Source organism: Triturus cristatus, chromosome 11 (genome assembly GCF_964204655.1).
Source record: "Triturus cristatus chromosome 11, aTriCri1.1, whole genome shotgun sequence".
Classification (NCBI taxonomy): Eukaryota; Metazoa; Chordata; class Amphibia; order Caudata; family Salamandridae; genus Triturus; species Triturus cristatus.
The window spans coordinates 1,116,699,623-1,116,771,711 of record NC_140594.1 but is presented as its reverse complement, the minus strand read 5'-3'; the positions used below and the strand labels follow the sequence as shown (position 1 = coordinate 1,116,771,711).

Here is a 72,089-nt window from a genome sequence, read left to right as displayed (position 1 = left end):
TGATTTGCATATGGCCATGTCTGAACTGGGGTGGCGGAGTGAGCTAAAGAATTGATGATGAATTAAACCCAGATCAGTTGACTGGGGGTGGGTGCTTGCAATGTCCAACACTCCGTCCATCATCCCCTTTGGTTTTGCTTTCTTCGCCCTAAGTTGGCAGGGTATGCCCAGATGTGAGTCCCTTGCTCACTTTGCCACTGGATTCAAGCTAGCCTGGCTGATGACGGCTGATTAGCCAGAAACCGGTCCCAGGATGCTTGTTTCTGGTCCTGGGAAGACATGACTTGGCAGTTCGGGCCAGACTGTTCCCATGAGGCACAGGGTCAGACTGATTTGCATATGGCCTTGACTGAACTAGGGTGGCTTAGTGAGCTAAAGAATTGATGATGGATTAAACCCAGATCAGTTGACTGGGGGTGAGTGCTTGCAATGTTCAACACTCCGTTCATCATCCACTTTGGTTTTGCTTTCTTTGCCCTAAGTTGGCAGGGTATGCCCAGACGTGGGTCCCTTGCTCACTTTGCCACTGGATTCAAGCTAGCCTGGCTGATGACGGCTGATTAGCCAGAAACCAGTCCCAGGATGCTTGTTTCTGGCCCAGGGCAGACATGGCTTGGCAGTTCGGGCTGGACTGTTCCCATGGGGTACAGGGTCAGACTGATTTGCATATGCCCATGTCTGAACTGGGGTGGCAGAGTGAGCTAAAGAATTGATGATGGATTAAACCCAGATCAGTTGACTGGGGGTGAGTGCTTGCGTTGTTCAACACTCCGTCCATCATCCCCTTTGGTTTTGCTTTCTTCGTCCTAAGTTGGCAGGGTATGCCCAGATGTGGGTCCCTTGCTCACTTTGCCACTGGATTCAAGCTAGCCTGGCTGATAACGGCTGATTAGCCAGAAACCGGTCCCAGGATGCTTGTTTCCGGTCCAGGGAAGACATGGCTTGGCAGTTCGGGCCGGACTGTTCCCATGAGGCACAAGGTTAGACTGATTTGCATTTGGCCTTGTCTGAACTGGGGTGGTGGAGTGAGCCAAAGAATTGATGATGGATTAAACCCAGATCAGTTGACTGGGGGTGAGTGCTTGCAATGTTCAACACTCCGTCCATCATCCACTTTGGTTTTGCTTTCTTTGCCCTAAGTTGGCAGGGTATGCCCAGACGTGGGTCCCTTGCTCACTTTGCCACTGGATTCAAGCTAGCCTGGCTGATGACGGCTGATTAGCCAGAAACCAGTCCCAGGATGCTTGTTTCCGGTCCAGGGAAGACATGGCTTGGCAGTTCGGGCCGGACTGTTCCCATGAGGCACAAGGTTAGACTGATTTGCATTTGGCCTTGTCTGAACTGGGGTGGTGGAGTGAGCCAAAGAATTGATGATGGATTAAACCCAGATCAGTTGACTGGGGGTGAGTGCTTGCAATGTTCAACACTCCGTCCATCATCCCCTTTGGTTTTGCTTTCTTCGCCCTAAGTTGGCAGGGTATGCCCAGACATGGGTCCCTTGCTCACTTTGCCACTAGATTCAAGCTAGCCTGGCTGATGACGGTTGATTAGCCAGAAACCGGTCCCAGGATGCTTGTTTCCGGTCAAGGGAAGACATGGCTTGGCAGTTCGGGCTGGACTGTTCCCATGAGGCACAGGGTCAGACTAATTTGCATATGGCCATGTCTGAACTGGGGTGGCGGAGTGAGCTAAAGAATTGATGATGTATTAAACCCAGATCAGTTGACTGGGGGTGAGTGCTTGCAAAGTTGAACACTCCGTCCGTCATTCCCTTTGGTTTTGCTTTCTTCGCCCTAAGTTGGCAGGGTATGCCCAGACATGGGTCCCTTGCTCATTTTGCCACTGGATTAAAACTAGTCTGGCTGATGACGGCTGATTAGCCAGAAACCAGTCCCAGGATGCTTGTTTCTGGTCCAGGGAAGGCATGGCTTGGCAGTTCGGGCTGGACTGTTCCCATGAGGCACAGGGTTAGACTGATTTGCATATGGCCATGTCTGAACTGGGGTGGCGGAGTGAGCTAAAGAATTGATGATGGATTAAACCCAGATCAGTTGACTGGGGGTGAGTGCTTGCAATGTTCAACACTCCGTCCATCATCCCCTTTGGTTTTGCTTTCTTCGCCCTAAGTTGGCAGGGTATGCCCAGACATGGGTCCCTTGCTCACTTTGCCACTGGATTCAAGCTAGCCTGGCTGATGACGGTTGATTAGCCAGAAACCGGTCCCAGGATGCTTGTTTCCGGTCAAGGGAAGACATGGCTTGGCAGTTCGGGCTGGACTGTTCCCATGAGGCACAGGGTCAGACTAATTTGCATATGGCCATGTCTGAACTGGGGTGGCGGAGTGAGCTAAAGAATTGATGATGTATTAAACCCAGATCAGTTGACTGGGGGTGAGTGCTTGCAATGCTCAACACTCCGTCCATCATCCCCTTTGATTTTGCAGATATCCCAAATAGCGCTTTTTGGTTCTTGGTGCTATTTTTACACTATAAAGTTTAAAAATCAATATGTCCAGTTCTACCAATAGGATTTTTGTTGTTTTGGTCGTGTTTTAATTATTAAAATCGGAGCTATATTTCTAAACTGGTCTGGAATCATGTTTTGTTTTCACTTTTTTACTGTTTGAAGTGTTGAACAAATACTTTATACAGTGCCTCTAAGTTAAGCCTGAGTGCTCTGTGTCAAGCTACCAGATGGCGAGCACAGGTTAATTTAGGGTTTGTTTACATCTTACACTGACTAGGATTGTGGTGCTGCTTGATTATGGCTCAAACCCCAGTCAACCAACAACCCAATTTCTAAGAGTTTCTATCTTGGTGTGACTGATGGCACTTTAGTCTACACCTCACCTTGGCCCACAGTGCACTATGATAACCTGTTCAATCTTTGAATTACAGTTACCTTCAAATGATGTAAAGCCTAAAGAAGCAATTTATACAGCATAGTCTTTAGAAATCCACATAAAACCATAAAGACACAATGACCACTGTCCCTATTAATATAAGCATCAAAGCCACGTAGTAATTCAGTTCAAATAAAATCCATTAATTCTCAGTACTTCATTCCCCACTACTAGTCACACTGAAGAACCCTACCCTTTGAGAATGTTAAAAAATATTTGTTGAAAGCAGGCAATGGTCTCACAGACTAGTGCCTACTCTTAAAAAACTGAAACTGCAAAGTTTCTTTTTTGTCTTTTTAAGAGCATCCTGTTTTCCTTTGAGAAAAAGGGTCTGCATTAAAAAACAAACACAAAAAACACAGATTGCTTTATTAAAAAACATTCACAGACATGGTGGTCTGCTGGCCTCTTCAGGCCATCATCCCCGTGATGTCAGTGATTTCTAATGGGTTGGAAATGGCGACCTACCTCATTAATATACTTGAGGTAGGTCTATTTGAGAATCGCAATGAGGAAATTGGAATTCCTAATGCTGTTACATCCAGCCCCTATAAACTAGATTGGACAGGGAACCGGACTGAAGCTCAGAATTTCGGAATACGCAGCGTAGCCTCAAAGACTTGGAGGACCGCAGTTGATCGGATAAAATCCACATCTATGGGGTTCCAGAGAAAGAAGGGGAGGACATAAAGTCCTTTTTGTCTCTCTGGCTGCCTCCCCTTTTTCAGGCCAGGTCATGTTTGATCTGCAGTCAGAGATCCACAGGGAAGAATACATTGGGAACCCATGTCTAAGACACCCTGACCAATTACAGCACATCTTTTTCGCCACAGTCAGATATGCTCAGTGCTTCAACATTTCAGACAGCATGGTCCTTATCAATATAAGGGGCAGAAAAACTCCTTGGCTGTGGAATGTTAGTTGGTGGCTAGTCTTATCAGAAAAAAGTTCTGTATCCTACTTTAAAACTCAAAGGCATTTGATACAGCCTGCTTGAACCAGCACTTATGAATATCACATTAGACAGTGTAACCAATGAATACACAAACCCAGCAGCCCTAGAGCACTTTTTGACTTGCAAATGGACATGACTGATCAAACACTATGTACCCTTCTGACTCCTGGGGGCGGTAGTTCTCTGGGCGGCCCGGCAATTAGACTCATCGAAGGGGGACCAGGACAGCCTACCACCCTGTCTACCTGCTAATCAACACAAGAGGCAACAAACACCTGTGTCAATGGAGCTCAGGAATGACCGCTGACATCATCATTGTACTTTCAGCCCTACATGTTGCATTATCTTTGATAATATGGCCGGGATCAGCTCTACTGTCCCCCGGTAAAGTTTGTTATGTGTATTTATAAAGTGCACTTATCAGCCGCGAGGGTATCCTGGTGCTGAGCAGGTGTGTGTACCTCACCCTGCCTATGCTAGGTTGGTTAATTGAAAATCTAGGTCTTCAGTTTCTTGAGGACTTCAAGAAGAGAGGATGAGGCTTGATGTGGAGTGAGAGGCCTTTCCATGCTTTAGGAGCGATCTAGGAGAACGCCCATCCTCTTGATCTGGTTCTGTGTATGCGTGGGATGTGTGCGACTAGGAGTCCTGCAGAGCAGAGGTGTCTGAGTGGTTAGTGGAAGATGTGACTGTTCAGTTAAGCGGAGCTTGAGCTGTGTAGTGCCTTGAATGTGTTTGAAGTGACATCATTTGTGTATCTGGAGCCAGTGTAGTTCTCTGAGGTGTGGTGTGATGTGAGTTCTGTGTTGGTTGATGAGGATGAGTCTGGCTGCCATGTTCTGGATGGCTTGTAGTGTTCTAATGTTGCTTAGTGATCCTCGCATACAGGATGTTTCCATAGTCAAACTTATTGGTGACTGGGGCGTGAGTGACAGTTTTTCTAGTTTTGCTTTGGAAACATATGAATATCTTCAGCTGCTTTTACAGGGTGTGAAAGCAGGATGCAGTGACAGTGTTGTCTTGTGCAGTAACTTCCAGTTTGCCTTTGATGATTATTCTGAGGTTCCTCGTGTATTTTCTGGGTGTGAGTGTGGATCCTGAATTCAGCTAGCCACCTGTTGGTGTACCATGGTGAGTTGTCCTTACTGAAAATTAATATTCTGTCTTGTAAGTGTTGAGCTTAAGACAGTTGGCTTTCATTTAGTTAGTGGCTTTGTTGATGCAGGTGGTTTACTTGTTTTTAGTGTTGGGGGTCTTTTCTGAGAGAGAGAGAGAGAGAGAGTATGAGTTGCCTGTCATCTCCATAGGAGAGGATGTTGATGTCATGTGCACGGATACTGTGTTTGGGCCTCAATCCAGACTGTGTGGCGTTAAGTTTTCCAGTGGCTCGTGATACAGTCAGTGAGCCATTGGTTGATTAGTTTCTCTAAGTCCTTTGCTGGGTAAGGTAGGAGCGAGATGGGTCTGTAGTTGAAAAGCGTGGCTGGCTCAGTGGATGGGTTCTTGAGCAAGAGTTGATTGAGGTGTTGAGGATAGGTGGTAATGCTTTAATGGTCAGTAAAAGTCCTTTGGTGATGGAGTGGTGAGGGCAAGTGTCAGATTGAGCCCTGAGTGATTGGTGTTACAATAGCAGTGATTTTGATGATTATTACGGCAGGCCACAAAGTCAGGGTTCATTCATTAGCTGGCTGTGATTGGAAGTTGAGTTGCAACAGCAATGGGGTCTGGCTGAGGATCGAAGTTGCTGTATATGGAGGTGTTTTTTTTTAGATAACAATTTCGAGAGCTTGTTGCAAATGTTTTGTAAGACCGTGATGCTGCTGGAGCTGGCAGGAGTTGCTGTGAAATCTTTGATGTTGGTGAAAATGTCCTTGCTGCTGTTAGTGCTGTTGTCGATCTTATCTGCAAGAGCTGTGTGCTTGGTGATGTGAATCTGCTGGCGGTAACATCTTAGGGCTGATTTGAAGATGTCTTCATCTGAGGTGTTTCAACTTGTTCTCCATTAGCGCTTCAGTTGCTTGCAGTGGTGTTTCATCAGTCTGAGTTCCTCTGTGTACCTGCTGGACTGTGATTGGGCACTTGCTGTTGAATTACACTTGATAGGAGCCAGATTGTTGGCGCCTACGGTGATCCTACAGTTGAGGTTTTTGATGGCTTTGAGCAAGTCACTGGTGTTCTTTCGGCTGGTGCTTGAAGAGAGCTTGGAGAGAGCAGAAGCCTACTCTTCATCTGAGATGCTTTTCTAGCTGTGGCAAGCGGTTTCGGTGGTGGCAGGTCAGTGATGGTGAGGGATCGAAATTATGGAGCTGATGAAAGTTTGTCTGTCCAGGTGATAGTTGCCGGCTTGTCAATTGTGATTTTACTGATTGCGGAGAAAATCAGATGGATTCAGTAACATTCGGGGTGATGCCAAGATTTTCAAGGTTATCTTGAAAGGCCACAGCATTTGGGTCGGTATAGTCATCTAGTTGAAAGTTAAGATCTTCAAGAAGGATGAAGGTGCTGGTGTTGATGATGAGGGGTGTGACAAAGTCTGTGATGTCGCTGGCGAAATTGGTTTGGGATCCTGGTAGTCTGGATATGAGTGTTCCACCCAGGAAGAAATTAGCTGTAGTGCTTATCTTGATTGTGAGGTATTTCCAGTGCTGAGGTTGGGTTCAACTATGTTTCCATGAGAAAGAGCAAGTCTGGAACAAGAGGGTGCAGTAGGCCCCCTATCTCTGCATATTTAGTGAGTGAGCTGGTGTTGAGTAGCTTGCATATGAGTGTGGCGTGTTGTTTGGGCAGTGTTTTATCTGTGTGAACGTGAGCAGGTGGCTCTTTCGTGTGAGTGCGAACAAGTGGGGTGCTGATGGTGTAGGAGTGATAGGTTTAGGGTGTAAGAGAGTGCATAAGAACTTGCAGGAGGCCCATGTGAATGCTCCTCCTGTGTAACCCTGGGCGTAGTTTGCATAGTAGCGCTACGCGTAGCTACGCAAAGTGCACTTCGCACTACACGAACTGCGTAGTACACTTTTTGAGATGATTGCACAGTGCCGGATGGTTGTCAGCACTGTGTAATCATTGAAAACGGCATCTTGCACAGTGCGAGCTGTCGTTTTCTGCCGCTTGAGTAGATTTTTATTTAAGTGGCAGCTTTCTCAATGCGGACTGGTAGTTTCTCATCACGAGCGGTCGCGAGCATACGCAACCACTTGCAATGAGAAACCTGACCTCCCCGCGTTGAGAATCTCGCCGGGAGGTTTATTTTCCACACTCACGATCGGCAACTTGATGTTGCTGTTCGCGAACGAGGAAAAGGTCTTGCTGGGATGTAATTTTGCTCACTCGCGGTCGCCAACTTGACGTTGAGGACCGCGAGCGAGCAAAAAATGCCAACTACGCTACGCAATTTTGCACTGTAATACGTGCAATTCGCGTAGCACGAAGTAGCACAAACTACTCAAACTTTGCAAGCATAGCGTAGTTGTCCGCCCAGGGTTACTCCTGTGTTGTGTGTTGCGGTGTGGCAGCAGTGAGGCGAGGTGTGGCCTGGGTTAAGATCATGGAGGAGTGCAGCAGGTTATTAGTGGGTAGGGGAATAATCATGGTTCCTGGTGCTGGGCGTGGACCAGGCATCGACAGGCACAAATGATCTTGCCTCTGGCATGCCGCTACATGCATTCACACTGTTTGGCCAATATGTAAAGAGAAATAAAGTCCTCTTGCTTGGCTTCCTCTTTTAAGGATGGTTTTGGCGGGAAACCAATGATGTTCCTTTCTGCGCAGATGGGTAATGGGAAATCATGTGATGTCACTCCTGTGCAGATGGATGATGGGAATTCTGGTGATATCACTTCATGCACAGATGGATGATGAGAAACGCGGTGATGTCATTTTCTGTACATATGAGCAATGGGAAAAGTTTAATTGACTGCAAGGTATGTTAAACAGCATAAACCTTCAGTAGCCTGGTTGGTAACCAAGGCTTGATCCTTTGGAATATCTCACTGACTCTCCAATTGTCTAGTCCTGACATAACCTGGAATAATGGCACCCCAAGGGCTCATGGTCGTTTTTGTTAATCTGAATAAAAAAGTCTTATCATACCTGGCCATGTTTATTTCCACTTCTCTTCCACAGAATCTTCAAAACTGAAAAGAGCCTGGGTTAAGAAGGTGCTCTACAAGATGGATCCACAGCCCAAGAAAGGCGGTTCTGCCATAATTCTCCATAAACTACTCAGATTCTCCATACTTGGTTGGATCCAAATGGATCTCTGTGCTCACCAAGCTCACAATACAATCAAGACTTTCTGCAAGGATTTGTATTCTTCTACAACGGGGATGACTTAATTGCCTGAAAAGAAGTCAATTTTTGACAACCTGACCCTCGCTTGTCTTACAGAGACCTTGGTTATGGATCTGGATTGTGACATAATAATGGCAGAGGACACCTCAGGGGCCATCAAGCAAATATCCATAAGGTGGGCACCCAGAGAGGATGGCTTAACACATGAGTCTGCTACCTCACTCATATGACTGGTGAACAAAGACAGAGAGCAGAAAGTTGTGACATCACTCGTTACCAAAACGGCGTATGACCATAGATATTTCACACACTGAAGTGTGCAGGTTTTAAAGGAAGCTTTTTGCTACCAATCCTTCACATCTGACAGGTTTGACATCCTCTGGGTGGGTGGGGGGACACCATTGATACCCATTGTCACGTCTTCTTTTCCCCCAGAACCTCTAGCAATCAAAATATGGATGTCACCTCAAATAACTGGCATCCATATGTTTAGGCGGGAAATACGATTACTCCTCTGTGCTGATGACAAACTCATGACACATATACACACTGCCTCTCCTTCTTTCTTGTCCATGATTGACACGTTGAAGAGGTTCTCAGGCTATGAGATAAACTTAGACAAGAGTGAGGCTCTACCTTTGAATTGGTTCAATACCGAGTGCATTGCGGGGCAAGATGGCCGCGGACGGGCTGGGCTGAGTAGTCGCTGTTCATACCTCTCCCAATGGTAGTAACCTAGTGCCCTGAGACATGCACTGGTGTCTGTACCATCTCCCCCCTAATGGCCCTGATACGTTCCTGGTATACAAACCTATTGGCGCTGACTCAATATCCATCTAGAGTGCCGAAACTACCTGAGCTGATTTGGCTGAAGGAAGCTCTGGAGAGTGCTTGGAGAACCTGGGAGAACACGCTGAGTATCCTGACATTGCGTTGCATAAGGCGATACAAGATACATCCGCGCCCCGCTAAAATGGATAAAGCGAAGGAGAAACATAAGGAGAATCGACAGACTGAAAAAACTCCCTCGGGTGATCTAAACAAGGAGACGCCATTGATTGCGAGGGATCTAGGAGCAATTCGGAAGACTACGACTATACAACGGCCTAAGAAGACTGAGACACGGAGGGGAGAAAAATCTGTTGTAAGCACTCTCACGGGTTCATTCAGTCGGGCAGATGGAGCCACCGAAGCACTGAACTCAAGACCAGCACAGCAGGAGGATGGTGTCGAGAAGAGGACGGGATCAGGAAGGTGTGAGGAAAAAAGCAGAGTGACCCCCCTCAGGCAACCTACCTTATCAGAAGTCTTCTCCGCACAACCCACAGCAATCCGAAGCGAAACCGGCAGAGAGGAAAACAGCGGCAGTCTCAGTCTCAGCGTCCTCGAGGACGCGGGAAGCACGTCAAACACAGACGCCCGCGTTGCTCAGCAACAGCTGTACCTGCAGTCTAGCAGCAACGCTGAAATCCCGAAGCAGCCATCACCTCAATCGGTGTTGCTACTGACCTCCGAGAGTATTGAGCACACTGAGGAGCCCCAGGCAAGTAAAACTAGCTTACCTGTGAAGCAGAGTGCAAATGCAGAGATGATGGAGGTAATCCTGTTGCTTGAGGCAGAGCTAGGAGCTCCTAAGGCCCCTGAAACATTACAGAAGACTAAGGGATTCGGGCCCACAGCTACAGTTGAAAAATATATCAACCCAGCAAAGGAGACAGGACGGCTTGGGTACAAGGAGCCGGAGATAATGGAGAAGAGCAGTATTGGTGAAGCAGATGGGGAGAATTTTTTTTTTCTTAATGAAGACTCGGACTCCCTCTCTTTACAGCATAGTGAGGCGAGCATAGAGGAGAGTACAGAGGGAGAAGAGGAGGTGGCGAGATCAGGGGAGGATGAGCTGTCGGATTCTAGCTCGTCAGGGGGCGACGACAACGACTTATGTACAGGAAATGATTCAACTTTAAGGAAAAGGCAGGTTAAACTAAAGCCAAGCAGCCAACAGGCTGGACTATTGGGAAGCACTGAGAGAGGTTTAGCATGGGATTACCTAGGAACCTCCCAAACATATCAGGAGGAGGAACCTGCCGGTTCACCGAGTCAGAACATACCCTCCAGCGTCCTGCTCAATACGCTCAAGCAGATGCAGGCAGAAGCTAGGGTTGCAAATCGGAAAGCAAGGCAAGATGCAAAAAAAATACAAGTCTCATTGAGAAAAACTAATAAGCTCTATGAAGATTTGGTTGGCAGAGTGGCGGAGGTGGAGGAGCGCACGAGCAAGCTAGAAAATGATTTTGGAAATTGGCAGACTTCCAGAATGGAGCAAGTAAAAGTCACAGATGACTTGCAATGGAAGCTGGAGGATTTGGAAAACCGCCAAAGGCGGAACAATGTTCGAATTTTGGGCGTGGCGGAGGGGATTGAAGGACAGGATATAAAGCGCTTTGTTGTTAATCTACTAAGAGGGGCTTTCCCAGAGTCTCAGTGGCAGTGGGACAGGGAGATTCAGAGAGTGCACAGGTTTCCTTTTACACTTAAAAAGGGCTCCGAGGCAGATGGGGGTAGGAAGGCCTCCTTCCCGCGAGCGATTTTAGTCTATTTTGGCAACTATCTTATTAGACAGGAAATCATTGAGAAAGTTAGACCTACAAATAAGAGATCATTTGAAGGCACCTCTTTTTTTGCAAGACCGGATTTCTGCCATGTTACCGTTGAACGGAGATGGAGGATGCGACAGCTGATCTCAAAATTTCAGGAGTTAGGATCAGAGGCTTACTTAATGTTCCCTGCGAAATTGAAAGTAATCACTCAGGGAAGAGTTAAGATGTTCTTTTCTGAGATTAAAGCTCAGCAGTATCTAGATGATGTGAAAAAATAAGATGTGCAGGGAGGGAAGGTTCCCTACTGCTATTCTGGGGGACAGAAGTTTTTGTGGTCGTACATGGGGGGCGCTAGTTGATTGAAATATAGTGTTTGAGATGAAGGTGGGAAAGGGGTGCGACTCTAGTAGCCCGAAACCGGCTACATATAGGTCTGACTGACCTATTTGCCTGTGTAGGGGAGGGTGGGGGTGGGGATCAAGGGAAGGGTGGGGAGAGGGTTTGGGTGGGGGGGGTCACTAGGGGGTCCAATAGGGATAACATTTTGTGTTTTTCTTGGTTTGATAATGCACATTTTAATGCATATATTTGCTATTTCTTCTTTGATGCTTATGCTCATGCTTACGTTAATGCTTAATATTTGGCTGATCAGATGTAAGAACTCCAATGACCTCCTGTAATGCCTTGTAAGATTGCCTCAATCAATGTGTGTGGTTTGAATAATCCCGGGAAGAGAGTGAAAGTAGCAGGGTTGTTAAGAACTTTGAAATTGGATTTAGTTTGCCTCCAAGAAACCCATATCCAAGCATCACAGATTTATCTGTTAAAACAGCTTAATTTTGATGTATTAGCTGCTAGCAAACAGGGGACTAGAACTAGGGGGGTTGCAATACTAGGGAGGAAACACGAGGTGGTGATACACCGAAAAAAGGAGGACCAATGGGGGAGATGGGTTATTGTCGAACTGAGTATAAAAGGGGTAAAAATTACAGTAGGTACAATATATGGCTCCACTGAAGATGACCCAGATGTCTGGCAGTTCATGGATTTGGAATTAGCGCAGTGGCCAGAACCCATTGTACTCTGTGGGGATTTTAACATCCACGATCAAACAAGCTCCTTTACAGAACCCGGGGGGAGTTATGTAGGGAGGAAGAGGAAGACATTTAAAGCACTGGCTAGTATGGCCCAACTTAACTCCCTTGTTGATCCATGGATTAAGTTACATCCCTTTATGGATGGTAGTACCTATTTTTCGGCTCCGCATAAAATTTTAGTGAGACTGGATTACTTTTTAGTGTCTAGTTCCATAATTTCTCACACAAAAATAGAAAAACAGCCCAGAATCCTTTCTGACCATAGTCCTCTTGTCTTAATATTAAATACTACGAATATAAAAGTTAACAAGCCCCAGTGGACGTTCGAGCGTACATTGTTAAGCGATAGGGCATATCAGAAGCATATGAAATCTTGGATAATGTTCTTTTGGGATATTAATAGAGGCACTGCCCCCCCGGGGGTGGTATGGGATTGCTTCAAGGCGGGAGTGAGGGGAGAAACCCTGAGCTATGTATTGGCTAAACAAAAAAAAGACCGAAGACATCTGGAGGATATAAGACGAGGACTGCTTGCTGCAGAGGAAAATCTTGCTAGATCTATAACGCAAGGTCTCCCACTCGAGCCCTTCTTAATCAGCTTAACTGCCCTCAGATGGGTTGCTACTGAGGGCATCAGCGCGAAAGCAGCTGAAAAATATCTGGGGCATAAACAAGACTCTTACGAACTAAGTGAGAAGATCGGGCACATTTAGGCTGTCAGAACTAGGCAGCGTACTGCCATGGCTGATATCAAGGAAATTCAGGATAGTCAGGGGAATTTAGTTACAGACCCCGATCTTATCCGGGAAGTATTTCGGGAGTTTTATGCCAAATTATATACCTGCGAGGAAGGGAGTACTCTAACAGAGGAAGAGGTGGAAAGCTATTTAAGGGACATCCTAGCTCCCTCTCTGTCTGCACAGTATAAAGCGGGGCTCGATGCTCCTTTCCATCTAGATGAGTTCAAGAAAGCAATCAAGAGTCTCCCTTCGGGGAAAGCGGCAGGGCCAGACCAAATTCCGGTAGAATTTTACAAAGTATTCCAAGACAGCTTAGGTGATGATATGTTTAACATCATGCTACTAACACAACAAGGGGGCTCTCCTCCCGAGTCTTGGGGAGCGGCGGATATTATAGTCATCCCCAAAAAAGGTAAACCTCCGTTACTCCCGGGCTCATATAGACCCATCACTCTCATGAATGCCGATATTAAGCTTTACTCAAAAATGCTGGCAACAAGGCTAGCAGACAATATAGAGCAGCTGGTAAGTTCATCCCAGCATGGCTTCATACCAGGCAAGGGAACTACTCAGCACGTCAGGACACTCATAACGGTGTTTGACGCCGCGGAGTCCCTGGGCGACCCTGCGGCAGCGTTGTTGTTGGATGCCGAGAAGGCCTTCGACAGGGTTGCCTGGGGTTTCCTGTGGGCAGTTTTGAGATGGAGTGGTATTGGGGAAGGCTTTATAACAGCTGTCCGAGCCTTATATGAATGCCCAATAGCTAAAATTAGGGTAAATAGAGGATATTCAGAATCAATTGCAATTTCTAGGGGAACGAGACAAGGCTGCCCCTCATCCCCCTTACTATTTGCGTTATTTTTGGAGCCTTTTTTACGGAAATTGGACAGAAATAGAGAGATTTTACCAATGGTTTTAAACGGTCGGTCAATTAAAATTCTGGCGTATGCAGATGATGTCGCGATACTCACCCCGAATCCAGACTTAGCTATTATAGAGGTCGAAAGGGAAGCTAACAAGTTTGGTAAAATATCAGGATACAAGCTAAATAGATCTAAGACTCAGATAGTCATGAATGAAGCCATTTCTTGCACTGATTCTAGGGTGACTACTTCGGCGACATACTTAGGTATAGTAATATCTGCAAAATTAGATACCCTTGTTGAGAATAATATAACCCCTCTCCTTGAGAAAGTAAAAACAGATTTAAATAGGATTAACAAATTACACCTCTCTCTAGTAGGCTGCACCAACGTGTTAAAAATGAGTATATTGCCAAAATTTCTTTATTTATTTAGAACAATTCCGCTAATTTTCGAAGCCAAATGGTTTAATATACTGGAAGGTACTCTCAACAAGTTTATATGGGCCCACGGGAAAACTCGTAGGGCGTATAAATTTATGACCTTACCGAGAGTCAGAGGGGGGTGGGGAGCCCCGGATTTTAGATTATATTATTTGGCAACTGCCCTTCAATATATGCAAGGCCTAATCGGAGGAGGGGGGATGCTTCAAAGAATAACTTCCGAATCTACAGATGTATATGCAATCCTGTTAGGACAAGATACAGAAAATTGCTTGTTATGTTTTACTGATTTTGGTTATCTTAGAAGGAAGCAATTTAAGACACTAAATGCGGCCTTAAATGTATGGAAGACTTTTATGAGGAAGACGGGCCTTGGACGATATAACAGATATCTTAAACTATATAAGAATAAGTCGTTCCCCTCAGAAGTTTTCTCGGATACAGTAATGGCCGAATGGAACAGAAAAGGTGTTAACCAAGTAGGGGACCTAAGAGAGGATGCGGGAGTGGTACAGTTTGAGGTATTGGCAAATAAATACAAGCTAAGCAGGAGAGATTTTTTTAAGTATTTACAACTAAGAAGCTTCTTGGGTGATAAACGTGGTGGCTCAGCAGGATATAACACAAATGATTTTCTGGAGATTTTAACCACGGGCGGCTATCACAACATTAGGTCAGCCTACGCGATATTAGTCCAAACTAAAGTGGACGATCTAGACAAACACAAGCGCAAGTGGGCAGAGAAGCTGGGAGGAGAAATGGAGGATTTCCAGGAGTCGCTGGACCTGGGGTGTAATATTTTATGCTCAGCCCCCCTACAATCACAACATTATAAAACCCTCTTTTCCTTATACCATACGCCCGCTAGAATTGCTAAATGGGGGGTACAACTGGGATAAGCTGCCCTCGATGCAGCGCATTAGACGCAGATTTACTTCACATGTTGGCCACTTGCCCACAACTATATACTTTAATCAGCGACATAGAGGTTTTTCTCGATAAGACTTTAGGGCTACAGATCTCCTTATCACCCTCGTGTATTTTGCTAGGGATAGACCATGATGGAAGCAGCAATGTAGAGAGGGAATTTGTTTTTGTGGCAATGGCGGTGTATAGACTAATCCTAGCCAGGGCTTGGCTAGATAAATCCCCTCCGTCTATGCAAGTATGGTTAGCAAACTTAATTTCCACATTTAATTTGGAAAAGCCAATTTATGCAAGAAAAGGTAGAGTGGGGAGAGCTCTAGGCATAAGAATTTGGGGGCCACTAGCGCGGTGGAGGGACGGGATAGGGTAAATTGGTAATTTGGTAATTTAGGAACATCTGATCTAGGGATTGGCCAGAGCTATACTGTTTTGTTTATATGATATCTGTTTTTTTCTTCTCTCATTTTTTCTCGTTTTTTGATATCATTCAAAGGATCATGTGGTGAAAATGAATACATGAATGTATTAAATGTGCATCATTGAAAGTACAAAATAAAAAATAATTTAAAAAAAAAAAAAAAAATGAATTGGTTCAATACCCCTGACTTTCTGTCTGGTTCCCAGTGCAGGTGGTCCACTACCACGATTATAAACCTGGAGATTCTCTTTGGAAAATTGGAATGTTTGATAACAATAACGATACTTGACTTTGCAAGATGGTCTTAACTGTGATTGTCTCTAAGGGGCCGCACACAAATTATCAAAAGTGTGACGGAGCTCGTTTCAACTAATCTTTTGGGATGATCCCAACAGGCCTTCCCAACTGTGGAATTTCTAATGTGAGCAAAGTGATCAAAGACTATGGGCCTGATCTAGATCTCAGCGGATGGGTTACCCCGTCACAATGGTGATAAATATACTGCCTGCTGAAACATAAATCCCGTAAGATATAATGGAATTTATATTTAGTCGGGCAGGATATCCGTCACGGAGTAACCTGTCAGCTGAGATTCAAATCAGGCTCTATGTTTGGGACGGACAAAGACCTGTCTTAAGATGTCTAAGCAACAAGCGGAAAGGCTCCGGAGGCCTGCTGCTTACAGAAATGTCTCTTTACTATAGAGCCCACAGATTGGTGCACTTTACATACTTCTACTCCTCTGATTTGAAAAGATCAGACTGGGTCCTTATCGAGCAACAACTCCTTAGGAGACAGATCAGCTCTGCCTTACTTTTCTATTCCCAGTGGCCTGAGGTTGGGAGTCCAAACCCATTTCTAGGAGAAACAGAATGTGCTTAGAAGGGAATGCATAAACAGTTGCGCGTACCCATATACATACATGACCAAACCCCACCTGGAACAACAGTCTTGCTCCTAGATGGATGTACGTTCCTCTGGATGAGGTGGCCCGACTAGGGTATATATGGTGGCCCAGCTGCTTCTAAACGAGGAGCTCAGTTCCATCTGCGACCACTACAATGTTGGAGATAACTTTCAGTTGCACCACTGCTTGACCACAGCCCTCAGGTGTCTCCTCCAATCAGGGGTTCATGACTACCTCAGGCAATGGAGCTCCTACACTTGAGTGGTGTCTGGTCTTTATTTGATGTTATTGGAAGACAAAAATTCCTCTCAACTACAGAGCCGCCTTTGGGAACAGTGGTCCAGGTAACTGGGGATAGATTATCCCAAATTGGAATGAATTGAGATCCTCAACACTCATGATAGAAGAATCAGAGAAGCCAGACTTAAACTCAGCTTTTTCAAATATTCGCATGATTGGCACTGGTTCCTCCACAACAGGGTCAGATTGGGATCACAATTAGGCCAGGGCACTCACAAAAAAATTAGGCCACATTACCGTATCGTCCCTTTCATAGATCATGATCTGCTTAGTCCCAGTCAACAAATTTGTTTGAGAAATGTTTGGTTTTCTAAAAGCTTCTAGGGCCAGTGACATTGGTATAACTAGAAGCACTGCATCTTGGCTGGGCAGGCGAGGAGAAATACAACAGTCTAAAGGCCACAGCACTTGATCTGGCCAGGGTTGCCACCTGGACCGAATTTTAATATCCTGGATGGTACAAAACAGAAGAAAATCACCCAAAGTCTGTATTTTTTACCCTGACCAGTATGTATTTTAAATAGTAAACGTAAGGTGAAGGCACTTTAAAATGTGTTCCAGAGTGGCATTAATGACCCATGGCTGATAGTTAAACTAAACAAACACAGAAACATCATGTAAAAAGGAATAATTATTAATTCTTTGTATGAAGAGTCCCCTTTAATTATCATTGGCCAGCCTTTGCAGGATATGGTTGGTTATTTTTTTGTATTATTTTGTTTGTAGTTTTATATAGTGTGAACACTTCCCAGAAGCAATGGAGGAAATTGAGCAATTTATATGAACCCCAGATACATTACAGAAGATTACATACATTTTTATTAGGGAGATTCAGTGATTTGCACATAAAGGCAGGACTCAAACCTGGCAGATCTTACCATAATGCCACATCCCATTATTTAGGCTCCCCAACAATGCCTAAAAGACACTGGGGCCAGGAAGACATAACCCAGCTCACCATAGATAGGCACAGGGAGATGGCCTGGCAAGAGAGGGGTCAAGAAAGGAACACCTCTAATGCTGCTCCAGGGAGACTTAGGTGAAAACAGCTCAACAGCCCCTAAATCATTCCCCTCCCACGAAGCCGCTGCATATTCCCATTCTCCCCATGGACTCATAACCTGATGGCCTGGCAGGGGATGCCACTGTTACTGGCCAGGCAGGCCACACAAGGTAGGTAGCCGAGGAGAGAAGGCCGTGAAGGCCAGAGCCCGTCTGTACTCTATCCACTGATTGCGGTCTTGCTTGGTTATTTCAGGAAGTCCTTCCCAGTTAGTGAGGTACATGTACTCTGGGAGTATGGGGGCCATTTGGAATGGGAAGGGAAGTCAGGTTTGGTGGTTAGGTTCTGCAAGAAAGGATTAAACTCCGAAGGGAGGACTATGACGAGGAAGACAAGGACTCGGAGTAAAAAATATTACCGTAAGTAACCGGGCATGCCCAGATATGGCATTAATGTGATACAGGTAACAGACAGTTGCCTAGTGGGTGACTGCTATTGGAGCAGCCTAGCCACAGCCTGCGTGACTACACTGTAAATGGGGACACAGGTGCCAGCCTTTTACAAAAGGCTTTCAATGTCAGCACGCTTCATTACTGTGTTTGCATATATTCCATAGGGGTTATCGCTACTTTTCCTGCCGCTATGCTTCTTAGCGTGGGGCTTGATGATAGGAGAAATGTCGCTTAGCGACATTTCTCCTGTCATGTTAGGTCAGGAACGCCCACTTTGCATCTCATTAGAGATGCAAAGCTGGACGTTAAGATTTCATGCGCTAAAGCAAGGTTTCACGCGTTAGCGTGACCTTGCTAATTAGGCGATAAAATTATAGCCGCTTTTCGTCCGAAAACGGCCGCAAAAGCAGCAATAATTTTCTATCGCCGCCTTGCTGATATGCCCCTATATGCCTATCAAGGAGAGAAAGTAACATTGTGCTGCAGTGCACAGAGATGAGATACAGTGGAGAGAGAAAGAAGGCACATGGTGGGAAGGGTGAGAAAAAAAGACACAGGTAATATAAACCAAAGAGCATAGAAGTAGAGAAGAGATTGGAGAAAAGTTACAACAATGCTAGTAAAAAAACTGAAATAACAGAAAGAGTAGATAGATGAAAAGGGAAGAACGACACACATAATCAAAGAAAGCACTGAGAGGGTAAAGAGAAGAAGAAGCTGTGGAAAATAAAGAGTGAGGACAAGGGGAGGTATGAGTGTAGAGAGAATAGCAGTAACAGAGAGAGGAATGAGAGAACCAGAAAATATAAGCAATAGAAGTGAGAAAGGAAGAATAAGAAAAAGAAGCAGAAGAGAAAAGTGGTGAATCATAAAAGGAAGCGAAAGTGTAAATGTTAGCATGGAAAGTAAAAAGTGGGAAAAAAGACTAAAAGATCAGGGACAACTGGGAAAATAGAACTACAAGAGATAAAGAGAGTAAAAGAAAAGATCAGGAGGAAGAAGACTGGGGAAATAAAGAAGGGTAGAGAGAAAAGCAAAAATAAGATCTAGATGTAAAAATGAATAAGGTAATGCAACAGATGTGCTGCGAGATTAAAGGGGGCCTGTGTAGAGAGGAGAAAAGGAGTTAAAGGAGAGAATATTAGGAGAAATGGAGGAAAGAAGCAAGGGAGAGAAAAAGGTGGGGGCATATTATCAAGCAGGGCATTAAAATTATCGCCGCTTTAGCGGCAGTAAACTGCTGCTAAAGTGGCAATAATGGGCTTGATAATATGCCGCAGAGAATTCCAATAGAAGCCAATGTTGACACCAGAACATGAGCTTCTATTGGAATTCTCAAGGGCATATTATCAAGCCCATTATCGCCGCCACTAAAGCCGCGATAAGTTTAACGCCGTTTCTTGATAATATGCCCCAGGGACGGTAAAAGAAAGCATGAAGAAGAGAAAAGTTAGAAAGAGGGGGAAGTAGATCTAACGGCACATGTTTTTGCCAATGCTTGTTGCACGGTGCTTAATAGCACAATTTTGACAGTTGCAGCTCTTACTCATTGTAGTGGTTCTCAAAATAATGACCTTGAAAGAAAGATAGATGAATCGGCTTGGCAGAATTAAATCTGTACCCTGCTGTAAAATGAAGCTGCCAAAACCAAGCATTTAACTCACTTCAGGGCATATTAACAAGGAAAAGGGAAAATTAACGCTAAGGGCGCTTAGCGTTAATTTTCTTAACGCCCGCTATCGCTGGATAATATCGCCTGGTTATCGCGTTATTAACAACGCTAACCACCTAGGCGATAAAAAATCCAGCGATAGCGGCATTTTGGGAGGTTATCGCTGGTAATGCAGTGATAAAACTACAAGGATAGGGATATCCTTGTTGATAGCCCATGGTGGACTTAGCCATGTAATCTACCTCCCATTGGATTACATGGCTAAATCTGAAAAGTAGCAGACGTGAAAAAGCAGCGTTAACTGTGGTTAGCGTAGCTTTTGTGTCTCTAACAGGGTTAGAGTGAAGCTTGATAATAGGAGAAATGTCGCATTGCTCTTATTATTTTGCTCTGGAACGCCCACTTTGCACCTCATTAGAGATGCAAAGGGAAGCATAGTGAAAAAGGGTGCTAACATGCAAGTTTGCATGTTAGCACCCTGTTGTTGAAAGGGCGATATTTTTATCTCCGCTTCTTTGGCTTTTAAAGCCAAAAAAGCAGAGATAAAGCCCTTGTTAATATGCCCCTACGTTCTCAGTAAGTACAAATTTAATACAACACATATGTACTTAGGATGGTAAATACTAACATGTATACAATGACATCACATGAGACATACCAGCTTTAGAAAAGTTAATATATCTGGATTTAATGTGCTACAGCAGGCAAACATGTATGGGCAGAAGGCACAGTTTGTGCCATATCTCTCTGCAATATACCTCTTTGTGAAAAACATGGAATGTAGAACAGGACACTTTGTGTTTGCAAGCCTTAGCCCACAAAAATCAAATCTATTGACTTTGCTAATGCTTGTCTATTATCTATCTGTAGTAATGTAGGGCAAAGTAGATGCCAAGAAGCAATTAAAGGCAATAAAGAGGAGGCATGCGTCTCAGCCATCCTATTGGACGTTGTGTGCTCCTTCATGGGCATTCTTGAGCACTTTGGTACACCCAAAGGAACTGAACATTGTAGCATTCTGCTACGATGGAGGAATTTGTTCACCGCTGAAGTGTGATGAATTACTCCCTACTTGGTTTGGATTGTTCACATTATTACTTACATCGTTAACCAGGAGATGCATACCTGATGGACATCAATCAATAACACAAGAGGTTGAGGAGAGCCATGACATCAAGCTCACACCCAAACCCAAGCCCCAAAACAACAGTGCACCTAGAGCACCAGCAAGCAAACCACAGGCAAACAGGCAGCATCCTAGGATACGCATCCTTTAGGAGGTCCCTGTAGGTCGGAACAAGTAGGAAGCCAGGAGACACAGCTAGGCTGAGAATTATATGCCCCTTGTGAGGAGGACTCTCTTTATCCAGACTATCATGAACAGAGCAGACCTTGTCATGACACATAAGAATGCCACTGTTACTGTCAATGATAGAGCTGTTGACTGTGATGGGTGGGACTGGTTGCCAGCAGAACTCAGAGCCACTCCAACACGGCAGAAAACTGAGGATTATCCTGGACGACAAGCTCAACATGAAGGCACAGGTCAACACGGTAAGTTCCGCTTGCTTTCGCATTCGACAAATGCTAGGAAAAATCTTCAAGTGGCCTCTGCGGAATGCCAGCCGTACCATCACGCGAGCACTCAGCACAAGCTGACTTAACTATGGGAACATACCATAAACCGTAATCGTTTAACATCTGCTGGACACACTCCAGACCATCCAGAACTCTCCTACAAGACTCAAACCCAATCTCCCTGACCATACCCACATCTCACCTTACCTTCGAGAAATCTGCTGGCTCCCTGTCCACAAACACTGCCAAAGCAGCAAAACCAGGGGGCGACCCCCCTCCCGAGGCCTCCCCACTGGAAGATAGGTTAATACTCGACCTCATGGTCAAGACGGCCATCTCCCTCACATTAAAAAAATTGATTAACAAACACCCGACCCATTCACGCGCTTGTGGCTGATCTGGCGGCTGGATGAGGATGATTGGCGAGACGCCTTGGCTTCACCTAGAGATTTGGCCATTCCCATGAGATTGCGATTGGTCCAACTCAAAATCCTGCACCGAGTCTAGTTTGAACTCCTCACAACACCTACAAAGGCCTACACAACATAGGACCCGTTTACCACAACAGCCAAAAACACTTTCTCAACCCATTGAGACACCTACACCCAGCCTCACACTCACTCGCACCCACCTACCGCATTCCAAATGCAGAACAGGCGGTCACCCATTCTCTCAGATTGGACTAAAAACATGGAAAGACATCCCACAACATATTAGAGCCTCCTCCCCGCTACTTGAGTTTCGCAAAAAGCTGAAGACCTGGCTCTTCTAAAAATGTAGCGAGGCCGACACGCCTACACCCCGCTCAAGCACCTGGATAACTCGCGGTGGATTCGTGAGCCATACAAATCAACAACACAATCACTGTGGGGACTCTAGCCAATCAGCTGTTGCTTTCAGGGCTGGAATAAAGTCACTTTCAGGGAATCACCTCAGGTGGCACTCTAACACCACTCTTGATAATAGGACTGTCACTTCATCACAATTCTCTAAAAAATCACGTCCTTCATGTTTGCACACCAGAGCTATCCCTCCAAATTACACAATGCGAACACTACGTGGAACTAGGAATCAAATGCAAACTTTCATTTGAATCATTTCTTTAAAAGTACAATCCCAGTGACAAGCGGCAGGACTTGCACACGAGAAATGTAATATAAAATAATTTGAGGGCAGGAGAATCTTTTTGTACAAACTGCGTGCACTGCTCAAGTAGCATCTCTGCACTCTGTCCAAAGCAAAACATGTTTATCGAAAGCTGCCTATCAGGTTCAAGTCTCTTTGTTTGCTGCCGTTTGTCTTAGAATTGAAATGAGGAACATTCTTTTGTTAGAGGTAAACACCTACTGGACACTTTCCAGAAGGGAGTGTGCGCCAGAGCTCATGGTACAGTGATCTTTGTCACCTTTGTAAACAGGCACACTAAATCCCAGAAGCCCAGCAGTGAATTCTTCAGTAGGTCAGAGTGTGGTGGCGAGGGGCATTTCAGGTGAGCTTAGAGGGCGTGTTTCAAATGATGTGGAAAGCCAGAGCTTCACTGGAGTTAAGATAAGGGATTGTTGACTAAACTTTGGAGTTCAGCATTTTGCAGAGAATGAGTCTGTAGAAATAGTGAAGTTCAACAGAGGTTGTAGCTCACACGATTACTTACCTGTAATCTACTTTTTATTTCGAGTCCTAGGCTTCCTGACGCGCACAAAATGAGCCAAACATCTGAGACAGGCAACCTTCTGTTTCACTACTTTCCCATCTTGGTGACAAGTGAGCATATTTACAAGAGGCCAGCGCCGCCGGAGCCTCTCTTTTCATGAGGCTCCGGTGGTGCAGGGCTGTCAATCATGTATATGAGGCGACGCAAAGCCACCCTGCTTGGCTTTGCATGCCCTCATAGATATGGAGCTAGGTGAGGCAGTGGAAAGCCGTGCGTTGCCTCACTCCGGGCAAAGGAGGCGTTCCATGAGTGTTACAGTGGGTGCTCCAACGCAACACCCATGGATTTTGACACAGCTCCAAATTTACAAAATCCCGTAAACTTGGGGCAGTGCAGAAATCTTACATCTCCCCAGAGCATGCTTAATGAGGAGAAATGTCATTTCTCCTTGTTTTTAACTCTTTCTATGTGTGCTGCAGCTCACATAGAATGAGGAAAACGCCTCCATTGGTTGTTTTTGTGCAGGGAGAGCATGCTTAATGAGGAGAAATGTCATTTCTCCTTGTTTTTAACTCTTTCAATGTGTGCTGCAGCTCACATAGAATGAGGAAAACGCCTCCATGGATTGATTTTGTGCAGGAAGAGCATGCTTAATGAGGAGAAATGTCATTTCTCCTTCTTTTTAACTCTTTCAATGTGTGCTGCAGCACACATCGAATGAGGAAAACGCCTCCATGGATTGATTTTGTGCAGGAAGAGCATGCTTAATGAGGAGAAATGTCATTTCTCCTTCTTTTTAACTCTTTCAATGTGTGCTGCAGCACACATCGACGGAGGAAAACGCCTCCATGGATTGATTTTGTGCAGGAAGGTGCCCCTTCCTTCATAAAAACCATCCTGCCAACAACGCAGATACCCTTGGCCCATAGTTCCAGATTGCTTGCCTTGCTGCATGGCACCAAATTGGGCGCTGGTGCAGGCAGAAAGGAAGAGAATGCATCGTATTTTATAAATTTGGTGCATCCCTGCCCTTTAAAATTGGCATAGGGCAGCACAGCAAAAAAGACTTGCATCGCTGCCCTACACCATTTATTTTGCAAAAGAGACCCTTAGTTCTTCTTCCTTCTCTAAAGTGGACTACCCTTTACCCCATGACCTATAAAAAGCCCCCATCTGTAAAATAATATGCACCACCTCAACCTTACCGAAAAGCAATAGGTCCTGCCAGACAGCACACACATAGGAGGGCCTGGGGGAGTCTAGCAGGGCTGGAAGACTGACTAGTTAGTAGTTATGAATATTTATGAAGTCTAAAGAAAGCTCAGTTAACCTAAAATGTCCTGGTGATAAACTAATACCATAGATACAGGTCTACCAAATCAATGAAACAAATGGGGAAATACGCCAAATAGAGGTTTTTATATTTTTTCAGAAGATTGGATATCATACACAACGTAAATAAAGGGACGACTATTACAGTGAGTGGCCGCCAGAAAGAAAAAGAAATGGGCTGCTGCATGGGTTCTTTTGACTATAAGACTGTGAAGTAACTGTGTATGGAAGAACCCAAGGTTTGTAAAAGGGAATATTGAATCCTAATATTGGCAGGAAAGAATATCTTGACAATATTGAGGGACAACATATCGAAAGGTAAGCGCCCCCCCAGGAGGTAATGATTTGCTATTCTTAAATCTAAATCTACAAACCTTTAAGAGATATATCACCAAGGTACGTATACGTGGAATTAGGGTATAGAAATTTATAGAAATTTACCATTCAATGTTATTTTGTCTCGTTGATATTTGGGATTCGATGTTCCCACCCTACACCGTTTGTGAAGGAATAGAAATAAGGAAACATTAGTAACCGTAAATGAGGAAAGAGCTTGAAAACTAGGCAATGTGACAGCAAAGAAAATTGAACATAATCCCTTTGTGAATTTGGAGCCAATGTTGTCTAGCCAGCTGGCCAGCTACTCAGAGTACTGAAGATTACCTGTAAGTGATCAAGCTATTACAACCTCACCCATTTACCTCATCACAGTCATTACATTTCCAAAGTCTCTCCCCCCAAACTGCAGGAACAGTGATGTAAATAGCCTGCCAAAGAGACAACTGAACATCAGGATACCTGAAGAAAGGAGATAAGGCCAATTGGCTACAAAGCAAGACTGGCTACAGGAACCCAAAGCCAACCACTGGAATTGCACACCCAAAACAAAGCATGGAGCAATTCTCTCCCAGTATCCCTGCTACCACATTATCCACTCAGATAAGTGAAACACAGAGTAGATGGTGCAGACTTGAAGGTAAATGAATTTACCAATAAGATAGGTGAAGCAATGGACAACTGGGTGCACGTCTGGAACAAGGCCAACGAATCACGACAGAGATCAGCCCAGAGAAAGCAATGCCATGAATACTCTTGAAATAAAGACAGATATTAATTGCTTTTGTTACTTTGATGGGCAATCAGCACTGCACTTTGGCTGCCACCAACCAAAATCAAAGAAAAACCCAGAGCCAGCAAAATTACACAAACTAGAAGGAAGTATGTCAGTTCAATTAGAGAAGTATGTCATGGATCCCAGGAGCTGAAGCTGTGGGTTGCCACTGACAAGGATCCAACAACAGCAGCCAGAGGTGAGATAGACAATGAAAACTGCAGCACCACCCTAGGAAACTACAAGAACCGGCCAGCAAAGGTATATAAGAAGAATTTAAGGCAGGAACCTGGCCACCATCCATGAACCTGCAGTTGTGTAGAAGTCCGTTGGTCAAAGGGGCCTCACCTGGCCATAGATATTCCTTGGGTAAATGTTTCTTTCAGCACCAAGTCCCCAACACAGCAATCTGACATGCACCAGGAGTCTCACTAGGCAAGAGGGGAGAAGCAAGCAAATTAGCAGTTCAACACATCCCCCTACAGTGAGCCAGGGAAAGAGCAAGAGTTTCAAGGCTGAGTGACCTGACAAGTCTGGTCCCAAGGGTGCCACAGAAATGCATGGTGACAGGGTGACAGCACAGGACCTCTCTCCAATGCAGCGGGGTGAGTAGAGCTCTGTCGACTCTATTGTTGCTGCCTCACCACTGGACTATACGTGGTCACTGGTAAGGGGGAACAAAACCCGCAGGGCCTGCTCTGCTCATATGAAAGGGGCTGGTAGTCTCAGGGCAGTCTACCTGATGCTGAGGCCAGAATAGCAAGGACGTCAGTAGGCACCCACACATATGAGTCGGCCTCACCACGGGGTCCAATGCAAAGCACGGTAAGACCTATTTGACAAAGGATAGATAAATGCACAAGGGCTAATAGGACCTAGCAACCGTCACTAACTCTGGCTACTCATTGTATTGAGAACCATTGCATTATAGTGGAGATTGGTCTGAGATTCCTGGTTGTGGAACATGTACCCAGTGACATTAGGAGTGGTAAAAGAGAATTAAAAGTGTGAAGGTTGGGAGCTATTTGGATCCTGATGCACTATATTTTACATAGTGAACGACATAAAATAATATAATATGCTATATCTAATATTTCTGGCAACTTTTGAACAGGTTGTGGGGTTTCGGTTTGTATATTGGTAGCAGGAAATATGAACCAATTAGATTGTTGTGATGGCTTTGAACATTAGGTGATGGCAGCCAATTTGCCAGATACCTGCAATGTAGGTTACATAAGGATGGATATAGGAAAGACAAAATATGACCAATTATTAATTTTGGTAGACTTTTGAAGCTATTGAGGAGTGAATTTATATATCCTATCTTGATGAGAGGAAAAATCTACACAGGCTTGAATATTTTGATGGCTTCTTACATTGAAAATTGTGGCTGATTTGCTTGATAAGTTGAGAATATGTGTACCAGCTGATACACGAGGACAGATATTAAAACAGGCGAGCAAGATGGCAAGTATTCTAGATGCCAACACATGAGCGCATGATTTGGGGTACATTGCCCAACCATTATAGACAACTTTGTTTGGCCACGATAGAGTTATGATGTGATCTTCATGGTGCTCATTAATAGAATAATGTTGATTGGAAAGTTCAAGTTTGGAAATGAGCTATATGGAAATATTAATTGAAGTTCAATATTGCACATCTCAAATCAAGATGCATAATTATGCAAATGAAAAATAATAATTGTACTGGTTTAATAGCAATTAATCAAATAAGGCGACTTAACAACTTTGTGGACTGATTCATAGGTATACTTTAGATTATATCACTTTGGAAGTTACATTTTAAAGTTGGAAAGTGGTCTTGTGCCTGTGGTGCTCCTGGATATTTGTTCTGGTGTATGGACTACGCAAAGTAAACATGAAGATGTCAAAAACAAGCAGGTTAGGTGGGATTGAGAATTATGGGACGTTTTTACTTCATTTGTGGGTTTAAAATGGTTAAAATAGGTATAGAAACAACCATACCTGACTTATTTAAATACATTTATGAGATGGCACAGGATATCTATGACTCATGTAAGCAGAAGGATTTCATGGAGGCGGCACAGATTAAGGACCTTATTATCATTTTGGCAGTCTCGCAGCTGGCCGCCATGCCAGCACCCTGTTGCGAGATCAGCAAATTCATAGTCACTCTGCCTGCCAGATTAGGACTTACATCCTGGTCTGGGGGCGGTGCTTTGGCAGTTACACAGAGCTACTATTCTGGGCTCATATCTAAGCATTAAAAAAGGCAACACATTGGAAGTGCCAAAGAACGCTCCAGCATGGAGAGAAAGGCACCATGTTGTGCATTTTTTTGTGTGCTAAAACTGGGGGTGCAGACATATGGGGGGCACACCCTGTGCCCCCCTGCATGAGCCCCCGTGCACACAGACAAGAGGGGGCAGTGTAGGGCTCCCTTAATTTCTTCACCGACACCCTTTTCGTGGCAGGCTCAGTGCGGCAGTCGTCAGACTGCCACCGCGACTTCAGCAGTCCAATGGACCGCCGTAGTTGTAATAACCCCCTAAATCACACAACCACCTTCCATGCAGAGTTTTATGCTGAAATTCTATAGGGACTGAGCTGCAGTCTGAGCAACTGGCGACAAACAGAAGAAATTTAATACAGGGCAATTACTTTGGACCAGCGTAATGCCTCATGATTGACAAGACCTTTTTCTTGCAAATGAGAATTGTTTCTTTGTTAAGAGGAATAGTGTACAAGGGGTAATTCATTAGCCACATGCATAAGATGTTGTAATGATGGATATTTTTGGAATTTTCTCTCTCTCTCAGTTGTCTGAAGTTTTATTTTTGAAAATGCATGAGATTTGTGTGAAATGAATGGAGGGTTAGACTTGTTTGTAATTCTATGACACCATGATGCATTTTTTTCCCATAACTCTTTAAAACGTCATGTGGTAGATCCCTGGTATGGAACACTGCATGACAGGACTCAAAAATATGTGGAAATTGCATATTATTAATCCTTGACAGAGTGCACTGTGTTATTGAGGACTCATGGATGAAGTTGATATCTGTAGACATATGAATACTCATGGTTTGAATAATGTTGTCAAACACACAAAAGGTGAAGGGATGGATGGATCCAAACTGAGGGCGCATGGTGTGCAAAGAACAAGATGGGTAGGAATTCTATCATGCTTGCCAGTGTTTAGACTTATTGCAAGCATCCTCCCATCACCTTTTGTGTGTTGTGCGTTTTAGGTAATGCCATGACACTTTCCCCAAATAAGGTTAGAGATGAGACCACTATTACCTGAGGAAATAATCAGGTAATCACTGGGCAATGTACCTCTAGTTTCTGTGTATATTTGAGAGAGATGGTAAATTTATGGATGTTTGTATTACTTCTAGTCCTGATTACATTTGGGATATTTGGGATATTGTGGGAACAAAATATGTGTGGGCAAGAAGTCTTTTAGAGATTTGTATGAACATGAAATACAATGAAAAATAAGGCATTAACAATATGTAGGAAGATGCTTTGATCTTTTCAAAGTCAAAGTCAAAACAAGCTTTATTCGGTATATAAGAATACATCCATAGAAGCATTCTACAAAAAGAAAAACAATTTTTCACAGGTCTTACAGTAGTCTAATTAATTCCCCAGTATGCATTCTCCTTTGAACAATTTCACCATAATAAAATTATTTAAAAACACATTTTCAACATTGATACATATAAACCATGTAAATCGATCAATTGTATATAACAACACAAAAAAGCTAAGATGCATTCAATAAATATTTCTTGTTAAAAAGAGGCCAGAATTTTCAGAAGATATACAGGGTATTCAATTTCGTAATTCAATGATTCCAAAGATGAAAGTTCCTTCCTTCGCTTGATGGCCAATTGGGTAAAGACAATAACCGCATTACATATTGAAACATGTTCTAAATTAAAAATAAAATAAAAGGCGGTTTTATATGAATACAGGCTGTTTGAGATGAAAAGTGGACGTAAGATTGATTTCCTGATATCCCTATAAAAATTGCAGAACAATACAAAGTGCATAGTGCTTTGGGGCGATTTACCATCACACAGGCACTTAGGGAGATTTGCACTCCATCTCCCCATCTTTGGGAATGCTATCTGAAAGTGCAGCATACTCAGCCTTAATCTTGTTAAATAAAATCTATGTTGAACATTTCTAATGAAAACAAGATATGGCTAGGTACCCAGTGATAAGGGCCCTTCACAGTACAATCTAACGCATGATTTCGTACACGTCGCAGCTTCCCTAATTTTTTCCCTGGATTTAAAAAGTCTCCTTTTTAGCTACCCCTTACTATAGATCTCAATAATTGCTGGGTCCTTAAGATCAGTTGCCACATCGCACTCAGTGAGGAGGCTATATATATATTTTAACCGTGGAATTTTCTTTGAATGGTTGAGTATAAGGCAATCTCGTATTATTTCCTTAGTAAAATGAGTTTCATCCTTTGTTCAAATTTGGAGCCATAGTATAGGGGAGACATACTAATCAGATCACTAGGGTATGGCACATCTGTTTCCTTATGAACAATGTAAGTGGCCGTGGAGTTAGGCACTGATAACACTCTTCTTTAAAATGTATTTTCCAATATTTGTAATGGGGTGGTGTCTGCCATACCCCATAGTGCTCCACCATAGCATACCCCTGTTATACATTTGCTCCCATATAATTTTAAGATTTCCCGCACTGACTTATTGCCTATTTTTTTGTGAAAATCTAAAAATGGCCTCATTTGTTCTTAAATATTTCACTTTACATGAGTTAATATGTGCGTTTCCAAGTACCTTTGCAGTTAAAAAGTAACCCAGCTTTGATCTTTTATTATGAACTGTATCAAAGGTAGTCACTACACAATGGAATACTTGACAGAAATGTAATCTACCAGCCAAGATCTAGAGGTACTGTTAAGAAATACGTGCAATGCTGATTTTGCCAAATAAACTATATGTTTTCAGATCAAGACTCAACAGCATTTACTAAGTGTGGATGAATGAATTAAAACCATGTAACTAGAAATGGAAACCTTCACCCTCTAACTCGATGTAAGACTTTGTCTGGATAGCAACTATGCATGTATATATTCCAGGGAATCTACATTAACTTCTCCTATAATACATATGATGACCCCTTTAAGCATTGAACTGATTATCCCGAGCTCAGAATGCAAACACAAGGCACACTTTATAAACGTTTTAGGGTACTCACAGTTGTCTTTCAAGTCTACACCCTAGGCACACCTAAGGAGTGCGTACTTGTTTGGACCCAGCTTTCACCATATGGTATCTGGACTCCAAATATAATCTCATGAGTAGTACACAAAATTTTCAGTTTGTTAAATACCCACAAAAACTCATCGAGTTACTATGCAATTGATGCAGCTCATTGAACGGATGTAAAATACAGAACCATTTGATTTTCTTCATCTCCAAACTTGCCTCATTTCTTAGTTCTGAAAATAATGGATATTACTAATACCCACTCTTATACTACACAATTTATCAAGCTTGGATGGATGGAGCAGTTTCTTCAGAGAAAGACACCTTTGTTTTTTATGCACTTTGTAGAGAGGTGTGTGCAACTGAGCTGATTTTTCAATTCACTAAAAATATTTTAAAGTAGTCACAGTGACCAGAACATGCAGAGAAAGGCTGTCAGCCAAGCAACAAACTCAGCAATGTAGTCAGTGCGTTTGCAGAAAGAGAGGTGTTCACGGAGCATGGAGGACACGTTCAAGAGGCAGCAATTCTTGAAAGGCAGCTCCCCACAGGAGTTTAGAAAACAAATTATTCAGGAAACTTTGGAGTTCAGAAGAGTATGTAGAGATTGACAGAGTTTTGGGACAGAACCTACATATAGTTAGAAGCTGAGTATATTTTGTAGATGGCTTAATTACCTATGGATAATAATCATTACTCCACGTCCTAGTCATGCTCACCATGGTCCACATGAGTTTTTGTGGAGTAGGAAGAATGCAGTGGACCAAAATGTTAGCTATATAAAGGTACCCCTGCATGTTGGTTTGTTGGCTAATGATAGCAATAATTGTGGGAACAGTCCAGCCCGAACTGACAGGCCAGGTCCTCCCTGAACTGAAACACGAGCGACCCAGGACTGGTTTAACCCAAGTAATGGTCCCTACAGCTGGGTAATGAATCCATAATTCAGACATTACTTGGCAGTTCAAGCAGGACTGTTCTCATGAGAAGCAGGGCCAAAACTGATTAGCCTAAGGCTGGGAACAAACTGAGGTGTCTTGGTGAGCAAAAGAACAATGGGTTGGACTGCTACTCTGACCTAGTGCCAGTGATTAGACTAACTACAAGCTGCTTCCAATCACCTTTGTTGTGTTTCATGCACCACCATAAATGGCATGGTTGTGCCCCGATGTGGGTCCTATACTCTCTGTGCCACTGGAACCAAGCTTTACTTAACTTTTGAAACCAGTCATGGGTTGCTTGTGTTCCTGTTTAGGGAGGACCTGGCTTGGCAGTTCCGTCTGGACTGTTTCCATGAGGAGCAGGGTCAGGAATGATTAGCATATGGCTGGGTTCAAACTGGAACGGCATGGTGAGCAAAATAACGATGGGGCAGACTGCTACCCCCAGCTTTTGCCAGTGGTAAGACTATTTGCCAGCAGCCTCCCATCACCTTGTATGTGGTTGCTTGACTAGGAGGAACACACAAAGCCCAACTGTCAGGTACGCCAGTCATGTGACCCAGAGACAGTCTGCAGGCACTAAATGGCCTCTTTTACAAAGGGCCTCTGCAGTTGTGGCAGAGGCTCTGTATTAATGGTGGATTCTCCGTCCTAGTGGCGGGATCTCCGCACTGTATTTCTCATTGTAGCAATTCCGCCACAAGTGCGGAGACTCTGCAACAGCTGTGGGGCCTCCGCCATGACTGCGGAGGCTGTTTGTAAATCGGGCCCTAATTAGCTAGGGCGGGAAAATGACAACTTTCTAACAGTTTTCAAAATTGTAATTTATAATCTGATTTTACCATAAGAGAGGATTTTTCATTACAATTCCAAAGACACCAAACATGCTCAGTGTACCTGTTCCCATTTGGAAGCTACAGCTTATTAAACATAATTAGGTGACTCCAATGTTTTTTACTATCATGACATGTAAAAGTTGGATGTACATGTCCAACTTTTTAAATACATTGCACCCCGCCCTCTGGGCTGTCCTGGGCTTACACTAGTGGTGGCATATATGTATTAAAAAAGAAAGCTATGGCCTGGCTAAAGTTTTATTTTGGCAGGTTGAAATAGCAGTTTAGAACTGTACACACATACTATAATGGTAGACCTGAAACATGTTTAAAGAGCTACTCAAGTAGGTGGCACAATCAGCACTGCAGACCCAGTAGTAGCTACTTTACAGCCTCTGGGCATATGTAGTACCCCTTTAGTAGTGACTTTAAGTATGACAATTGGGTGTAAAGCCATTCTTCCATATTTTAGGGAGCGGGAATAAGCAATTTAGCACTGGTTAACAGTGGTGAAGTGCACAGAGTCCTAAGGCCAGCAAAAACAAGATCAGCCCAAAAAGAAGGCGTGACAGCCAAAAGTTCGAGAGGAAGACCACCCTAAGGCTGGCAGGTCTAACAGTGACAATATTTCTTGTTTCCTTTCTCAGGATAGTTGTCACCTATTTCTAATTGTTCTCTACCACTGGGCATGTCCACATGTAAGCAAATATCCATCTTTGAATGACTTCCCCAAACTTTTTGGACTGATGCTGCTGGTGTTTCGGCTATGGAAGTGCTCTGAGGGCTGCTAACTAGACCTCTACACCAGTTCCCTGACCCTTAAAATGATATGTTTGATTGGTTGATACCCAAATGGCATAAGTTAAAGTATTTATAAGGCCCTAATATATGGTACCAGGGGTACCCACTTACTGTGCCACCATGAGAGTGACCAAGTACAGCATGCCCCCCAGCCTCCACTATAAACTGGAAGATCATCTTTGCTATTTAAACTGATGACAAAGTCCAGCCCACCCTTTTTAACATATATAAGTCATCCTTATGGTACACATGTTGAGCCCTTAGCAAGATGTGTGTTTTAATTATGTCCTAACAGTAAAAACCCACAATTGTTATTTTTATTGTGGAATGGGTAGTAGCCACGTTGGCAAGTACAGGGTTACACTCTGACAATTCAACTATGCTAAATTCTGAATGTGACTACTTTAATTGTTACATCAAGCTATCAAAGGAATCATTACATTAAACCCAACTTGATGCCCAAGTCCCATGTATTGTATTTTTTCATTTACTAACACTTTTTAGTGTTGTTTTGACTATAAAACTGCAAGAGATAACAGTAAAGGAACATGTGCCAGCTGTTCTCCTGCCCCTCCTGTTGTTTACAGATTCATTAAGCAAACAATAAATCTTGGCTAACCAACATGCACAATGCCTCACTTCCCCTAAATACAACCTTGGAAAATGAGGTTTACTCTCTCCCAACCATCAATTTGGTCTAGGAATGTCCCCAAATCTTCTTGTTTTTCCAGTGAGTCCCTACTCTGGCTTTTGTATACCAGCTTCTACATAGTCGCACTTAGGAGCTTATTACGATGCCAGTTGGACATGCATCTGACCAGCATCAATTCAGAATAGAAACCCCCCGACTAGTAGTCGGCGGTTCCATCCGACAAATTAAGATGTGACCACTCATGAGGTGGTCAGAAACCTCCATCTTTCCATTGGGACTTATGCTGCAGTCAGGAAAGGGCCACAGCACAAGCCACATAGAAAAAATGAATCTTTTCAAACATCCATGCACTGTGTGTCAGGCACCATGTGGCGCTTGGCACGCAGGGTATTGATGTTAAACTCCCCCCAGGCCTCATAGCAGAGGCTGGGTAGAAGGGGCCCTGATGGAGGCCCCCAACAGCCTTCATTTGGCTTTCTATTCTTTGAAAGGGAAATTGCAATCCCTACCACGGTGCCTGAGCAGGCACTGCCCTATTGTAGGGTATTACATTCTGACTGATGGTCAGTCAGGATTCTTGAGCCCAATGAAAGAGTCAGTCGGTTCCTCCACCCACTGCCTCCGACCACCTTGCATCATATTGTGGCAGTCGGACTGTGGCACCAGATGTCGGACAGACAACACCGACGGCCGGTCAGTTGCGATCCGAACCACATCGCAATGAGGCCCATAATGTTCATCCCATTGACCCATTCCACCATCGTGGGGGACGGGGTGTCATGCAAAGGCTGTCTCTTTGCCACCAAATATCCCATGGCAAGGCTCACGTACCCTGCCAGCCCTGAGGTCCCCGATAATATCCTGCAGAAATATTTCAAGTTCTAGAGTAAGTCCGCTGGCTGTAACTCTATGTAGGGCTCTGTTGAGTATAAGGCAATTTCAGAAAGTTCCCACTTCATTACCCAAGTCTTCCAGCGGCAAGTTACAGTTGCTGGCCATGAGACAGCCTTCTTCCCTCCTTATGAGAGATGTGAAGGATAGAATATTGGCCTGCCGTTGGAAGAGGTGTTACCTCTTCTTGGCAGGAAAGCCAAATATGTGTGAGACCAAGCAGCAAGCTTGAAAAGGGAAGCCTCCTTCAAAGTCCAAATGGTGGAGACGCACAAGAGGGTCTTTCTTTTGTTTTGCTAGACAGGTTGGCATCAGGAACATAGGAAAACAGTTGCTTACCCAGCTTTTGAGAGGACACGTGGCTATCAGGGAGACACACTTTTAGGGTGGGCTACCAAGCTCCACAAACCGGGAATATGTTTCTGCCATCTTGGTAGAAGCCAGAATAGTGCACTCTAAAATAGCTAGATGCCACACATTGCAGGAAGTCTGAATGAGGGCAGACAGGACTTGGCAGCCCATTGGCTAGTACTCACTGTATCCCCTGAGGTCAAGTTTCGGGAACAAAAGTGGCACCCCTAGGACCCAGACCTCAGTTCACATCTGCACTGGGTAGAGGACCGAAGAAGAACTGCTCTTCTGTTCCTTGTACCCAACAAAAGAGAGGCTGCACCAGAGCCTGTACTACATCTGCTGATACATTGGTGAGCAAAGAGAACACTGTGCCTGTGTTTCCTTCCTCAAGGAAAGTCATCCAACTCAATGAGTCAGTTGGCTGACTTCCTGTTATAGCTCCTGGGTCTCAAAACCTGAAAAAACGGCATTGGCAAGTTGGTAGCGACAATTGATTGATTGCGGCTGACCGCTCAAGATAACCAGGGATACTAAGACCTGACACTAAAAAGTTGTACCTGAGCCAGCTGGACACCGAGAGAGTCATTGGGGTGGTTTAGTCACTCAAGATGAACACTAGCCTCAGTTAAAAGAACAGCTGGTTTCGCTGTGATGGAAGGCTTGTGGACCAGTGGCAAGTGTTTTTTGGCTGGACTTCACCTGGATGTTGAGGGACATTGACCTCTGTGGCCAAAGTTACCCACTGTGTTCATGGACCGAGGGGTGGTCCTAGGAAGAGCCCCGTTGACAGAATCAGTATGCACAGCATAATCAGCATCTTCAACATCCTGTATTTCTTGCTTCAGGACCACTCCATTGATGTCTATGGATTGAGGTAACTGTTCTGCTATGCGTTATTGGTCCCTGAGGTTTGCTCTCTGCTGGGATGGTTGCCAAAAGTTGGCTGGAGTAACCGAACACAACTTTACAAAAGTGTTTCAACGTTTTACAGTAACAGCTACCTGAAGTAGTTGCCAATGCTTATTTGTGATTGTTGTGAAGAGGCAGTGATTTACGATTTGTTTAATAATTTATCCCTCGGAAAGCCTCAAGTGGATTTTATTCATTTTGGTGTCTAAGAATTCATAAAAATAAGATCTATATTCAAAAATTGGTTTTGAATTACCTTTGTGTTGCATTTCCTTCCTATTTGATCGCTTTGATATGTCTACATGCTTTGCTCTTGTTCCTTTGATAAAACTAGACTGCTTGAAGCTACAGCTACCCAGGGGTTAGCGAAGGTTTTAGAAAGAAACCTGACTTAAACCACATTTCCTCACACAACAGTATCTGAAAGAGTTCAGCCTCCAAGTGGTGTCATCAAAAGTGGTGTTTTGAACTGGCATGTATATTTTACTACAATTATGGATAAGAAAATGGTGTGTAATCTTAAACTGGGTAAAATGTAATCTTGTGTACTTGCCACAGTTTTATAGTAAACGAGTGTTTCACCCCATTCATTATACTTTGAAAAACAAGGTAATGTTCCACTTTTTATGAATATCTTTAGGGGCAGCATCTAGGTGTTTTGTGTATAGCAGAAATTAACTCCCCTTTGTGAGCTCAAAAAGGTCTGCCAGTTTAGTTGATTAGGGTGGGCTTCTCTCCCATGTACAGTGTGCAGCCTGTGTCATGCTAGTGTAAAACAGAATTTGATCAGACCCTATTGTAAAATGAGTTCTAGTTTCTTCAAACGTCACAAATCTGTCCCCATCATACAAAGCAAACAATACACAACGCCCACACTGATACCATCCTGACATTCCAGCCCCACCTCACAGTTTGAAGAAATGGGGAAGGCCCAAAGCTTGGCTGTAGCAAGAAATGGGACACTTTTCAATTTAATTGAGGCAGTCTGAAATGGAAAGACATTGTGGGTAAATGTTACAGGGTTTTTTTTGCAATATTTGGCAGCTATCTTGAGAATTTTTGATTCTTTGGAAATGCTTCAGCCGAATTTGCTAGAGAAAGCACATTATTACTACGTTTTATATGCTGAATGTTAAGGCTTCCATTGTAGATGGGACGATTAAATTGGTGCATTGGAGTGATGCAGCGGAGTTTACCAGCTCAACACATTCATACACACAACACTCATTTGGGCCCATATACATTCATACAATCAATGAGCTAGTAAATATCCACTGGTCATCAATTTTGTTTTACTCTAGGAAACCTTTACACTAGTATTCTTAACATTCCTGTCTCCTGAGTAAATGCACTGTCGTATAGATCTAGTAGTAGATTAGAATAAGGAGGAAATACAATAGATGCATTTAACTGTTATTTAAAAGAACCACAGACTCAGAAGGAGTTTCAAAAGTTTATCTGAATTAATAATTTTTTGAGTCAAATCACTATACACATGAATAAACCAGAAATCTCCATCAGGAAAATAGTACAGTTAGCTTATAATCAGTTGGCATTAATAAATCTTTGCAATGACAGCACCTGAGGAGAGAAAGGACAGAGAGCAAGTACGGAGCATTTACCCTACAATTGTATTTACCTAGAAATGGTGTGAGGACCCCGACATCAGAGTATCAGAGCTTCAGGAACAGCTCAGGACAGGGAAAATGACCTCTTCTAGTGTAACACCAGCGTTCCGCGAATTTCCCTAGTGTTGGAATCTTCAGTCAGATTGCAGCGAAATTGGGCAGCATCTGATTGCATATGGGCAAGTTTTATTTAAATGTGAAACCTTGCTCCATCAATCCCCTCTCTGATGGCATTTTATGCCATCACTAAATTCTATTAAATCAGATGCCAACTTTAGCATTCTACCATTTTGATATCTTCAAATCTTTTATTTCTTCCCTTATCTTTCTTAAATTGTTATCCTTTCATTCTTTTGTAGATATTTCCTTTCAATTCTTATCAAGTCGTATCTCTTCTAATTTTCTTTTCCTACTTTTCTCATTCACTTCTCACTTCTTTCTTTTCCCAATGCATTTGCGACAACACATTATCATCAGAACTAGCAAAGTTAGACCCATGATTGGCAATAATATTTGACCTAAAATACCTTTACCTATATTAGAAAGCCAACTACTAATGGTGGAAAAACTATTTGTTATTTTCTTCCATACACTGTCAACCTCCAGTGGTTTCAGTTTCTCTTCCTAATGAGTAATGTTTTTAATGTATCTTCCAATTTCTACACTTTTGTCAGGTATATACGTGCAACAATGTTGCGCTTTCAGCATTGTATAGACTCCACCCTCTTTTGCCAATAAGTTATCAAGGGCAAGTTGATTTTGCAAAACCATAGATCTGACAGCAGCTAATTCTGTATTGATCAGCAGAAATCCTCCCGCAGTGTCGGTAGATAACCGATCAACTACTGTTGACAATTGACACATTTTCTGAGAATTCAGCAGAACCCCCACTGAAGGTATCAATGCACCAGATATATCACCTACTATTTCGGAAAAACTAACTCTTTTATATCTTGTTAGTCCACTACTGTCGTTATTGCTTCCAGTGATTCTTTTGACATGATAGACTTTAGGGAATACTATTCCGAAAAAGCAAATCCCATACCAGTGATAAGGCAACCTAAAATAGGCTTTGTTTCCACAAATATAATAAATTCCAGGAAATACTGGATCAGTTCCTCCTTTTAGTCCCCAACCCCCAATCACTAAGAAATTATGTTCACATTCACTGGAACCAATAAATACACTGTTATATTCTGTTTTAAGCCTATGGAGACAGATTTTCCCTTTCTTTTTAAAGTCCAGAGACATAGCAGTATGAGTCTTGCCAGTTACTAAAAGGTCTTCCTTTCAGCCCATTTAGGTATCTGAGGTTTTGGTTCAGAGGCTCTTCTTAGGAAATCCTGTCTCCTGTTTTCTACTAAATTCAGAAATATATTTTCTTCTTCGTGCAATTTACAGGTTAAATTGCGTTTATGTGCATCAACTATATCTATTGTCTTCATGGTTAGGAAATATTCACACATGAATTGTGAGTCTCTAGTACTAAGGACAGGGTTCATGCTCTTTTGCATGGGAACTTCTGAAAATATGACATCTACATTTGAATAATAATACTGTAATTTCCCAGTTCTATAGAATAAACTAGCAAGTACACTACATGAAATTCCATATGTCAAGGTTAAATGATGATAAGTTACCCCTTCAGCTACTGAGCTTGGCAATTTCATACAAACGTAACAATCACTAACTTCCATAGTTTCTACATAATGTACTAAGAGATTTGCAAATACATTTAAATCAGTTTCATTCTTATCTACACTGTGGTGTAAATCTAGCTCATCTGGTGTTTCTAAGTCTACTCTATCTCCTTTAATGTTTGCAACTTCTGTATGAGTGTTAGTACTATTCTGTTTGTCAGTAACCATAAGGTAGGGAATAGCTATTGCTAATATTACCCATATTATGAGGACTAATATTAAAATACATATACAGATCCTGCAACACTTCTTTATACAGCTTTGTTTTGGTTTTCCGGTAACATTATTATCAGACAGCTTGGGCAAGAAGATTATATCTTCTTTAATTCAGAACCTGGTAAGAGAAAACACCTTGAGCGTCTTCTCCATTTCAAGTCGGTCTCACTTCTTCCTCAATTTGCTCAATATTCAGCTCTTCATCACCTTCTTCATTTAAATTGAGGTTTTCAAAGTCTTCAAGAATGACATATGTCCATTCAGGTCCCTTGAACTTGTTATTCAATGTCTTTAATCTCTGACTCCTTCGTTTTGGTATTACTTTGGAAGGTCCAGATTGACTACTTACTTCATTTGCTTGATCAGGTTCTTCATTGATTGTCTTAAATCGATATCTCAGTCTCTTGATAATTCTTGGCCAATTATCACCTTTTCGTCTTTTCTTAAACTTCACTGCACTGCCAGATTCTTCAAGACTCCTCTTATTTTCTTTAGATTTTTGCACAACTTGATCAGCTTCGTCTTCTGATTTCCTCTCTATCTTACCTTGTCCAGGGCTTATTAATTTGGCCTGTTCTGCCTGGATGGGTTCATCTACCTCAATCTGACCCTGTTCAGGATTAGTGATGTCTGGTTTTTCTTCTGTTTCCTGAACTTGTGTTTCTATGCCTATCTGGTCCTGTTCAGGTCTTTTTACCTCTTTACCTTCTTCTGCCTGAACGTTTTCTCTAATTCTCTCTAATTCCTGGCTGTCCCTACTAAGACTCTGGAACGGTGCTTTGAGTTTCTTCTGTCTGAGTATATTGTTCTCTCCTTATCTGCTCCTGCTCAGGCTCCCTAACAGTCGTGTCCCTAATTTCCTGAGCGACTTTTTCTACACCTGTCTGGTCCTAACTCTTTTCCTGTCTATCTAACTGTGTTTGACTTCTAGTTCTTATAAGTACTTCAGGTATGTCCACCCTGACAAGTGCTTGGTTGATCTTGGGCAGCTACCTCAGGATCTTCTATAGGAAGTTCTTCAGCTGCACAACCTTCAGCACCATCAATTTCCGGTTTCAATTGTAACTAATTTTCTTCTGGAGCTGGTACCCTTTTGATATGGCTTGCATGAATCCAATTGGGCAAACCTGCACACTTTACAGCTGTTAAGGTAGTCAAAATAACTTGATGCGGGCTATCCCACCTTGGTGCCAGGCACAATTCTCGAGTGTGATTCTTCACAACTACCCAATCATCGGGATTCAGATCATGTGAGTAGTTCAGTTGTCTGTTGAAAGCGTCTTCCCCAACCTGATGAGAGATAGAGCGCACTCTGTCAGCCAACTCTTTGAAATACTCCAAAACCAAGTCATCAGTTACTTTCAATAGCTTGTGTCCTGGTACACATGCTTGTCTCATTGCTCTTCCCATGAGTATTTCATGGTGACTCAGTCCAGTGTTTCTGTCTGGAATACTTCTGCGTTCCATCAGAACAAGAGGCAAAGCATCAGGCCATTCCAGTTGGGTGATGCACACACCTTTCCGAGTCTTGACTTGATTGTGCCATTCAATTGTCTACCACTCCAAAAGCCTCTGGACGGTAAGTGCAGTGCAAATTTTGTTCGACTTTGAACGCTTAACAGATTAGTTGAATTATTTCATTATTAAAATGTGACCCTCTAACTGATTCAATCGTTACTGGAGAACCAAATCTAGGAATGAGTTCTCTTAAAAGCTTGGCCACTGCCAAGCTGTCATTTCTACGGGTGGGGTATGCTTCCACCCACTTTGAAAATAAACAAACTATGACAAGTATATATTTCAACCCTCAACAAGCAGGCAGTTGAATGAAATCTAACTGGAGTCTCACAAAAGGTCCCTCTGCCTTTCCAATCTTTCCCATGCAGACTACAGTTTTTCTGCCAGGGTTTATTTGTTGACATATTAAACATCTCTGGCAAAGGCTCGCTGCTACATTCCTAAACTTTGCGTTAAACCAATCTTGTCTGAAAAGTCGAATCATTGCATCCCTGCCCACATGTGTGTCTCCGTGGTACATTCTAGCCATTGGCGCAAGCATGCTGTCTGGCATGACTGGTCTGTCATCATAACAGACACACACTCCGTCTTCTGCCCTTCTTTGACATCCTATTTTCACCCACTCTTCTCTTTCTCTCGTGTCTACTGCATCCTGCAGACCTTTCACCTCCTCCCAGGTCCCCACTCCTGCAAGTAGCATAAGTTGGCAGCTGATTCCACAAGTTTCGATTTTCTGGTTTAATGCAATCTTATGCCTTGCACAATGTTGGGCAACCTGGTCAGCATATCGGTTACCTGCTGTCACATAGTCATTTACTGATTGGTGAGCAGCACACTTGACCACGGCCACTTTTTTTGGTAATTGAATTGCCTCTAGCAATTCTTTCACAAAAATTAAATTTTTAATAGGAGTCCCTGAAGAAGTCAGGAAATCCCTCTGCATCCACAGTTGGCCAAAATTGTGCACAACCCCATAACCATATTGACTATCAGTAAATATGGTTACTCTCTAATTTTTCCCAATTTTGCATGCCTTAATTAAGGCGATCAATTCAGCAACTTGTGCAGATTTGACTTCTGGTAAATAGGATGCTTCGACTATTCCAGTTAATGTACATACAGCGTAAGCAGCACTTAATCCTCCCTCCTCGTGTCTCATGCATGAGCCATCTACAAACAGCTCATGTTCTGCATTTTTCAAAGGATCTTCTGGTATGTCAGGATGAGGTTTGGTACTAAGTTCAGTCACATCAAGACATTCATGCTCAACCTCATCCCTCCCTTCTTAATGATAAGGATCAGGAAGTAAGGTGGCTGGATTTAGAACCGCACACCTCACTATTGTCACATTTTCAGCTCCCAATATAATTCTTTCATATTTTATCAGCCTACTGGGAGATAGGTACTGTGTTCGGGTCCTTTCCAGAAAAATCACCACTGCATGAGGAACATACACCTTGACAGGGTGTCCCATCACAATTGACTCACTCTGTTCTATGCTTAAGGAAGTTACAGCCACAGCTTTCAGGCAACCTGGTAATGCACAGGCCACAGGATCCAAGGTAGCAGAAAAATAGGCCACTGGCCTTCTCATTAATCCGTGTCTCTGTATCAGAACTGAAAGTGCGCAATTGCCCCGCTCATAGCAGAATATTGCAAATTCTTTTGAATAGTCGCGCATGCCCAAAGCAGGTGCTTCACACAAACATTTGTGCAATTTCCTAAAAGATTCTATACTATTCTATAGGATCCTTTTCTCTTTTTCTCGTCATTTGTATTAGAGGTTTTGCTAGTAAAGCAAATCCTACAATCAGCTGTCTACATTAACCTATTCTTATTTCTTTTTGAGTTTGTGGTAACTGCATTTGTCTTATTATTCTAATTCTTTCAGAGGTCACCCTTCTAACTCCTCTTTCTATTTGATGTCCCAGGTATTTGACTGAATTTTTACAAAACTGAAGTTTCTCAGGGGAATATTGCAGCAGGACTGACTCTCTGGGCAATACAAGAGATGCAAGGCTTCTTTTGAGAATCTGTTTAAAAATAGAAGGGCTTTCTGTGTACCCTTGAGGCACACGATTCCAAACATAAACATGCTCTTCAAATTTGAACAAAAATAAGAACTTGCTATTCGGATGCACTGGAATAGAAAAGAATGCATGACATAAATCAATCACTGTGAACCATTCTGCTTTCCATAGTATCTGATAACGAATCGCAATTGGATTGGGCACTACTGGGCAGCATGGTACAACAATCTTGTTAATTTTCCTGAGGTCTTGAACTACCCTGTATTTTCCATTAGGTTTCTTAATGCCAATTATAGGTGAGTTCCACGGGCTACTCATTATTTCCTTCAGAATGCCTTGTTCGACCAATTGCTCTATTTCTGCTGCAACACCTGCCTTTACTTCTGGACTCATTTTGTATTGTCGGGTGTTCGGGTAAACAACACCTACTTTCACAGTCACTTTTACGGGATCTACATTTGCCATTAATCCTATTTCTTTTCCAGTAAAATCCCATATTTCTGCATTTACACTCAGTTTGACTTCTGCAGGTAATTCATTTTGTGTCATCATTGAATATAATTCCTTTACTTCTGTTCCCTGTTTAGCTAACAAGAAATTGTAAACTCCATCTTCATCTGGGGTTTGTATTGCAACACCATCCAGTGTGCAAAATATAGTGCAATTCATTTTGCACAACAGTTCTCTTCCAAGCAAGTTTACAGGGCTTGAGTCGCAGACCACAAACTTATGCATTTCTTTAAAATTACCAACTCGCACCTCCATGGGTTCTGTGATTGGAGTGCTAATCCGTTTGTTTGAAACACCTACAACTTGTATCTCTTCTCCCGAGAGGTGCAGGTTAGAAATGTCTGCTGTTCTCACAGACCTGGTAGCCCCAGTATCTAACAAGAAGGTAATATCATTTCCCTTTACTTTACCCTCTATGTAAGGCCCTGACTGATCTACCGGTAGGGATGTGCCAAGTACGCACTCCCCTTCCTCCCCCCTCGGGCACCGTCATTCTTGACCATAATCAATCAGTGGGTTCTGCAATAGAAACTGAGATGCTACAACATTTTTCTTACCACTTCCTTCTGGAAATCCGGCATCCACACTGCACTTGGCTTGATTCAAAAAATTTGATTTAGGGGCAGGTGGCAATTGACTCTGAAGATCTATACCCTGTTGCTGATGACTCATTAACACCTCATTCTCTGTCTCTGGTTTCAAATTTTGATTCGGGCGTTATTAACTTGTATGGCTTTACACTCGTTCTGACAAGGCAACTTTTTCTTTGCCTCTTCCCAATTTAATTTGCCCCGTGGCTTTCCCCCATTATTGTCACTTTGACCTTGCGCTCTTCACTGAGTTTATTTAATTGGAGCTCTTGCTGTTCAGCTAATTTTACTTGTGCCCACATTAGTTTTTCTTTTAACGCTTTTCGTTTGCTATCAATTTCGTCCCCACAATATTTAGCATATTTTAAAATCTCATCAATGGGCTTTGACTGCCGGCACAGCATGTGCTGCTTAATAATTTGAGATATATCCAATCTCAGCCCAGACACAAATCGGTACACAAAATGAGTCATGTCTTTATTTTCTAAACTTTCAAACCCACTATACTGTTTGAACACCTGCAAAAGACGTTCATAGTAGGCATGTACAGACTCATCCTTTTCTTGAGACTTTCGGTCTATCTTTACCCAATAAGTTTCTTTCGGGGGAATTTTACTCTTCAGAAAGGTGATTACCTGATGATACTTTTTCATTACATCCTCTGACGGAGCTCCTGTTTTTGAGTCTCTTGGATATTCCTCACTAGGCCAATCCACAGTAATCCACAAATTTGCAAATGTCAAATAGACCATCCAGATCCTCCAATAAAACTGTTGAAACTTTCACAAACCTCTCAACCTATCTGTTCCATTCCACTGGTTTCTCTCTCAATTTTGGGAAATCATTTGTAAAAGACAAAATATCCTGTCTAGTCCATGGCACATGTACGTACCCCCCTGCGGGTAATTCTCTCATCGGATACAACCTTTCAGCCTTTTCTGTTTCTCTCATGACATATTCAGATGTCGTTCGATTTACCTGTGCCTCTTACTTTTTCTTTGCCCACCTAACTTTCCATCTTTCAAGATCTCCCCACTTTTGTAACAGAAATAACAACTCTCTGATCTTCAACTTTCTTACAGACACATTCATGTTTTCCAAATCCTTATCAGAGAATTCTGCTCTATATGGTTTCTGCAACACCTTTGATTTCCCTATGTCAATTCCCATTTCCGAAGCCAAAGCCAAATTTGTCAACTTTTCTTGGAATACCTTTGTATTTCGTGTAATGCTCCTACAGATAAACAGTAATTCGTCTTCACTGTATGTGTTTAACCTGTCCAGGGTCACATTCCCAGCAACCATTTCTTCCAATTCTACCCTCAATTTAAACATTTCTAATAATTTGGCTGTGATTTTGGCTTCTTTATTTCTTTAGACCATCTCCCTATATCTTCTGGGGTTACTATTGTGACACTTCTAGTTCCTGATGATGATTCTAGTCTAACTTCCTTTGTACAACTAGGCACATTTATTTTTGGGGTTTTCATCATTGGCTCTCTTATGGGCAAATCCATCAATGATATTATGGATTCACATTCACTTGCCTGATCATCTATTATTACCTTTTCTTTTCTTGGCTCTATGTTTGGAGTAGGCATTACAGGAACTTTAGGACAGTTTGATTTTTTGTCATACAATGGTACTACCGGACCTATTGTCACTGGTATGGTCAATGCTTCAGGATGTGCGTTTATCTGGGCTATTCTCTAAATCAATTTGTCTCTATTTTTATTTATTGCTTCCCTTTCCTATTCTTGAAGTACCCTATCTGTGGTGTCATGTACTGTCTGTGGAACCAAAGGTGTTCCTAACATTGGGGCACTAGGGGTCATTCTATTGAATCCGTCATTATAAGGTGGAGGACTTTTCATCAGTATGTCTTCAAGGTATCCCTCTTCTGTTTCTCTGCTACCCAACATGGCTAAGTGCTTGGTTTTCTCTGTAAATGTACTTCCTGTCTGCTCTTCTGATGTTAACACAGGATATAAACCCTCTGCCACCATGGCCGGTCTCCATTGCTTCATTTGACTATCTCTAGTCTCTCGGGGAAATTTCTGGAGATATTTGCTTAGGGTCCTGTTACTTCGGTGTCTGTCACGTTCAAAGGCTTCCATTTCCCATTCTTCTAAAGCCTCATATTGAGTCAATCTATGTCTGGGGTCTAATTCATTCATTCGTGTTCTTAAGTTGTACAATAGTCTTTCATTAAACCTTCCGTACTCTGGAAAGGCTAATGTTCCATCATCTTTGGTGTATTCTACCCAATTTTCTAACCATACACAAGTACGATAGCCTCTTTCCACCATCATGTATGATGCAGGCGTATTTGGAGAAGGAATGAGAATCCCCTCTCTACTCTCAATGGGCTTGTCCTTTTTGAAATAATTCTTAACTTTTTGTAGAAATTCAATTTTTCTCTTTTCTCCTTCCATTGCGTGCTTGTGCTTATGTGTACTGCTCGTAAGCATACCCCACAAACCTTCTATCTGGTCTAGTCCCTGTTAATGTTGGATCGTACATGCAATCTCCTCTCTCAATTATTATTATCGGGATCTCTATTTTGATGACCAATCAAACGTTTGCTTTAATTCTGATAATTCTCCAATACTAGCTCGTTTTCTATTCTGAGGACCAAACAACTTCTACTCTGCTCGCTCGCTCAGCCAATGCTTGCGCGGCTTTTCTGTGACGTCAGTATCACTCCTTACTACTGACCCCTCCTTTACAATTTCGCATCATTTACACGCCCGCTGTTTCAACCAATCCCAGCGCGGCTCTTGGTGACGTCAGTGCAGCACCCGCAACTGACCCCTCCTTCACAAGGTAAAGCGACAACTTATTTTTCACAAAACGTTTCATACAGTTTCATTAATTAACAACGTATAAACATTCGCTATTGTGTCTGACCCACTAATTCAAAGAATAGTAAGATTTCTTTCACTACGAGTAAAACCCTTCCGTTTACTCTTCACACACTACGAGTAAAACCTTTCCGCTTACCTTCACACAAGCATCAGAGAACCTGCTACTCTTTCAGTATTACCCTTTCTATGTGATATAATACCAAAATTTCACCAGCGAACTCCTCGCTATCAATTATTCTCACTAGTATACAAGAAATTTTCCCTAACTTAGTGCTTCCAGACCTGCGTAACTTTCAGCACTTTCTCGATCCAGACCAATAACCTCAATGCAGTGTGGCTTCTACTTAACACCCGCTATTCAATATTCCCGGGAATTTTCCAGACAACGTAAAACAATACATAACGGGTTTTGGTTAAAACATCGATCAATAATTCACAATTTCAAATACACTCCTCACCTAACTAACTATACTAACCATGTCTCTGCTACCAAGTAAAACTGATGCAGCGGAGTTTACCAGCTCTACACATTCATACACACAACACTCATTTGGGCCCATATACATTCATACAATCAATGAGCTAGTAAATATCCACTGGTCATCAATTTTGTATTACCCTAAGAAACCTTTACACTAGTATTCTTAACATTCCTGTCTCCTGAGTAAATGCACAGTCGTATAGATCTAGTAGTAGATTAGAATAGTGAGGAAATGCAATAAATGCATTTAACTTTTATTTAAAAGAACCACAGACTCAGAAGGAGTTTCAAAAGTGTATCTGAATTAATAATTGTGTGAGTCAAATCACTATACACATGAATAAACCAGAAATCTACATCAGGAAAATAGTGCAGTTAGCTTATAATCAGTTTGCATTAATACATCTTTGCAATGACAGCCCCTGAGAAGAGAAAGGACAGAGAACAAGTACGGAGCATTTACCCTACAATTTTATTTACCTAGAAATGGTGAGAGGACCCCAACATCAGAGAATCAGAGCGTCAGGATCAGCTCAGGACAGGGAAAGTGACCTCTTCTAGTGCAACGCCAGCGTTACACTCCTCTCTGATGCTACTCTCTTTGGCTCGGGCGCGTCCAGACCCTTCCCTAGATGTGCCTCCTTGGTTGTTCCGCGAATTTCCCTAGTGTTGGATTCTTCAGTCAGATTGCAGCGAAATCGGGCAGCATCTCAGCATAGCATCAGCATCTCAGCATCAAGTGTGTCTAACTATCTATAACTTACCTCTGTTATACCAACTTCAACTGTATGATCCACCCCCAAATGTTTCAATTCCATGTTCACCAGCAATTTGATTGGGCCAAATAGTGGGGTGAGGACATCACACCATACCAAGTGCAATATTTTCTTTAGGCTATTGTCTAATTCTCCTCCACTTAATTTCAATACCCACAAGCTTCATTCCCACAAGCATCTCATTTTATGATCGATTAATGTGTTGTACAATGTTGCTTTAACTTCCTCTGGTAGGGTTCAGAAAGTTAGGTTCCCATGTCCTTGCTGAGCTTGAGTTTGGCAGTCAATCAAAATTAGTTCACTTGCTCAGGGCAAGTAGACATTCTGCGCATATGTAGAAATCACATGGAAACAGAGAGGTGGTCATCCTCCAAGGCCCAAATGGGAACTATTAATAAAATCAAAGTCGAACACGTTAGAATACAAACTTAAATGAATTCACTGTATACCACTTACTTCTACTCTAACCCCATTTACTTAATAAATCTTTTGCATTAATAGTTTAGTAGTACGTGCATAGGTTAGTTTCAGCTCGGCATGTGCATTAGTGTTTTATTTTAAAGCGGCCATTTTAGAAGCTACTGCGCAGCTGCAAAGTTTCCCCCCAAGCGACAGAAGAACGTCACACCACGTGATGTGGTAGACGCTTGCGCAGAAGAGTTCCCGCGTTTTAAGCGGCCATTTTTAGGACACTCGGGTTACTTATTAAGACAGCACATAGAAAAGCTTCCCCTAGATAGGATTATGAAAAATGTGGTGCACTGTTAGTACTCACGGATAGGTTGGCTACAGTATTACATGTTATTCGAGAGGATTGCATACGAGCAGGTTTCTTTAGATGCGAAACCTTGCTCCATCAGAAGGAAGTGTTGCGCATGCTCACACGTTAATCTGCGCTCCTCTACTCGTGCCACATTGGGTATTTGTGATGTCGTAGTTAACATGTCATAGAGGTGATAGACACACAAGGTAGACTTCGACCAAGAAATAGTTGACTGTAATTAACTTTGTTGGTATGCACATCCATACAGAAGTAATAGTGTATACGTTTGTGAACTATTAGTGTTGTGTGCTGACTCAGATCTAACTGGTGACTGACAAACCATTAAGCTTTTGATCTATCATCATTGTGTGTTACTTAGATCATATTCAGTGACTGACACACCATTTAGCTTCTGAAGGATTCATGTATGTGTGCTGACTCGAGGCATACCCAGTGTCAGGCAAAACATTTTCTGGGAAAATACACATGGTTTGTAAAGCAAAGAACAAATGACACCAACAGATTCAATTACAAAGCAAAAATCAAAACATAGTTGTTTTCGTGCCTCCTTCCATGATTTACATACTGCTTTGGGATGGTGCAGAACATATTTTAGTGCAAATTATGTAAATTTATGTCAGTATAGGAGTATGTAGTTACAGAAATGTTATTGCAAAATGTGTTCATCTGTTGTGAGTAAGTTATTGTTATTAACATTGCCACTCAGACCTGGAGAACCACAAGTACAGTGGTCGAAAAAAGGTATGTTTGTGTATGTCTAAACAATATGACAGTGGATAACAAAATGGTTCTATTGGTACATTGTCCAGAGGTTGAAGGCCACGAAGTACTAGAAGACTTACCAGAGTTGGATACAAAGGAAGTTTGTGAGTTAAATTATTTGTAAATGTGTATAACAAAGTTTCAGTTATATTGGTTTATAAGCACCTGCTTGGAGCATTACCGAATGCTGGGAGAGAATAAAAGTCTGGAGGAGTATATTACAAATCTTAAAAACCCAGCTGGAAGTTATAAATTTTGTAGAGTGTGTGAAGACCATATAACTGATCAATTGCTTCTCAAGTGTAAGGAGGAGAGGTTAAGGGAGGAATTTTGGCTAAAAGATGAGCCACATTTGGACGAAGTATTAATGACATCTAAAAGAGTGGATCACTTCACTCGTTGGAGCTAAAGAGGAATTCAAGTGTGAACGCGCAGGCACAAGTTAGTGCTTTGAAGAGAGTGAAAGAAATGGAGGTAGAAAGCATGATGGGAGAATTAATGGAACATATAATAGGTGTGAACATAAAGGGCATATGGCCAGTTTCAGAGATTGCCCTGCCCATGAACGTATTTGTAACAAAGGTAGAAAAAGGTAATTTTATGAAGTGTTGCAGGTCATTAATAAATGTCAAAAAGTCATATGAAGTCAATGAAAGTTGTAGTGAAGTTATTTTACAATTGTGTAGCAACATGTGGCAACCTGTCTGAAGCCATAAGTGTGGAGCGTACGAAGGTGAGAATGTTCTTCGACTCATGTTCAAGATTGACAGTAATGTCTTAGGAAAACTGCCAATGTTTGCTGGAGAATGTAATAATCTGAAAATATTTTATGTAAACCAAGAGGTTATGGTAGATAGGAAATCCAATGTGAGGGTATTTTTACGGTAAATTAGTTATTATAAAAATGTATGTTTTTGAAAGGGTGATGATGTACTGCGATGACCAAAGCAAAAGGAGAAATACCTTTGGCGAAGTTGGAAAACGTGAGTGATGAGAATCATCAAGAAAGCAAAGGAAGAAGCAGGAGGGTTAGGAAAATTCAGAACCCCAACTACCTGAAAGGAAATGTTCAAAACACAAAAAAGAAGAAGAAAAAGGAGTTTTTGTTGCATGCATTATATTGTTCTATATGTAGTCAACTGGTATCTCCGTTTTGGGGGTTAAAAAACAAACAAAAATGGGAGGAAGTGTAATGTTGTGGAATGTTTATGTTCAAGAATGTGATGTAATTGCATGTGGAGGAAATGTTCTATGGGGAGCCAGTTCATGAGAAAGCTAGTGAATGAGGTCTGTTTGGAATAAAGCACTGACATATAGACCCTCGGTCCGAGGCCTGCTCTCTCCCCAACAGCTCCGCTGTACTCTGCTGCGCCGCGAGCTCCACCCTGGTAGGGTTCGAGACCACTCTGTGTCTCATCCGGTATCTCGTGTCTCTGCTCTGTATTTTTTTTAACCTTGCCTCAGGCTGATTTTTGTGTGATATATTTTGTCTCATTGTTGCTTATTGTTGGTTATTCTCCTCGTCGCTTGTGCCCATCTCCCCTCTCAGCCCCCTTACTGTGCTGTCGTTCTGCTTTTCCCACCATTTCCCGCCCCTGCCTCACAGCTGCTCGTCCCTCCCGCCTCCCCTACTTATGGCGACCAATGCACCTAAGGCAAGCCTGCCTGCGCCCGTCTGCATCCCGACCGAGGCCAGCGCCAGGAACCCCAGATCTATGATACTCCATCGCTATGAGTCCGCCGCCATCCACGCACTCAACCCCGGAAGACTCTGATCCTGCACACAGATCTCGCCAAACACAACACACGGCCACTGTCGCCAGACCCTGACCACCACACCGGCCCCCAACACCGCCGACGCCAATAACATAGACACCCTGAGATGCATCCTACTAAACGTGCGCTCCGTACACAAGCATGCCAAGGAAATCTGGAACCTTTCGTGACTCCCTCTTGCCCGACATCGCCTTCTTCATGGAGACTGGACTAATTCCTCCTCCGCCCCTGACATCAACATCGCCATCCCGACGGATACAAGATCCAAAGGAAGGACACTCCCAACCACCCGGGAGGGGGCCTAGCCATCGCCCACAAAAGCACATTCCGCCTCACTACCTCCAGCGAAACGTTCCCCTTCCCCGAACACCTGCATTTCAAGATCCAGATCACCCCCAATGCCACACTCCAAGGAACCCTTGTCTACAGATTGTCAACCTTTGCCACCACCATCACAGACTTCATTGCACCTCACACCATCGCATCAACAAGCTACATACTCATCGGAGACCTGAACTTCCACCTCGACAACCCAAAGGACCGCAACTCCACCACCCTCCATGACAACCTCGCCAGCATCAGACTCAAACAACTCGTCACCACATTGACCCATCGAGCAGGACACACCCTCAACCCCATCTTTGCCACAGGAGACAGCATCCAGATCAGCCACACAACACAACCACCATGGACCGACCACCACTGCGTACACTTCACCATCGACAAATCAAGGGCACCCAAACCTATTCCACGCCCACTGTGAAGGAACTGGAGCAAAGTCACCGATGAACAACTTAACTCCACCCTCACCTGGGACAGCCACACCTGGACTGCAGACGCCAACAGCGCAGCTAGAGAACTGAACACCTGGATCTCCAACTGCGCAGACGAGCTTGTCCCACTATGCAACCCCAACAAGCAACACCCCAGGAAAGCTGTCTGGTTCACCACCGCCCTCCAGGACACCAGGCGCACCTGCAGACCCCTGGAGAAGTACTGGAGAAACACCAAGACAGCCAAAAACTACGCCACCTACAAGGAAGCCATTACGGAGTACCACAACCAAATCAGAACCACCAAAAGGAACTTCATCCATAACAAAATCCTCCCCAACTCCACCAATTCCAAGGAACTCTTCAGCGCCATCCAGGAATTCACTAACCTGTGCGGCAAAGCCACAGACATCACCCCTTCCCAAGACCTCTGCAACAAGCTCGGAACATTCTTCCACCACAAGATCAAAAGCCTCTACGGCAAATTCACGGACCGTCCTGCAGACACCATGGCCTCCCCCCGCCCCCAAGGATAACAGCCAACCTACCATCTCCAGCTGGACACCCCTCATGACCGAAGACACCACCTCAACCATGAAAGGCATCCACTCGGGGGCCCTCACGACCCCTGCCTTCCCCACATCTACCACAGAACCGCGGCCGCCATTGCACCTGAACTGAAACACACCATCAACACCACCTTCAAAACATGCACCTTCCCGGATGTCTGGAAATGTGCAGAAGTCAGGCACCTACTCAAGAAGCCAACAGCAGACCCCACCGACCTCAAAAACTACTGGCCCACCTCGCTCCTCCCCTTCACAGCCAAAGTCGCAGAGAAACTGGTCAACAGAGAACTGACACTGTTCATTGAACAGAACTCCATCCTCGACCCGTCCCAATCCGGATTCTGAAGCAACCACAGCACAGAGACCACCCTACTTGCCGCCACAGACAACATCCGCACCCTCCTGGATCAAGGACACTCAGCAGCCCTCATCCTACTCGACCTATCAGCGGCGTTCGACACCGTCTCTCACCACACACTAGTCACCAGACCACACAACTCCGGCATACAAGGAACAGCCCTGGACTGGATCTGCTCGTTCCTCACCAGAAGAAGCCAGAGAATCAGGCTACCACCCTTCCTTTCCGATCCTACATAAATCACCTGCGGAGTCCCACAAGGATCATCACTGAGCCCGACCCTCTTCAATATCTACATGGCTCCCCTCGCAGCCATCGTACGAAAACATGGCCTCAGCATCATATTCTATGCCGACGACACCCAGCTCATCCTCTCCCTCACCCGAGACTCCACCACCGCCAAACTCAACTTCCAGAAAGGAATGCAAGACTTGGCTAACTGGATGACCAACAGCTGCCTGAAACTCAACGCTGAGAAGACAGAAGTCCTCGTCCTTGGAACCACCCCTTCGGCATGGGACAACACCTGGTGGCCAACCACCCTCAGGAGCCCACCTACCCCCACAGACCATGCCAAGAACCTGGGTATCATCTTCGACTCCTCTTTCAGCATGAACCAACAGGTCACCACCGTCACATCCAGCTGTTTCAACACCCTTCGCATACTCCGTAAGACCTTCAAATTGATCCCCCACGAGTCAAGAAAGACAGTCACCCACGCACTCATCATTGGCAGACTGGACTATGGAAACGCAATCTAGGCCAGCATCAACAAGTCCCTACTTCACAAACTCCATACCATACAGAACACCGCAGCCAGACTCATCCTTGGCATCCCCAGACAAGAACACACCAGCCAACACCTACAAAGACTTCACGTGCTCCCCGTAGAGAAAAGAATCACCTTCAAAATCCTCACCCACGCATACAAATGCCTACACAACAACGGCCCCGAATACCTCAACAACAGAGTCAACTTTCACGTACCCAAAATAAATCTCCGATCCTCCAACCTCGCACTGGCCGAAACCCCGCGCATCCACAGAGCATGAGCAGGCGGAAGATCCTTCTCTCATATTGCAGCCAAGACATGGAACGAGCTACCGGCAGACCTCAGATGCGCCCCCTCCCTGAACACCTTCAGAAAGACCCTCAAGACCTGGCTCTTCGGCTAAGCAAACCAGAGGACCTCAGCGCCTTGAGACCCCCACGGGTGAGTAGCGCGCTTAAAATTCCCCTGATTGATTGATTGACATATTCATCCATATGCTGTGCCATTCGAGCCTATTTCACATTCTGCTTTCGAGCATAATGTTCCTTGCACAATTTAAGTCATATACCACACAACATCCAGTCAACATGTTTGTGTCTAAAAATGCATTTAACAAGACAAATTGACACCCCTGAGTAGCCAGGTTCTCTGGCCCATCCTCCAAGCACAGGGCCAGAGCCCAGAATACCTATTCTGTCGCCAATGTATTTGCAAGCACTTTGGAGAGGGCGAATGATAATAGGATAGTGACAAACAGCAAATCATCCACCCTGTGTGTCATGTACAGAGTAACTGGAGAATATTCACATTATCTAATGAACATGGCAGTGGTCACCTTGTTCTAAAATACCCACTGTAATTATTCCTTATTTGCACCTGAGGAGTCAATTTAAATGTAATTGGTCCTTAACAATAAAAATGAGTCATCAGGTCCTGTAGCACAGATTCCAAGCACTGGACAGGAGCCCAGGAAAAGAGACGCTTTTATTGGCAGAACATCTGCATGCACTTAAAGGAGGTCAAACAAGGATAATGACAAGCAGTGATGAAAGAGCAAATGTTCCAATTCACATATGATAAGCATGTTTGTCACACAAACAAACCCTCAAATGTCACACACCAAGGATATATGCCTCCCCTGGAGTTCTTAGAAAAAGTATAAAAGGGGAGAGAACATGAGAAAGAATGAGTTAGGCAAGGTGGCCTTTATTGAAATAGAAAGGGACAGAGGTGCACAGGCTAAGCTTATGTACAAGAACATAGACAATGACATAAAGGAGGAAAGGAAGCAAATAGATGAGGAAGTGAAAGCAGGCAAAGGAAGAGAAAGAAAGTGAAATTGGGTAAAATAAAAGGTCAGATGAAAAGGCAAGGAAGGAGGACAGACATTCACGGCAGAGAAAGTCATGCAATAGAATCAAAGTACAAAGGGAGAGACAGAAAGAGATAGAGAGTGAAAGAGATTAAGAGAATAAAGACAGGACAGCTAGAGCAACAATAGACAGCTAGAGAATCAGATTCAGGATTCATAAATAGTCACTAATATACAAAGACAATAGGGAAGAATATCAAGTAGAATCATTTAAAGGTAAAAGTCCATTGTTTAGGAGAACAGCTTGAGCAGAAGCAGGCATCCACAATACTGTCAATCACTGAGCTATTAATTGCTCTGTTTCTTACTCTCTTCATTGCACATTACAGATTGTAACATTGGGAAGTTACAAATCAGGGGAAAAATTGCTGGCATCAGGGGTTCCTCAGGGCTCGTCCTTGAGCACAACCCTTTTTAACCTCTATATGGCACCACTTCTCTTTCTGATGGACTCTTATGATGTTGAATCCATTGCCTATGCAGATGACACTCAACTGATCCTCACCCTCGATAAAATCTCTATAGTGGCGGAAGAAAGATTTCACCACTGTCTAATAGCAGTGATGGATTGGATGAAGCTGAATCATCTTAAATGTAACAGCTCTAAAACAGAGATTATGCTGTTTGGCAAGACCAATGTATTCAGGCCAAAGCAGTGGTGGCCGTCAAATTTGGCTCCACCTCCTAACACAGTAGACACAGTAAGAAATCTGGGAATAAAATTTGATCACACATTATCCTTCCACAAGCAAGCTCTCGCTGTGGCAGGCACCTGTTTTCAAATAATAAAAATTCTCAGAAAATTCTTCGATCTACTCCCGGTTCCTGCTAAGAAGACGGTTGTGGCAGCCTTAATTTTATCTCACCTGGACTCCTGTAATATTCTTTACACTGGAACCAAAAAAACGGTCCTGAAAAGACTACAGGTAGTCCAGAATGCTGCAGCGAGGCTGGTACTCAAACTGCCCAGAGACTCCTCCTCACCAACAGCACTAAGAACCCTCCATTGGCTGCCGGTCCATAAGAGGATTCTTTTCAAAGTCCTGACGATCCTCTATAAATCTACAAAAAAAAAACGGACCAGAATACCTGAATTGCAGAAACATGCCATACACCTCACAACACATTTTATGGTCATCTTCAGAGAATCTTTTAACAGTCCTCAATAAAACTTAAACTAGAGGTGGAAAGACAATTGCGGTTCTAGGGACCAAAGTCTGGAATTTCCTGCCAACACAACTTAGACACACACAAACGGAACTCATTCCGTTTGAACTCAGACCCAGATCCCTGTTTTTTGGGACCAAGGCCGGTCACCTTCTCCAAAGGGCTTTTCCAACGACTACCTTAGGACAAGAGGGGACCTCATAGAGAAATACTCGCAAAGTATGGGCAATACATATAGGGCCACTCAGGCACTACACTGGGCTGGGAGAGACCATGATCGCAGAGCTGTGCAAAGGGAGGAATGACCAATAGAATCACTATACACCAATAACATTAGCTGTAAAGGCATATTATGGCTACACCACTACATCCTAGCTCTCATTGCCACCATAAATCATGCATACGTGACACATTTGGCCACTAAAATGAGTCTTGGGGCGCTATATGGCAGAGGGCTTCCAAGTCATTCCTTCACTATTGCTACAGGAGAATGTCTGCAAAATACTCACATGCTGGGTCCTCATCCCAGTGTGATTTCACAGGATGTTCAGGAGTAGCGGACATAGACGCAAATCCAGGCATTTTGGGATGAAGTCCTTCTCAGGATACACTCCCTTACCCATGTCTCCTTGCCCCATGACCCATTACTGATCCTTCTAGGGGGCCCAGGGGAGGATCGACTTTAGCCTACAATGACTCATCAGGGGTGGCTGTTCTCTCAACTTCTTCTGGGCGTATGCCTGCATGTGGCCCAGAAATGGATAAAACTACAGGCACCCTCGCTCAGCATGTGGTAGAGGATGGGGTAGTATATGCATGCCATGACAAAACTCAATGCCATTGTTCATAATAGGGTCACAGAATTTGATTCAGTATGGCACCCTTTTATCACTTACTTGAAAAGACGGCAGAGCACAGGGGATACATCTGACAATGGCCAAAACCTTGTCCTGAACAATCGAACTATGAATGAACAGACAGTCTGCCTGGGTGGGTTTGTATGGCAGGCGAGGGGACAACAATGCATGAGTAATATCCTGCGAGCTTTCATGAGGTCAAATAACACTCAATATATATTTTCCACCATGACAAAGCTGTAATATGTGTCTTGTTTTTTCAAAACCTAAAATAAAATTGTTAAAACAAAAATGCCTGACAATGAATCTAGCACATAATTAAAAACCAAGCAACATTTTCTAATTTTGGTCCCACTGTAAAGCTTATAAATGTATTCCTCCTATTTAACCAAAAAAAGAGTATGTATTTGTCTGAATATGCGGTCTTTCGATTAATCCAACAAATGCCAAAATGAATAGGTATCTTTATTTCCAAGAGCGCAATGTGGATACAACTTTGTTATTGTATGCTTTTATATTGCTTTTATTTATGCAACAATACAACTTCATCTTCTCCTTGTGCATGTTTCTTGTGACTATAATTTAGCTTTTTTTATGATTTTCCAATGGTCTTGAAAGCCTCAAAATATTTGTCAGATTATACAATGAACTGAAGACTTCATGTGTTATTAACTGCTGATAGAGTGAATAAGTAAGTTACAGACAGATATCTATCATGACCTATGGCTGTGACCATCTGTTTCAAGAGCTGATAATAACTCTTTGGTAAACCCATAAAAATTCTTGACCATTTTATACCTACCTTACTTTTATTTATCTCAATGACTTTTTACTTATAATTTTATAAAGTAAAAGAACAAAACAGCAGTAGGCTATAAAGATAGTAGGGTAACGTGTTTACCCAAATCATATATTATCAGCACATTTTCCACACAAATGTATTGTATAAAACTGTGCAAGATTTGTGGTACCACTCTGGAAGAGAGGGGTAGATATGCTAGGGCAAAGGATGGTTAGCATTTGATTGCTGACCCACAGAACCCTAAAACTAAATAAAAATTTGGTTTGTGGACACACCGATTTAGGCACTTATGGGGAATCTTGTAAAAAGCCTCATCTAAGTACAAAAATAAACTGCTCAACAAAAAAATATGTTTCTCTCATTGTGGTATTTTAAGTGAATAAAATTAATTATATTCCTTTGAACTCCTGATCAGCCCTCCTGCCCCAGTAGGCTCCCACTACACATTGGAGCCTGCCTGTGGAAGCCCATTGGGGCAGGAGGGCTGATCAAGAGTTTAAAGGAATACAATTAATTTTAATAATTATTAATACTTTATTATTTTCTGTATTTAGGTTGGCAATGGGAATGCTCTATATGAAAATGTGTTAATTAGTATATATGCTTGTTAACTACTGTTGAGCAAGGTGGGTCAATCTATTTAAAAGTTAACCCACTTTGGCAGGTGAATACGTATAGACATTAGTGGGTTAGAATGTCACCAGTTCCCTTATTTGTGTAAATATCTCTCTCTCCAGTGTAGGTTCAGAAGGAGCTGGATGATGTCCTTGGAAAGTCCCAAATCATTTACTATGAGGACCGGAAGAGACTTCCCTACACCAATGCTGCGATCCATGAGATACAGCGCATGAGCAGCATTATATCTATTGGTCTTTTTAGAAAGACTGTGAAGGAGAACTCATTGCAGGGATTTAACATTGAGAAGGTACTTATGCACCAGCATTGAGAGACAAAATGGGAAACAGACTGAGTAAGGTTATCATCTTGCAGTATATAGGTAATGCATTATTGTGAGGCTTAATTCAGAACATTAAGTAGAAAGTTTACCATCAGGCAAGATGCAAACACACTAACATTGTGGCTGACACGTCGGCCATCTATCGACGAGCAAGGTAAATAGACTAGCATTACAATTTGTGAGGCAAGACAGGAAGAAAAAAATGCAAGCTTTGTCCCATGAAAAGGAACATAATCATCAGCATTACAAGGTGGTGCAGTGGCAGAGTTTACAAGTTTTACCATCAGTTCATTCAAGACACACCTCACACATGAAGTAGAGTATGAAATGGACATTTACAATCTTTTGTTAGGCGTTGCTCATCTGAATTGAGGCCAAAGAGGCAGGCAACTGAAGACCTGTGGGTGGTTAAAGAAATCAGCAATGCTGTGTCCAAAAATTAAACTTAAGTGGTGAAATAAATTAACAATTTTATCTGGCATCTCAACAGGTGGATTACATTAGATTCCAAAGGTTGCTATTTGCACATCTAAACCAGAACGAATCTAGCTTCCAAAATAATTGCTTAACAATCCTAATTTCCTTCAGGTACCGTAAGTGTATGCTTCTTCGTGAATGGCTTACCCTATCATTTCTGTTCTACCACCTCTTTTACAGTTAGCATTTCTGGTGGGACCTTGAAGGTCCTGAATTCTACTAAGAAATGCCATCAAATCAAATTCATTTTCTACTGTTAAGTTCAACATTCCCATATTTTGATGAACTGAACATCATATACCCCAAAGAATCCTGCCAGAGAGTATCTGGCCATATCCTTTCTTAATCAACTCTAACACGTCTCTATCCTCTTAGAGAGGGATCTTCATAAGGGTATTTTTAAAAAAAATATTGTCCAACAAGCCAGCTGGAGGATTTAAAGTTCTAAACCCACCACACAGATAACCTTTAAAAAGAAGATCAAAGTGAACATATTGCTTTATTTGCTGAGGGGCTCTACCTATCACCCTTCTCAAAGATATTGAATTACCATTGGACCACTATCCGTGTTGATGTGCCTGTTCAAGTTCATTACGTATTATATCTGAAAATTCTGTATTATCATTCCCCAGATAGTTTATGACTCCGTGGTCATCTTCCCATCAAACTCCCAATGATCATTGTTAAACTCACTGAGATGACTGCATGAGTTTTTGAGTCAGGAAAGATTAAGACACCTGGCCGACTCCCACCTTCGTAGAACAGAGTTTAGAGCACTGACGCCAACTTTAGGGAGAGTTGTGCTGTATGAAAATTGGAAATATTAATTATTTTAATAATTTAAATATTAGAACCATGTTTTGTCTATCATTGTATTCCACTAACTTGTATTTTCCTCGTAGGGTTCCCTCCTCATACCTAATTTTTCCTCTGCTCTGTTTGATCCTGACCACTGGGAGACACCTCGACAGTTCAATCCAGGACATTTCCTTGACAAAGAAGGGAACTTCATGAACATGGAGGCCTTCTTGCCCTTTTCTGCAGGTACGTCTAGTCAGAGTTAAAGATATTTAGGACCTGATTTCGTTTTTGGCAGACAGAGTAATGTCCATCAGAATATCGGAGGACATTATATCCTTCATCTTCACTGTACATTAAACACCATATTTAAAAATGACCGCCAGCCAAGCGGTCATCTCTGTAACTTAATAGCACAGTGGTTCCTTTCAATGTATTAAAACTTTGGTGGATGGCGGCTGTCAGTTTTGACAGCTGTCCACCAATTTATTTTATTGTTTTAGATTTTCAGAAACAAACTACTGAGCAGACGTTTGTTTCTGAAAAACAAAAACATAATCTCCACCACACCATGAGAGTTTTCTCCCAGGGTGCCAGTGTCATTATTGTTTTTTTCCTGTGCTCTTGACTGACAGAAATAAAGGCATTACACCATCCTCCCTAAATAGGTTGACTTGTGTAATGTTCTTCCTCCGACAACCCTTATGCCGTTGGGCCAGTAGACAAAGGTTTCCATAAATGGATCCAATGGGCCCCGTAGATGTAATACTTAAGGTCCAACACACTCTAAATCAGCTGGGCGAACCGAGGGTTTAGCGTGCAGTTTACGCCATCATACCCATTTGCGATGGCGTTCCCTGCTGACAAATTCTAAGCCAGTCCCCTAATATATTATGATCAAGTAATGTAATTCTTCTCCTTCTTGTACCCACCTGAGGTCTCTCTGCCTTTATTCAAATAAATATTGTATTGGCAATTCTGATTTAAAAATAACTACTTCTCCATGACTAATTAGAGGTTTTAGGGTTTCTTCTAAACTAAATAAGGTCAGAGGTGAGTGATACATGTGAAATCATAGAAAATACCTCAGCATCTTGTTCTAGCAAAATACATAAAAAATTGCAGGATAAATAAAACATAACAGAGAGTGACTACTCCACTTGACTTTTGGTATCGATCTGAGGAGCTATGCATGCTTTGGGGTGGACTTGTGCAGGAGCAGACCTGAGTCCTGGTCCAAGGTGCAAAGAGTGTGTATTCCTTTTCAAAGGGTCCATTAAATGCTATTACTCCTCTGTAGTTAAGGCTGACATCACACTTCTTTAGAAATTCCATTATTGCAACTTTGTTCCTTTTGTTTATAGGTATGTCTGTAGTTTCCTTTCCATCCAGGCTAGACTCCTGCAATATAAGTTCTACATACGTACAAACAAGCAGCTTTCTCCTCGGCACCCCCACAGAGGAGTTTGATCTCCTCTTTTGGGGGGAGATCGCACTAAAAAGGTCCTTCTCCCTTACACTGCCCAGGGGCAGGAACATCCATTCCCCGTCTTGAGGAGCAGTGGGGATGGAATATGTGATCAAAGAGTCGAAGACTGTGACCAATGCACATCCTCTCTCTGATATACATTGGGGTGGGGCTGGGGGAGGTTCAAATGTACACATAGGAGCAGCTAATAGCTATGTCCCTATTTTGTCCAAGTACAGGTAGGGGTGGAAACTGGTCCAACATCCCCCAACTTTCTCAAGGAGTGGTAATACTGCTGAGGCAATGTAGATACTGCAGGTCCAGTTTTCCACTGTGTAATATTACCCTTGTTTTCTGAATTCTAGGTACTGGGATGAGGGACAACTGATAATCCCAATGTTCCAGAGAGAGAACTTGGAATATTGCTATTTTTCACAACGCAATTTCACTAGGTATACAATAATTTTGGTATGCAGTTCTCTTCCTGTCCTCCCAGCCTTCTTTCTCAACTCTGAAGTTTCTTTTGCCACCCTTCTCAAGGACAATTCTATACCAAAACTCAAACAAAATCATGTATTATTCATGGTCACTCCTTTGCGTTCAAACTGTTTCCTATTTTACACCATTATCCTAAAGATTCAGGTGGTCTGAGCCATTTGTGAAGATCTGCACATGGAAATTAAAGATGTCTGCAAGGAAGTTTTAAAAAGGTAGCTGGTTAAAACATATTGTTATTAGAAGGGTTTTGCTGGAGAAAGCACAGCAGAGGCTATTATTAAGAGGAACATTTTCTGACTGACAAGGTTTTTGACAAAAGTCCTAAGCGGGCCAAGCATGAAAACCATAGCACAAAAGGGGATATTTATTAAAATTTCCTGCAATGCAGGATGGCAACCAAAGTTGCTGTGCTGCATTGCAGGAATGGGAGAGGGTAGAGCACTGACATCTCTACTATGGTATCAAGTGTTTCAGCTCTTTCTCAACACTGGAGTACTTTAGGCTGCATAGAGCCAAGGCAAACACTTGCCTGCATTAAGAGCAGGACTGCTTTGTGCAGGAAGGAATACCTTTTTGCACAAAAATAATCCTTAAAGGCGTCTTTCTCTTTCTATGCACGATGTTGAAAGCAGCACACATGGAAGGAGAAAGTAAATATTCATCATCATCATCATGTACGTTATTTCGACCATAGGATCATAAAAGTACACACAGCATGGTAGGAAATACAGTTAAAAGTGATTGATAAGAAGTAAAGGTAAAAAAACTACAGATGAAATACAAAGATAAATAAGAATAAGAAAAACGAGCGGGCCATCATAGATAGAATGATCCTATGTTGCTTCAATAGGATTTAATCTAAAGTCTTTATCAATTTTGTCCGTCACTTTACAGCATCTATCAGGGCAAACATTTGGACCTTTTCAACCACAGCGCATACCAATATCTAGACAAATCAAAAACCACAACTCTGCTTGTGTCCGTGCTCAGAGATCTAAGCACCTCCAAGTGATGTCTGATCCCAACAATTTTGCAGAGTGGAAAGATCCACTTGTCCCTCAGAGATTTATACTTCGGACAAAAGAATAGGAGGTGGATGATGGACTCAGCACTTGCATTACAGGCGGGACATTGATCATCGTTCTCTATATCCTTCCTCCAGTTTTTACAAAAAGTGTTAAGGGATAGTGTTTTGTAACGGAACTGGAAAAACAGCTTCTGGGCCAAGGGAGGGACAATTTCATCCAATGTGCCCTCAAAATGAGGAACGCATTTAAAATTGAGGAAATTGGCGTCAAGTGCAGTTTGCAGAAGTGTTATTTCCCAAAACCTTTCCCTTTAGCTGGGGTCTCGATATGGAGTTCATGCTTCCAGGGTCAGACCAAAACCCCAACATTCCTAGCCTCCCTAGAAGCACCTTTAGGGCTCTAAACCAAGGAATTGTTATAAAAGAGGGCATTTTCATGAGCTCTAAAAGTGGCTCCCGGTAGGGGCTGAGCTCTTCCATGGTCCACAATCTATACCAAAACATCAGGAGCTTATAGCTGAACTTTTGGGCCAGCTGTCTGTGTGTTAAATCAAGGCAAAGGGGCATCAGTCGTGTGCTTGCAGGAAGATCTGTCAGGGATCTGAGAAAGCCATTTTCTACTAGTGAAAGGGGATTAGTTGAGCCTGTGCCCCATAGTTCTGCCCCATAAAGTGCGCCCCCTAAGATTTTTGTGCTGTAGATTTCTAGGGCTGGCGCTAGCTGCCTTGAATATGTATTTCTATATATTTTGGCCAAGTTTGCAGTCTGGTGTATGAGTTGTATCTTCACCTTTTCAATATGTTGATCCCACTTAACTGTTGGAGTTAGGCGAATGCCCAGGTAGTCAAAGGTGTTGACGCGTTCTTTCTTGCTACTGCCGTCCAGGACTTGTCTTTTGTTTGATTTGGCCTTGCCCTTCCTAAAAATCATATATTTGGTTTTAGTTTCATTCAGCACCAGGCCCTGCTCGTCACAAAACATAATGAAATCATTTAAGAGCTGCTGAAGTCCCTGTGGAGTCTTTGCGATTAAAAGGGTGTTGTCGACAAAGAGGAGTGCTGGAACTCTTGTACTGCCGATTCTCGGAGCATCACACCCATCCCTATCCAAACACTTGATGACATCATTGATAAAAAGAATAAAAAGTGTGGGGGCAAGGACACAGCCCTGTCTCACACCACACTCAACTGGGAAAGTGTCAGTGAGTTGATTGTTCCCACCCCATCTCACCTGTGCTGTGTTGAGTTTGTGGAGTCTGATTAAAATATCTAAATGATTCTGTGGCATACCTTGCTTCTTAAGAACCCTCCACAATTTTGCTCAGGGGACTAAGTCAAAAGCAGACCGTAAGTCTACAAAAGCCACATGGAGTTCCCCTCCTTTGATATATATACTTCCTTCCAATATAGACATAACAAACGAAAAGTTTGGTCTAAGGTGCTAGTTTTGGCTCGGAAGCCTGCCTGGAGTTTACTCAAAACTTCAGACGCTATGATCCATTCCTGCAGCCGAGCTAAGATCTGCTTGCAGAAGATCTTTTGTAGGGAATCAATAAGACTTATTGGCCTGTAGCTAGATGGCTTCGCTCTGTCCTCTTTTTTGTAGATCGGAACGATATCAGCATTTTTCACGATGGAGGAATGGGGCTACCTCTGAGGATTGAATTAGATAATACATTTATGTTTGGACCCCAGAGAGCCACATCCTCTTTGTAGAGGTCATTGGGAATTCGATCAGGGCCAGGCGCACGAGCCAAGGTGCAGGAGGCAATTGCTGCTTTGATCTCTTATAGTGTAATATGGAGGTCGATTGCCCCCACAGCATCACTGATCAGGCCTTCGTTTTGTCCCACAGGTACCACATTCATGGGTTCATATAAGGTACCACAATGGGTTTCCCAGGCCTCAGGGTGTACTGTAAACTCCAATTGTCGCTTGTTACCCTTTAACCAATATGCTGCTAGACTCCAGAAGTTTTTCGAATCTCTGTCTAGCAATGCTCTCCTCAGAGATTACCATAGGGAACCCTCCCACACCCTTTTGGCAGAGTCGACTACTTGTTTATACTTGGCTCTGCAAGACACTTTTTCAGGGCGTGATTTTTGTTTGACTGCCTTTATTAGTTGCTGCTTGGAGAGCCTACAGGCCTTGGAATACCATGTACCCTGTTGATCTTGTGTCTGTTGTAGGCTGGGTCTTTCCGCCTTAAGGCGGCCCCAGTAGATCCCTAATTTCTTTGTATAGCAGTTCATGACTAAAGCCTCACCTCGTCAACCTGCTCCACAGTTGAGCTTGCAGCTTTCTCAAGAAATGTGCAAACCTTCCTCTTTACTGCGCCTAGGGCCTCCGGGTGAGCCTCAACCCAATTCCACTTAATTCTCTTCCGATTGTTTGCTGCTGATAGTATACCAATGTCTGGCGAACCCAGGTTGACAGTCCCCACAGACGCTTGGTTTGTAAGAGTGAGAGCAAGGGCGTTGTGGTCGCGGTCAACCCTTTTGAGCACTGCCATATCCATGACAAGGTGCCCCTAGTTTAAGGATACTAGGCAATAGTCAATTCTGCTTTCCTGAGCTGTCCTATTGAAAGTGGGGTCCCCTTTAGTGTCTGATGAGGTCCTTCCACTGGTCGCACTAAGATCATGTTGCATTGTGAGAGCCAACAACTGCGCTCCTCTCGCACTCTACCTTACCAGGGGCAAGTCTAATTGAGGGACCTGCCATTCATTGTCCCATTCATCAGTCAGGTTAGGGGGAATTGGAGCCAGCGGTTCAAATTTACAATTGAAGTCCCCACACACCAATAACTGGGAATTGTTCGAGTGTTGCATTAATGCAGTATCAAGGATACACAGAGTATCTGTTTCCGCCATACCCTTCTGTACCCTATTGTAAACATAAAAAATTATTATTCTAGTGCCACTTTTGAAGCTGACCTCCAGAGCTAGTATGTCTTCTGACTCCACCTGCAATGGTCTAACTTTGCACCCTAGTTTAATATTATTCACCCAGACAGCTAAACCTCCTGAGGGTCTACCTCTCTCTTTTCTATTGGCATCTTTGGCGTGAGTTGAGAAGCCAGTTCTGTACGGGCACGTAAGGCTCCATGTTTCTTGAAATAAGATGACATCAAAGGAGTCTATGAATGTACACCAATCTAGGTCTGCCATAAACTTGGTAATCCCCGCCACGTTCCAAACCAGTACCCTAAGGGATGGTGGCTGTGACAGGACCCCTTTGGTACCCTCAGGCCTTGTTGGTTCTCCTCTGAGCAAAACTGCCTCCGTCCCGGGTTCAGCAATGAGTGCACAGTCAGTGTGCATAGCTACAGATGGTTCCAAAACACAGGCTAAAGGAGTAGGATTCGAGGCTAAGGTTCTATTTTCATTGAGGCTAATCTGCACTTGGGGACTAGAGGAATCCTGCCTATCCGCAAATGTTTGCTTTTTGTCTCCCGGGGGTCAACTGATCTTCTTTCCATCTGCCCTATTCAGCAGAAGGGGCCTACGGGGAACCACTCCCAGGACAAAAGGACGCAAGCCTACATGAGGGTCAATAGTGGGGGTCAAGAGGGTACTAGGGAGGTAACCATGTGGTGGTCTATATCTAATAGTTATATTGGAATTTTTGGGAGGGACTGTGCGGGCATCCATCGATAGCAGACCAGTGGTTATAGCAGCACCATAGAAGCTGACCTCAATCGTAACCCTTGTGGTATTTGGCAATGGTAATCTTCTAACCACTCTGATGTCTTCCCTGATTACTGAGTAACATTGGTGTGTGTGTCTAAGCCAGTGTATGACCTTGTTTTTAAGTGACTCCTGGCTTTCAAAGTGTCTACTAGTGAGTTTTGGGACTTCCATGAGAAATATCTCTAATGGGCGAAAGAAATAAAGATATTTCTCCTTGTTATGCCTCTCTCGGTTAGGTGCAGCATTTTGATGCAAACCCAGGTTTACAAGTCTTTGTAAATCTGGGTTTGCATCCAGCTACAAGGGTATGCATGGGAAAGCCTATGCTCCATCCATGTAATGCCTAGCCAATGCATGGTGACACAAGGCAGCACTATGGGCTGCCTTGTTGCAGATCTTTATTTACTACACAGAAAACCATTAAAATTGACTTTGCATTGCTCAGTAAATATCAAAAAGGATTTTGCTTCTGGGCTGTGCCATAAAAGTGACGCAACCCTGACACAAAATCATAGTAAATCTGACCAAAATCTGAATGTAAAAAGAAGCCTCCCTGCATTCAAAGCTGTTATTTGAAGTTATTGCACTGTGTAGAGAGATGCCTCTCTGAATTCAAAGCTGCTTGGAGTTATCGCACTGTAGTCTCCCCCATTTGTGCTCCTATGCACCTTGCCCACCCCAAATCAGGGGTATTACTTTACCAATGTTATTGCAGGTTATGTATGATTAAAACTGTATGTGACTGCTGTAGGAGAAGTGACTTAAACTGTCTTGTTCTTAATCATGCAGGACACCGTGTGTGTTTGGGGGAGATGCTAGCCAGGATCGATCTCTTCATCTTCATCACAAGCCTCCTTCGGGCCTTCACCCTAAGGCTTCCTGAAGGGGTGAAGAATGTTAACATGGACCCTATTTTCGGTGGATCACAGCAGCCTCAGCCATATCAGATATGTGCTGTACCCCGCTAGGCAGAGAGGGCCCTTGGATGGAAGAAAGGGCCCATGATTCAGAATTGTTTTATTTACAGTATCAGTGTCCTCCTTGAGCCATCTTATAACTACCGACAATCCTGTATATTCAGTGGTGTAACAATAGCCCCAGCAGAGTGTGGTGTAGGTGGCCCCCCAAGCTCCAGGGGGCCCTGTCTGGCATGATGCATGGGCAGTAGGCCCTTGGCAGGAGAGATCCTGACTGTGTCCAAAACATGAGTGGGGCCCATAAATGTACTTTACAGAGGGCCCCCCTCAAGTTTAGTTACACCATTGTGTAAATTTAGTCAACCACTTTTACTCTAACTCCAGCCATTTTATTGTGCTGAAGTATTCAATACTACTGTAAAATACAAGCTTTCAGCCACTTTTCACATTTTCAGATGACCGTCCTTCTGTTAGAATTGTAATTATATCAGGTCTTCTGACAAACTTAGAGAATATCTCATTCTTCAAGCTTGTGCACCTATGACTGCTCCTCCACTGACTTTGTGACTTCATTGGAGCTATAATTTAAAATGGGTACCTGGAAGTGATGTGGAATAGAGGACTCAGTTATAATGTTTGTCCCTGGAATATAGCAGGCCCACTACCCCTAGTAGTGTTGTCTTTTTTAAATCGCAGCTAGGGCAAGTGGGCTCATTTGCTTGCTAGATCTCAAACAGGTATTCAGGTTCATTGGATTATGATGACTAGAGAACATACCTTGGACAATCACCCACCAACCCAAAAATATGCTACCTGATGGACTTCAAAGGGATTACTGATGTAGACAACCACCCAAGAGGATAGGTACCTATCCATTGGTGTTGTAATAAAAAACAGTACTTGGTTAGATGCTGGTAGATGTCCACAGTGTCTGACTTTGAAAGGTAGATGACTAAATCCCCTAAGAATTCCCAATTAGAAAAGCTTCTTGAGGACCCAACATGATCAGTAAGAAGTCTTCATCACAATATGAGGCGCATGCATGACCCTCTGAGGATTTATCTTTGGAAAGAGGATGGTAGAGAGACATGGGGTTAACACAGTGGCTCTCTCCTGCAGATTAAAGAAGGCATGAGAGATGGACTTTGTGGTCAGAATGAGGACATAAAGGCATTGCCCACACCTAGGCCAATGCTCAGTAATATCTTGATTTATAAATTAGTCAATGCTGTGTGTTTTCTTGTATGTGCATGTAATTCTTCTTGTGAACTCAATAAATTGATTTGATGACTGGTGCTGTGTAGCATCACTAAAATTGTGGCTAGAAACTATAGACATACGGGGCGTGGTCCCGCCGCGCAGCAAAATGGCTGCACCTTGAGCGAGCTCCGCCGGCCAAGACAAAATCCGGCATTAATACATCCTTCTAGCCGCACCTGAGGTGGCACTTTTGCTGATATTAATTCACCCATTGTGACGTGAAGCAGAACGATACCGCTACTGGGGTGCCACGGGCTCTGCCTGTCCCTGTGACTGGGGGCTGCACTCAGCACAGCTTTGCATAGGGCGGCCGGTGCGGTGTGCAAGTTGTGCGAAGACGCCGGTGGACGCCAACATCTGCGGTGATTTGATCGAGGCTGTGGCACGATGTGGGGATGTGGACGCCTTGTCTGCAATGAAGCTTGTGCCAGGAGACAGTGAGCCAGGAGCGACAGTGGGGATTCGCCCGCTGAAGAACTGCAGCCGCCATCTTGTGGAGCCGGGCCGCGGCGCTGCGCCGCTCCAGCTCTGACACAGGGCGCATCCACTGACTGTGAATTGGAAGTGAGCTGACCGCAGTTTAGCATCAGGGCTGGACAGAGGTAACGGGGGGGCCACGAGAGGGGGAAGACCGTTCCGCGCTGCCCGATGTCCTGGGGCTGGCACGGGCCTCCCGCCAGGCAAGCCCCTACGAAGACTATGAGTTGAGTGGCAGCCCTCATGGGACTTCAGTTGCCTTTAATGATCTGTGTGTGGCTATAGAAAAGGGCCCCAAGGGGATCGTGGGCCGCACCAGGAGTAGTGCTGAGGCTTCTCGGAACAGGGTGCCCTATGAACAGGGGCTGCCCGCGGTGCTGACCTGGTGAGATTCTTGACCCCAGTGTCGGACTGTCGGGGTGTGGCAGCTCCCTCATTGATCACCGGTGCATGTTTGGGCTGAATCATTAGACTGTGAGGCATGCACTGTCCCCCCACACAGCATCTAAATTTGCGTCGAGCCCTCAGCTGAACTTCAGTGTGCGCGTGAATGCACTTGTGTTATTGGGTGTTCCACGGTGTCTACCTGAATTGATGGCTCCCTCTCTATCACTAAGGAGAGACTGTCTGTAGTTGAGATGCCTGACTTTCCTGTTGGGAAAGCCACGTGGAGGGTATTCTGGAGGAGGCTGATTTCCTGGAGCCCTCTTCGGGGTGGTGTGACGGAATCAAGATGGGGAAGAGAGATCCCAAGCAGTCCAAGCTGTCCTTTGACAACAAGAGGCACACACGTCAAACAGACTCTGGAACTGAGGGTGACGACTATAACCCTCCATCTGGTCATGCTGATGATCAGGATGAAGATGTGCGTGCCTTACTATTAGGAATGAGATCTAGTCTAAAAACGATTGACACAAAACTTGACGTACTTACCTCACAGCTCGATAATGTCAAGAAACGTGTCGACACCCATGAAACGCAGCTGGATCAATTGGGGAACTGCTCCTCGGATGCGCACGTTCACCAGGTGGAAGCCAAGGAACAACTGCTGCAAATGGATAAGATATTGTCCCTAATTAGAGACAAGAATGACAATTTAGAAGCCAGGTCAAGGTGTAACAATGTCCGCCTGCTTAGTATTCCTGAAACCACGGCCATTACCAAAATGGAAACCTTTGTGGAGGAGGTACTGTGTGACCTTTTTGGAGCTGATCTCTCGCTCGTCTTCAGTGTGGAGCACACCCATTGCACGCTGGGGCCTTGACCTCCTGTGGGCGCCACTCCGCGACCGATCCTGGCCCGTCTGTTGAACTACCGAGACCGAGATGTGGTGCTCTGTCTTGTCAGGGAACGGGGCACCATCCAGTACAAGGGCAACACAATTTCATTTTTTACAGACTTCATCCCAACAGTTCAGGCGGCGAGGTGTGAATTTGCCCCAATTAAACGCTTGCTGCAACAGGCAGAGATTCCTTATGCCCTCCTGTACCCTGCCAAACTGAAGGTCAGGCATGAGGGCACCCCTCACTTCTTCACGGACGCTAAGTCAGCGATGAAATTCGCAAAACATGTAGGGGGAAGAGGCACACCACTGGGGCCAAGGGCCAGAAGAGCCCTGAGAGGACTCTGAGTGATAATGACTGAACATTACTCGGTATTAGTGATAGATATTTTTTGCCATTCCTTTTATTGTCGCATTTACATGGGTGCTGTGATATAGTTCACCTGGTTGCTGATGGGCTTAGCTCGGCTTAGTGTTACACATTGAGGTTAAAATATAGTGCTGTTGAATGTACACTATTGGAGTGGGATATATTTCGTGGCCACCCCGCCTCAGGGACGTGTTGTATGCCGGTGCCTCCACGCCCCAGGGGAGAGTTCCCATGCACTACCACTAGGTTTGGTCCTGGGTCTATTTGTTGTTCCTTTTTAGGGAGGGTGAGTCTTTTGCACAACCTAATTGGGGGGTTGCTGTGGGTGGGGGTGGAGCTGGGTTTGTTCAGCAATCTACTGTACTATACAAAACATTACTAGTATCCCAGCATGCAGGTCACATGGCTCAAAATGGTGGTACAGCCTGAGCTCCTTTAGAATGCGGCTGATGCTGGCACAGCAGGGATAGGCAAGATTTTGGTATGGTTATTGGGTTACTGTGATGGCATGACTACTGTCAGATTTGTAACCAGGAATGTCTGTGGTTTGAACGATTGCAGAAAAACCAGACATGTGCATGCATATCTAAAAAGACACCGTGTAGATATCTGAATTTTGCAGGAAACTTATCTGAATAACACGTCACGTGAAATTACAACATAAACATTGGGTTCACACCTTTTCCTCTATATAC

General features: G+C 43.5%; 1 protein-coding gene across 1 annotated transcript; it reads left to right on the top strand.

Annotated features, from left to right (window-relative positions):
* Nucleotides 1-12,581: 12,581 nt before the first annotated feature.
* Nucleotides 12,582-68,056, top strand: LOC146786138 (cytochrome P450 2D4-like). The gene is made up of 4 exons (XM_085633165.1): nt 12,582-13,106; nt 58,915-59,097; nt 60,510-60,651; nt 67,878-68,056. The coding sequence occupies exons 1-4, from the start codon at nt 12,582-12,584 to the stop codon at nt 68,054-68,056; spliced, it is 1,029 nt and encodes a 342-aa protein (XP_085489291.1).
* Nucleotides 68,057-72,089: the final 4,033 nt, after the last annotated feature.

Bases quoted from the DNA above. Each gene is read 5' to 3' on its own strand.
- LOC146786138 (XM_085633165.1), top strand. From the start codon at position 12,582: ATGGCTGATATCAAGGAAATTCAGGATAGTCAGGGGAATTTAGTTACA. The intron at 59,098-60,509 runs GTACTTATGCAC...TTTTCCTCGTAG, and splicing joins AGGGATTTAACATTGAGAAG to GGTTCCCTCCTCATACCTAA. The intron at 60,652-67,877 runs GTACGTCTAGTC...TTAATCATGCAG, and splicing joins CTTCTTGCCCTTTTCTGCAG to GACACCGTGTGTGTTTGGGG.